The sequence below is a fragment of the Phaseolus vulgaris genome, chromosome 1 (assembly GCF_051622355.1).
Source record: "Phaseolus vulgaris cultivar YP4 chromosome 1, ASM5162235v1, whole genome shotgun sequence".
Lineage (NCBI taxonomy): Eukaryota > Viridiplantae > Streptophyta > Magnoliopsida > Fabales > Fabaceae > Phaseolus > Phaseolus vulgaris.
The window spans coordinates 28,295,843-28,366,833 of NC_143498.1; the positions used below are offsets into that span (position 1 = coordinate 28,295,843).

The following is a 70,991-nucleotide window of genomic DNA, read 5'->3' on the forward strand; positions in this document are numbered from 1 at the left end:
GCATACGAGAAGTGCACGATTGCTGCACCCGCGCGACCAAAGGCGCAGATACGCACACAACCTGCTAGGGTCCACGAAGCTGCCACAGAGAAAAGGAACTCAGACAGAAAGCGCACTTATGAGACAAGGAGGGCCCCGCCAAGGGGTCGAGCCGAAGGAAGGAGAGAAGGAAGTAGACCACTAAGGCACAACTTTAGGGTGGAACTCAAAGACCTCATCGTTGTGCCCAACATAGCTGACAGGTTGAGGCCACCAGTAAAGTCTGACAAAATTCTGGGGCCTCACAAGGAATCATGGTGCGAATTCCACGAGGCGTTTGGGCACCATATTAACAACTGCTTGGCGATGGGCTATCAGTTGGACGAGCTTGTGAAGAATGGTTTCTTGAAAGATTATCTCGCTGGGTCCACCACGACCACAGTCCCGGCGACGCCAGAGGAAGGTCAAGCGCATGAAGTCCCAACTCACGGAGAAGTACACACCATCTCTGGAGGCTTTTCTGGAGGAGGGCCCACCGCCTCTCAATGGAAGAAATATGTAAGGTCAGTGAGTACGGTTGCAGAGGAATTTCCAGACGACCCATGGGAGTCAGACCTCGTTTTCACAAGGGCTGACCTGCGGGATGTGGTCCCACACGACAATGACCCAGTGGTCATTTCAGTAGTCACGGCAGGAAGGAAGGTGCATAGGGTTCTCGTCGACCAGGGCAGTTCCGCAGATGTCATGTTCTGGTCAACTTTCAACAAACTACAGTTGTCCCCTGATCTTTTGAGACCCTATACTGGATGCTTGTACGGATTTGCAGATAATCCAGTCGAGGTACGAGGTTACTTGGAGCTGAGGACAACGTTCACTGATGGAACAGCATCACGCACCGAGAACATCCGGTACCTAGTGGTCAACGCCAACTCAGCCTACAACATTTTGTTACGAAGACCTGCTTTGAACAGATTGAGGGCAGTGTCCTCCACGCGCCACATGAAGATGAAGTTGCAGATCTTAGCGGTAAGGTAATTGTGATCAAGTCAGATCAAGAAGAAGCCCGTAAATGCTATGAAAATAGCCTAAAGACAAAGAGGGGTGTGGTCATGGTGATTGAGCGACCATTCATTTCAAATTCGCAATTGGAGTTAGGACCGTTAGAAGAGGCGATGCCCGATGCATTCGCAGGACCGACGCCTATGGAAGAGGCATATACGGAAGGGAGTGACGGCGATGCCTCGCCGGTAGAAGGAGTACACGGAGAGGCCTCGCCCACAGAAGGAGGACCAGAGGAGGCGATGACCGATGCATCCGCAGGGCCGACGCCTATGGGAGAAGACCCCACGAACGGGTCTCTTGCAAAGAATGTACAGAACGAGCGACCCCGACCAGAGGATAACATAGTAGAAAGACAAATAGGGGGTAAGGTGTTCAAATTAGGACGTTTGCTGAGCCAAGCAGAACAAGAAGAGGTAGCTGCAGTAATCTCACGTCACCTAGACGCTTTCGCGTGGACTGCGGCGAATATTCCAGGTATTGACCCAGATTTCTTGTGCCACCATCTCACCATGGACGCAAAGGTACGTCCTGTGAGACAAAGAAGGAGGAAGTTCAACGAAGAGCGATGCCTCATTGTAAAGGAGGAAACACGGAAGCTGCTCAGCGCCGGACACATCAGGGAGATACAATACCCTGAGTGGCTAGCCAACGTAGTCCTAGTGAAGAAGGCGATGGGAAGTGGAGGATGTGCGTTGACTTCACAGATCTGAACAAAGCATGCCCCAAGGACTCGTACCCATTACCCAACATCGACGCATTAGTGGACAGCGCCTCGGGCTGCAAGATGTTGAGTTTCTTGGATGCGTTCTCAGGCTACAATCAGATCAAGATGCATCCCAGGGATGAGAGCAAAACGGCGTTCATGACGGAGACATGCAGCTACTGTTATAAGGTAATGTCGTTTGGTTTGAAAAATGCAGGCACCACCTACCAGAGACTGATGGACAAGGTCCTTGCACCTATGCTGGGAAGGAACGTGCAGGCCTACGTAGATGACATGGTGGTAACTTCCCACGAGAGAGGGCAGCATGCAGCTGATCTGGAAGAGTTGTTTGCTACCATATCGAAGTATCACTTCAAGTTAAACCCAGAGAAGTGTGCCTTTGGCGTAGAGGCAGGAAAGTTCTTAGGGTTCATGCTCACAGAGAGGGGGATTGAGGCGAACCCTGACAAGTGTGCAGCCATCATCGCCATGAGGAGCCCAACCTCAGTGAAAGAAGTTCAACAACTGACAGGGCGAATGGCAGCATTATCGAGATTCGTATCAGCTGGAGGAGAGAAGGGCCACCCTTACTTCCAATGCCTCAAGAGGAATAGTTGTTTTGCGTGGACAGACGAGTGTGAAACAGCGTTTCTCAAGTTGAAGGAGTACTTGGCGACGCCACCTGTGCTTTGCAAGCCACAAGTGGGCGTCCCCCTCCGCTTGTACTTTGCGGTGACTGAGTGGGCCATTAGCTCTGTTCTGGTCCAAGAACAAAACCAGGTGCAAAAGCCCATTTACTTCATAAGCAAGGCCTTGCAAGGCCCATAATTGAGATACTAGTCACTAGAGAAGGCAGCGCTAGCAGTGGTATTCTCAGCACGAAGGTTCTGCCACTATTTCCACAGCTTCACAGTGGTGGTAATGACGAATCTCCCCATCCAGAAGGTGCTTCAGAAGCCAGATGTAGCGGGGAGAATGGTTCGCTGGGCGGTCGAGTTGTTAGAGTTCGATATCCAATACGAGCCCAGGGGGTCCATCAAAGGGCAAGTCTATGCCGACTTCGTGGCAGAACTTTCACCAGGAGGAGACCCTGAAGGGGTGGAGTTAGGAGCACAGTGGATGCTCTCGGTAGATGGGTCTTCCAACCAGCAAGGGAGCGGTGCTGGAATTATCTTGGAAGGGCCTAATGGAGTGTTGATCGAGCAGGCTCTACGCTTCGCCTTCAAAGCAAGCAACAACCAGGCGAAGTACGAAGCGTTGATTGCTGGAATGCTCTTGGCTAAAGAAATGGGTGCTCAGAACCTCTTGGCAAAGAGTGACTCACAGCTGGTCACAGGTCAAGTAACGGGAGAATATCAAGCGAAGGATCCACAAATGGTCGCGTACTTGAGGTACGTCGAGATGTTGAAGAGAGCCTTCGCTGCGTTTGAGCTAGTCCACGTCCCCAGGGAGCAAAATGCCAGAGCTGACCTGCTCGCCAGGCTGGCCAACTCAGGCAAAGGGGGAAGGCAGAGGACTGTAATTCAAGAGACCCTCAAAACGCCGCGAAAGTTTGTTACAGACAACAGGGTAGATGTCATCCACGTTAGCACAGCAAGGGGAATTCCACGTAACCATCGCTCTCTGAGTCAAGACACGGCGAGGGCACCCTGCATTAGTACTTATGCAGCCTCGCCAAATGAGGAAAGGGGTGTACAAGTATGCACTTTGGAGGAAGGCGACACTTGGATGACCCCTTACAGGCGATACATGGCGGACGGAATTCTCCCAGCAGAGTCGGAGGAGGGCAAGAGGGTCAAGAGGAACGCCGCCAGGTACACCTTGGTGGATGGGATATTGTTCAGGCATGGGTTTACGCACCCTATCTTGACATGTGTAAGCGGTGACGAGTGCACCAGGAAAATGGTTGAACTTCACGAAGGCATTTGTGGGAGCCACGTGGGAGGAAGATCCTTAGCATCCAAGGTGATACGTGCGGGTTTCTTCTGGCCAACAGTAAGAGAGGATTGCGTGCGATATGCCCTGCATTGCAAGTAGTGTCAGATGCACGCTGATTGGCACAAGGCGCCGCCAGAAGAACTGAGATCCATACACAGCCCATGGCCTTTCCATACTTGGGGGATTGACATCCTAGGTCCATTCCCATTGGCGATAAGACAGATGAAGTACTTGATCGTTGCCATCGAATACTTCACCAAGTGGATAGAGGCCGAACCAGTAGCACAGATCACCGCGCACAAGGTACAACACTTTGTTTGGAAGAACATCGTGTGTCGTTTTGGGGTGCCAAGGCGTCTTATTTCAGACAATGGTTCCCAGTTCGCAAGCCAACAATTGGGGAAGCTATGCACGAAAGTCGGAATCAAGTAGGTGTTTGCGTCAGTCGAACACCCCCAGACGAATGGGTAGGTCGAGTCGGCAAACAGAGTTTTGTTGAGAGGTTTGAAGCGCAAATTAGAGAAGGCTAAAGAGGCGTGGGCTGAAGAGGTGTCAAGGATCGTACGGGCTTACCACACCACGCCTCAGTCCTCCATCATGGAGACACCTTTCAGCTTAGTATATGGATCGGACGCCATGATCCCGGTGGAAATCCACGAAAGCTCACCCCGCTTCCTAGGCTTCGTAGCAGAGGAATCCAACGAGGAAAAGAGGGTGAACCTGGACCTGATAGACGAAGCCAGGGAAGAAGCGAAGATCAAAGCAGAGGCTGTGAAGAGAAGAGCGGAGCGGCAGTATAGCTCCAAAGTGAAGCTACGACATTTCCATGTTGGCGATTTGGTCATGAGGAAAGCTCATCCTTACGAGCTAGAAAATAAATTATCTCCCAAGTGGACCGGACCGTTTAGAATAACCAAAACCAAAGGGAATGGTTCGTATATGATCCTGCCGACAACTCGAACGTGGAGGAATCGCTTTGTAGCACTCTCTGTCCCGTCTACACGACTGTGTTCTCTGCAAAATCACCTTCAGAACCTTCTCTTGGATCTCCAAACGTGACCTGCAAAACACACAGACGGCGCCTCTAGCGGTCGTTTGCACTCCGACGATCAAGTTAGACCACAGAACCACCAAATGAGAAAAACTAGTAGTGTGTGTGAAAAACTCTTGCTCTCTTTTTTCTCGTATCCCCGACTCTCACCCTGATTCTCTCTTTTATGTCTCTGCCTGCATCTGGGCCTAACAGAATTCTGTTATGCCTCTCTAACATGTGCTAGAACCCTGTTACGCTTTTCTGCGACAACGTACCTCTAGAATCAGTAGAGTGAGAGCGTGAGAGTCTGTGCATGTCTGCGCGTCTCTACGCTTGGCTGCGCCTGTCTGTACCCTTAGTGGTACGGAGTGCACCTTTATCTGGACCGCACCCCTCTCAGATGATGACACGTGGAGGCATGCAACTCACATCTAACCACACACGTGTCACTTACTGGAAGGGCTCTAGCGCTTCTCTTGTGTGCCTAAGTTACGCCCTTGCGGAGTAACTTAGGATATTTCTTCCATCTGGGTAAATCGCATACTCTTAGGAGAACGCCAGGTGTGGCTGGTCTAGGCACACTCACCAAACGTTGCTCTCTGCGTAAACGGCTTACCCTTCACGGTGTCACGCACGTAATGGGTTGAGGAAGTCACCAATCACTGACTGGTTTACTAGCTCCCTCAGGCCACTCTCGTGCATGATTCCCTGAGATGTGCTCATGCGAGGTCCATGCGTAACGCTCACGCTGGGAACCTCAGTCCCAGTTTAACTGCGTGTAACACGAGACCCCGATGACCATGCACCCGATGACTGATCGGTGCTCTATTGCTTCCCGCGTTCATCTGGGAACTGGTCTGTTGGTGGCCACTTGGTTACTGACCACCGATCACCGTTCTGGGTGATCTGTCCCCTGACTTCTCTGCCGCCTGATCTGTCGGTGGTCATTTGGTTAGTGACAACCGATCTACCTATCACCTGATTCGCGTGTCACCTCGCGAGTGGTCCATGTGGTTCTCTGCTGCTGACGTCATCGACTACCGATGACCGATCGGATCAGTATAAACTAGAAACTCTAGAAGGGAGCCCCATCCCACGTAGTTGGAATGCAGCAAATTTAAAGTTTTATTTCAGTTGATGTTCTTTCCAGTCGAAGTTTATAAAGGGGACACTCTTTTTCCCCCCGGGGGTTTTTTAACGAGGTCACCCAAATAAAGAAAAGAAAAGTTTAAGATATTCATACCTTAGTTTTCCCTTTCATGTAAAGATCAAAAATTAAAAACAAAGACGAAGATAAGGCGTCGCCAAGGTAAGGTGTCGCCAAGATGAGGCGTCGCCAAGGTAAGGTGTCACCAAGATGGGGCGTCGCCAAGATAAGGCGTCGCCAAAGTAAGGCGTCGCAAAGATAAGGCGTCGCCCGGATAAGGCGTCGCCAAGATAAGGCGTCGCCAAGAGGAGGCATCATCAAAGATAAAGCGCCACCGAGACGAGGCGTCGCCACCAAACAATCAAACGAAAATCAAAGATACCAGGTACGTCAGTGCGAGTTAAAATCCGGGCATTTAGTCCTTGATCAGGGGTTAAGGGATTCCTTCGGGACGCCCCCTCCTCAAATATGAACAGCTAGCCCCGGTATTAGATATCAATGCGAGTTAAAATCCGGGCGTTTAGTCCTTGATCAGGGGTTAAGGGATTCCTTCGGGACGCCCCCTCCTCAAGTATGAACAGCTAGCCCCGGTATTAGATATCAATGCGAGTTAAAATCCGGGCGTTTAGTCCTTGATCAGGGGTTAAGGGATTCCTTCGGGACGCCCCCTCCTCAAGTATGAACAGCTAGCCCCGGTATTAGATATCAGTGCGAGTTAAAATCCGGGCGTTTAGTCCTTGATCAGGGGTTAAGGGATTCCTTCGGGACGCCCCCTCCTCAAGTATGAACAGCTAACCCCGGTGTCAGGTATCAGTACGAGTTCAAGTCCGGCCGCTTAGTCCTTGAGCAGGGGTTAAGGGATTCCTTCGGGACGCCCCCTCCTCAAGAGTGAACAGCTAGCCCCAGCGTCCGATGTTCGGGACGTTACACCGTGGTGTTTTAGACATCCCATGGACGACACGCTGAGGACACCCAGAGCAGGTCTCTCCCAAGCGTAGATGCCCAGTACAAGTAAGATAAAACCTCCACGCCCGTGAGCGATGTCGAGGCCAAACAAGAAGAGACCCCCTTTTTCATCCTAAATCAATGAGAAGGTCAGTACTGCCTTCGGCTAGGAGCACCCTGGGCTCAAGAAAGGTAAGTAGGAAGCAGGTTGGAGATTTCACAAGTTCAGAAAGAAAAAGAAGATCAAGAGGAAGAAGCGTAGAAGCGTGAGTCATTAAAGGGTGTGCCTCCTGCCTTAAGAAGAAAGAATAAGAGGGAGAGGCACGCGCTACCTAAAGAATAAAGGCGAAGCCAACAAAAAATGCGTTCAAGGCAAGTACCAGTTGGGCCTTTGATATAGAAAAGAAAGCAGAAACGGATAAAAGTGCGAAAGAAGTTAGGAGCGGACATGAATATGAAAATAAAGTTTAAGGAAGCAGTGAAATAAATCGAAGGTTGCAATTACAAGTCAAGGTTCGTAACGATTACAAATTAAGCGAAAGGAGAAGGTTATTTGCTGAAACAAGCTTGCCATCAACCACTTCATTAAAGGGACTGCACCCAAAGACATCGATGCCGAGGTTTGCACAGGCAACTTGAACCCGTCGGCGAAACCGGTCGCAGCCTCCCCTATCAGCTTCTCCTCCGCGACTTTGAAGGTGGCAGCTTGAGCGGTCATCTCTTTGTCCTTGGAGGCCAGGGCAGAAGTCAACTCTTGGACTTTGGTTTGGAGGGAAGCATTCTCAGTGGTTAATCGGGAACACTCATTAGTTTTGTTCGCGAGAGCAACCTCCGTCTTCTCCAGCTTCTGCTCCCGGTCCACACACTGGTCCTCGAGTTTCTTCTGATATGCCCTAGCAGTTTCTGCAGCCACCTCAAGATCAGCGATCTTTGAGCGGAGGGGGACCACTTCATTGAGAAGCCCTGTATGGGCTTGAGCCGCCTCGTGCAGCCGTTTGTTGGCCTCCTCCCTTGCTTTCTGCGCCACCCCCAGTGACTCCTTATATGCACCCTCTTGACGCCCCCAATGGGCCGCCAGCCTTTCATTCTCCTCTTTTAGTTTCTCCTTATCCTCTTTTAAGGAAGCAACTTCCTTCTTCAGTGCTTGAAAGGCAGAATTCTGAGCGGTTTTAGCCCTAGATTGTTTGTGCCAGGTGTAGGCGCAGGACATGAAGAGGCCCATGTAATAATACATGCTCTCCCTCTGGGGCTCTTCAGTTTGACTACCAGAAGATCCCAGGCTCAGAAATCCCCTTAATGACTCTTGCATGGGGAGAGGAAGGTCTGGGGCTGGTGGAAGAACGCCTACGGGTTCAGCTTCAAACCCTCCCTCTTGATGCACTGATTGAGGAGGGGAAGTGGCGCTCGGCGGATCCTCCCTTAAAGATTCGGCCCCATGAGAGGAGGAAGCAGCGGAGGTAACCATCTGAGGGGCATGCTAGGTTCTCCATCGCTTGAAGACTTGCCCCTCAGCAGAGTCCTCATCATCAGAAACGATCTCCACCACTTTCTTACCCTTGTCAAGGGGGGTTGAGGAAGCACCCGCCTCGACCAGAGCGAGAGGCACGGCTGCGATAGGAGGTGGTGAACTCGGAAGTGGAGAAGCTGGGTTTGTTGGAGTTGTTGGTGTTGTAGAAGGTTGAGGTTGGGGGTTAGGAGAAGATGGAGGTGCGGAAGAAGTTGAGGGTGGAGACGCCAAAGTCTCTTCCTTGGACTTCAGCACCTGGGCCAGTCGCAGCCGTCGCTGCCTATCCATCTTAGAATCTACACCGGGAAGACAAATATAGCAGAGGTTAGGCACATGCTAAAGTTAAAATGCAAAAGAGCAGACCAGTTATGCATCAAGCGAGAATCCAACAAAAACAAAGGCCAGAAAGTTATAAGAAGGGACATTCATACTTATATATTTTGCTAGAGCATCGGCATTGAACTCTAGATTTATCAGAGTGGCGATTTCGAAGCCCCCCACGCTGGTCAAGATCTGACAAGCCTCTCGATCGTTCGAGTGTAATTCGTCCAGTGATTTAGGCTTCACGGTCTTAACCTCTTTTACCCAGTATAGGGGAAAGCCATCGAGAGCAGAGGGGTCGTAGTCAGAGCAGCAAACCTTAAAGAATCTGCCCTTCCACCCCTTGAAAGATTGTTGGAAGAGAGATAGGAGGACCCTTCCAGGGATGTTGCTGAGGCTCACCCAGAGGCTCTTCCCCTGCTTCTTCACTTCAAAAAAGTGCAGGAAAATATCAACAGAGGGCGTGCATCCAAAGAACCCGCACAAGACACCGAAGGCCTTGACGAAAGCCCAGTCGTTGGGGTGCAATTGGGCCGGGGCAATGTTAATCTCCGTCAACAACTCCCTCTCAAATTGGGAGAATGGCAGGCGCGTCCCAATACGCTTGAAGACGACTTGGTAAAAATAGAAGAAAGGGACCCCGTTATTAGCCCTCTCGTCTCCACATACGAGCTCCCCTAGAGTGCAGGGGAGCACTGTGATATCGTCATCGTGCCTTTTCCCGAAGGCACGATGGTCGTAAGTACATGGCTCCCCTATGTGGTCCCTCCAAGCTTTGGTGGACACCAGGCTCGAACATTCGTCGAGCAGTTCGACCGGAGCCCATGAGTACAGGTCTCTATAGTTAACATTGAGGGGAGGGGGGTTGGCCGTCATTTTTGTACGTGCCATTGGCGAAGCTGAAGAATGAAGAAGAGAAAAGGATTCAGCAAGCAAGGTAAAGAAGAAAAAGGAGAAAAACCCTACGAAAATCCCTACCCACTCGAGAAGTTCAAAAGGGGGGAGACGGGGAAATGAGAAAGGGAATACCAGAAATACATCGAAAGTAAATAGTCCCAGGCAGTTGCAGCAATACAAAAGTTTAAAGAGGGAGCCAGTGAAGGAGAAAAGGTCATACCTTTTTTACTATCGGAGATTTGGAGACCGAAAATGCGAAGAGAGAAAGCGAGGGTTGCAGAGAGAGCTTGAGAAGATGAACAGTGGAGAGAATGCGAAGAGTGAATGAAACAGTGGTTTGGAGCGCGCGTTTTTGAAAGATGCAACGTTAACTTGAGAAGCGCGAGAAGCGCTAAGTAATAGCCGTGCGATCAAGCCACGTGTCAAGAGATTAAAGCATAACTTAAAACGTCAAGCACAGAGAACGTCGCGTCAAATGTTCAGAGAGTGTCAAGTCAAACTGAACAAAGGAATGTCACGTCAGCAAGAAATGCCACGTGGATAATGGGGCGAGCCATTAGTCTTTTCGCTGACCAAAGGTCAGAGGCAATAGGTTGACCGCTCAAGTCATCACCCCGCTGAGGCGTCGCCCAAGAGACAGCTCGAGTCATCGCCTCGCAGAGGCGTCTCCCAAGAAAGACATCGCCCAAAAAAGCGCATCGCCTATTTTTCTAGTAAACCCAGATTGAAGTCGTTGAAGGTTCAGGCGAGAAAGCTCAAATGTATAAACATCCCTCACAGGTACAAAGAGCAAGCGAGACTATGAGTAAAAGGATCGGGAGAAGAATATGCATCACGACTCGAAGGGGAAAAATGGAGAATAGAAGAGAAGAGCACGCCCTACTTAAAGGGTTAAGATCAAACACGATGGAGGCGAGTGTTGAATGCGACGCACGAAGCATAACAAAAAAAAAGCAAAAGCAGACGCAAGCATGCAAAAAATGAAGCGGGTAGCGTTTAACATAAAACAAAGCGTAAATCCAGAGTTATGGTTACAAGTAAAGTTCATGATAGTTGCGAACTAAACAAAAAGACAATCCTGTACATGTCCAAATGTTCATACGAAAAGCAAAAACAGGCCACTCTTTAGTGGCCCCCGGAGTTTGAGCAAGGTGATGAAGAAGCCCCATCCTCGAGCCTCAACGCCAGGGTCAGCAACAACCTTTGTTGCTTGTTTATCTTCGAACCTGTGCAAAAAGGGGCAAGCATGGTAAAAGACGAGCACCAACTAAGGCATTTCAAAATAAAATCATGCAAAAACCTAGCCAAAGCAAGGAATAGGAAGGTCATAAGGGAAGTTTCTCGTACATATGTATTTTTCCAAGGCCTCAGCATTGTATTCCAGGCTTATCAAGGCAGCAGCGTCAAAGCCTCCAGCACCCGCCAAGATCCGGCAAGCCTCCTGATCCCTCGGAGGCAACTTCTTAAGAGGCTTGGACTTCAGGGCTCTGGCCTCCCCACCCAATACAGGGGAAAGTCGTCCAGAGCAGAGGGCACAAGGTCGGAACAGCAAACCTTGAAGAACTTGCCTTTCCACCCCGTGAAGGATTGCTAGAATGGGGTTAACAGGACCCTACCGGGAACATTGCTGAGTGTCACCCAGAGGTTATTTCTTTGCCTTTTCACTTCGAAGAAGTGAAGAAAGATGTCAACGGAGGGTGCACACCCAAGGAAACCGAACAGAATGTCGAAGGCTTTGACAAAGGCCCAGCTGTTGGGGTACAGTTGGGCTGGGGCAGCATTGATCTCCGTCAGCAGTTCTCTCTCGAACCTAGAGAAAGGCAGGCGCACACCGACGCACTTAAAGACCACCTGGTATAAGTAGAAAAAGGGAACTCCATTGTTGGCCCGCTCGTCCCCACACACAGACTCGCCTAGGGTACAAGGAAGCACGGCGATATCGTCATCGTGCCTCTTCGCGAAGGCACGGTGATCGTAAGTGCTCGGGTCCCCCACATGTTCCCTCCAGGCCCTGACGGAAAGTAAGCTCGAGCACTCGTCAAGAAGTTCGCGCGAAGCCCACGCGTAAAGATCCTTAGGGTTAACTCTCGGGGAAGAAGGGTTGGTAGACATGTTGGCACAAGCTGTCAATGAAGGAACTAAAAGATCAAAGAAGAAAGGTTTAGTAGTAGTGCAGAAGGAAAGAGTCAACAAGAAAAGAACGCAAGAAGAACTCTTTGGAAGGAAGATGAACGGTGCGAAGAAGATGCGAAAACGTAGAAACGATGAGTGCCAGTACGGGATTTCAAAGACCCAAATATTACAGTTGAGGCGCCAAAGGACACAAAAGGAGCACTGTGCGATTGGGCCACGTGTCACAAGATTAAGGCACGACCTGAAGAGTCACTTTTCTTGCTCAGAGAATATCACATCGTCAGAGTCCTCGAGGGTGCGTTGCGCCGGCGGTGCAGAAAATGTCACGTCAACCAGTCAGGGAGTGACGCGTCATCAAAGTATCGCAAGGACAGTGGGGGCAAGGCCTTAGCCTTAGTCTTTTCGCTGAAACTAGTTTCAGCTCAAGACTGGGGGGCTTGTGTACCGTCCCGTCAGGGACGTTGACCAAAGATTAGAGTCAACGCATGGTGGGGGCCCCTCGAGGGACCCAAGGAAGAGAAGTCAACAAGTTAACTACTCGAGTCAGTGCCTCGCAGGGGCGTCGCCCAAAAGAGGCATCGCCCAAGAGAGGCATCGCCGAGTAAAGACATCGCCCGAGAGGCTTCGAGTCTCGGCCATACAGAACAGAAGGAAGGTGAAGAGAAGTGTGGCTTCGAGGCCATAAGTCTAGCACCAGAAGGGGATATCCTGACTCGTGAAGTACCATTGCCACCGCTGGGAGACCCTGGAACAGATACGACCCATGAGAGGGCCATAACCAGGGGAGAACCACGTGCATGGTACGAGGGAAAGGTAGATCCACCCCCAGGGCAAGTAACTAGTGATTGGGACGCATGAGTTGGCACCCAGAAAATTAACCCACGAGCCAGAAGCACTTCGCAGGAAAGAGGGCTCACATGATGGAATAACCCTAAGTTGAGTTGCGGCGCTGTGGGGCCCTCTGCACAGAATAACGATCAAGTCAGAAGGGCACGTGGCAAGGCACACGTGCTCATTAAAGGTTTCAGTGAAAGATTGCCAAGGTACGCGTTCATTCAGTTAAGATTTGAATGTTCCAAGGAATGTTTTTATACGCTTTCAATGCGCTTTAACGCGCTTTAAAAGATGAGAGGTGTATAAAAAGGGACCTTGGGAGCATTTGAAGGGATCAGATTTTTACCCTAAGACACACAGATACACTGAGCAAACCCTAGTTGTCTTCGCGATGCACTCACAGTGAGCACAAGGCAATTAGGGCAACACAGTTTTAGTCACACAGTTTTTTCAGTCATTCAGTACAGTTTCCTCGACCACCTCTCAAGGGTGTCCCTTTTGATGTTTCTCGCTAGCTGACTTGATCGTCGGAGTGCAAACGGCCGCGAGGGCGCCCTTTGTCCACTTCTTTCAGGTACCCATAGACGGAGCAAGACGAAGGTGCCCTAGCTCGCAGGGACAAGCCACGCGCAAAGACGATCCCGGTCAACCGGCCGGAATAGATCAAATAATCCCAAAACCTGTTTCACAATCATTAAAATTTTATTAATACTCATTCATAACTAACTTTAAACTACCATCAAACCGGAACACGTAAGCAAGAAAAGTGATGAAGTAGCTCCTTTGAAATAAAGCATAAAAGGTAGAAGAGGCAATTTAAAAATTATGGAGGTGCGGACAGTAATTAGGGACTGTAAAAAGCAAAAGCCACTCTTTTGTTTTTCTCTGGATATTTACTTTGGGTTTGATGTAGGATGATTCTCCCTGCACCCAATTAAATTAGACTGACACCCAATTATGCATGCGAAAGTACTGAAATGCTCTTAATAAAAATGAAATTAGGTTAACTGAATTGTGTACCCAATCACACATCCAACAGCCTTCGTTCTCGCACCAATGCAGCAGCCGCCAACAGCCTTCATTCTCGCACCAACGCAGCAGCCTCCAACAACCTTCGTTCTCGTTGGCATTTCTCCTCTTAGGCAATGAAGGCTTGACCTGAAGGACCCCTTGAATGAAGACGAACCCAGGAGCGCGAAGGTCTTCCATTGTTGCGCAAGGCCAGTTTTAACATGCGTGTGCATTGCGGATATGCTTGTGCGGAAGTCATTTTTGATTTCCATATATGCTTGTGTGAAAGGTATTTATGTGCTGCGGATGGCTTCATCCAAAAGGGCTTGCTTATGAATGAGTTTCGGATATTAATATTCGTATTAACTGCGGATGAAGGGATCTGGAAGGGTTTTTTGCATTGATTTTTTATGATCATTGATGTTCCTACTATCTCTGCCCTTAAAATTTGTGTTATAAGATTAAGGCACTTAGCAATATGTTATTTTTTATTTATTCTTTTATACTATCTTTGTTCCATTTTAATTTTTTATTGGATGTTATTTTTATGAATAGTAAGATGGTGAGGACTAAAGGTGGAGGACTTTCTAATTCGGGCCGTGTGCGACCAATTGCATCGGTTAGAAGAAGACGAGGTGGTCCTAGTACTTCAGTTCTAAATAAGAAGAGACTCGCTTAGTTAATCTCATGAATTTGGTAGGACGAGCCATCTTTACAACACCTTTTATTTTGACCTTATCATGTGATGTGTAAATAGATGTCTTCTCTAGAAAGACAATCTCTTGCAATTTAGTTTTGATGTTAACCTTACTTGCAATGTCCAAGTCTTTCAACCGCTTTGCGATCACCTCAAACTCTTTGTCAATTGACAACTCATATGAACATTATTCAGTTGCAATATCTTCAAAGCTTAATCAAGTCCACATGACATGTACTGATTAAAGTGGTATGCTACCTACATCAAATGAAGCCATTTCACACGCACACGGAAGACCATGAGTACATGTAAGACTACATCCACACCTTTTTTTATCAAACCTCATTGATTTAACCCTATCAAGCTCTTCGACAATAAGGTTCAAAGCATATTTTGACACAAACCTAACAATTTTTTGTAAGCTGTAACCTTAAATCGATGTCCGACCACATGCAGACTCTTTTGGAATGAAGCTTTGATTGCATTATGTTGTAAAATAATCATCTTATTCATCGAATCTCAGCAAAAACATAAATCCCCCATGGAATTCTAAAGAATTCTCTTTAGGCTCCAGTGTGCCGCCTCAACCCTGTTACTTGTTGTGTTTCCTAAGTGCATGACCTTATCTGTCCATGCCTTCACAAATTTTTCTTTGTGGACGTAACCATGTAACCATCACATAATCAACAAGTATAGGTCATGGAGAACAGAGAACTTGAAAAACATTCACACGATCTACAAAGGCCTTAACAATATCACAATCCACAACAGATCCCCAAGCTTGCATTACTTGATCCCAAGCCTTTTTTGGATGAACCAACATTTTACATTTTGCTTTCACATTTTTATCGATGTGAAATCGACAAAGCAAATTATAAGCTTCAAGAAACACGATTCTAATTACATACCACCACCCTAGGGTATGAATCAATTCTCACAAACAACCCTTTAAGTCTGTCAAGGGCCCAGAAAAAATTATTTTCCTTTTCTGCTGCTAGTAAACAAAATGCAGCGGAAAAAGTCAAACCAGTTGATATAATCCCAACAACCTCAAGTAACAACATCCTATACTTGTTCGTTTTGTACGTATAACAATATTAAACGAGTTCACTAGCTTTACTGAATTTGGGTGTGTCCAAAATATATCTTGTACAACATTCGACACCTCTTCACACCTACACCATGCATGTACATGTTTCACTCCAGTAACAACATGAACTATTTCATTTCTGTTATGTGACCTCGTTATGATCTTCGGTGAACACTCATTGCGTTATAAACTTACTTTATCGTCGTCACATTCTTCTCATTTCTCACTTTCATGGTTAGTAAAATATTTCTTAGCTTCACTACTGAAGTTTTAGTCATATCCTCAACCATAACTTTTTCCTCTACACTTAACCTTCTAGCATACGGATGACCGACCATTGTCTCTGCCAAATCATAATTGTGAGAACCACAAATTAATTCAACCGTCCACCCTTGATCACATTTCACTGGTTTGCCTCTCAATCTGAAAGGACACTCACACTTCCTACTTCCCGTTCGACTGATATCTACATCTTTTTTATATCATTTGTATTTACCTCCTCTCTCACAACATAATAATATGTAGGTCATCCTTCCTCGTTGCCTCGTCCATATATCTGACCTCAATATAGCCAACACTTCTCGCCTACTCTAACAGCTCATCTCAATCACGAAATACCTACAACAACATATGCCAAATTTTAAAATCATTCATAAAAATAACATTCACAAGCCTAACATTTACCATGCCTCATTTGTAGTAAATGTCTCACTACACTCATGTGCCCTATGTTCATTGTCTAACGCGTTATAAGTTATTGATTGCTCCAGATCAACATCATCTAATCTATCCCACACATAGGGGTGGCAAAGTGGGGTGGGTCGTACGGGCCGGCCCGCGGCCCACGCTAAAAATCGCAAGGCGAACTGACATTTTCAACCTGCTGGCACGCGTGGGCCGCGGGTTTTGCGGGGCAGGCTAGCCCGCTAGCCCATAAAAAAATAAAAAAATAAAAAAAATTAATTAACTTCACAACAATGGTCCAGTGTAGGAGTGACAACTTTGAGTGAAAGAAAATTAGGTTTTCACTTGGTCCAGTGGAGGAGTGACAACTTTGAGTGAAAGAAAATTAGGTTTTCACTCAAAACACAACGCAATTACGTTGTTCCAAAAACGCACACAACACACGACACACTCTCCTTTGCAGCGTCGCTCGCTTCGCTTGCGACTGCGCGTGGCTTCGCCTGCAACTGTCGCTCCGCTGCTGCACACCGCTACTGCCTCCACTCCTCCTCTACGTTCCAAAAGAAAGAAAAAAAAAGCGGGCCAGCCCGCGAGCCAACCCGCATGCGGGACGGGTCATGAAAACCAACCCGCATTTTGTAAGCCTAAACGGGGCGGGGCGGCCCGCTTTGCCACCCCTAGCCACACATTAATCTCCCATGAATGAGTTTGTTGTATCCATTGACAATGCTAAAAAAACCATCACTTAGCTTTTCGATAAATGAATCCACAACGCAAAAAACATAATTCCGCATCCCTAAATCCAGAACACATACATCATCATTCCGGATATGTACATCCGAAATGTAGAACCTTATTTCAGATAATGATGTCCGTAAGTTAGTTTTACACTACAGACATAAACGTCCAAAAGCTTCAACTGCAAATGTTAAATACTTACGAAATTTTGCATCCGGAGTGACTAATAATGGCTTCCAGACACCAGTATCTGTAAGGTAATAACTAGGCTTCCAGATAACGATATCCAGAACAACCTCAGCTCGAACGAAATGCGAAAAATCAGTTTAAATGGATTCTTACCTCACAACAATGTCAACCGGACCTTAGCCTGAAAAGGTCCCTCCAAAACCTCCTCCTCTGCAGCTCAAACCATCACCAAAAACAAATCAAGCTTCTCTGCACCCCACCCTACACGCTTTTTCAAAATAAAAAAAGAAAAGGATACAATGAGATTTTAAAAAGTTCATCGGCTTTCAATCAAAATTGATTGGATGCAAGAAGGAAATCAAAATTGATTGGATGCAAGAAGGAAATCAAAATTGATTGGATGCAAGAAGCAATTGCTTTGATGTATTATATATAGAAACAAAAGGCAATTGCTTCTTACACCCAATGTTATTTTAGCTTCTTACACCCAATTCTTTTAGCCTGCACCCACTGTTTTTTAGCATGCACCCAATGTTATGTGAAATAACTAAAATGCTTTTAAATACATTTATAAATTTAGATGTTTTTTCAGATTTGAATTTTCATAATACATTTCCAGAATACATTTTCGAATTTTTATTTTTTAAAATATATTTTCAGATTTTGTTTATCAGAATTCTACTTTAATTTTTGGAACACAAAAAATCTATTCCAAATTTTCTTTTTCGTGTATTTTTCAATACCAGAATAAAGGACAATGTTGAAATTTCAGAAACTAATTGGGTGCAGATTCAAAAGCATCTGATAAAGAAAGCAATTGCCAAACGAAGACACCATTATCCAGTAAAAAGGTAGCATTTTCCTTACGGAAGCTCTATTCATATTCTCTAACACTTTCAAAGATTGGCACAATACGGATTCTGAATGGTGTAAGAACTAAGAATGATACTTGGATTTGTTCCCTTTATATCTAAAAAAAATCAGGTACATAAATATCTTCCCTTCAACACTTATTTTTTTAAGTTCATGCATTATCTAAGACTTTGTTTATTGAGGCTGTAAAAGAACCAAAATAATTGCTGCATTGCATTGCCAAACCAAAGAATTAATAATCTGATTCCTGCACTTCAACATTTGCAACTTAATTTTCCTTTCAGGAAAATGTTACTTCTGAAAATTTAGTCATCTCTACGAAAGACATGTAAAGACATAAAAATTCAAAATATAATTCAAAATCTCACAATACTAACTTTCTTTCAAGGGAAACTTGAGTGGAATACTTTCTGGGGCAACTCTTACAGCCAACATAATGTTCCTGGAGATTAAAATTGATCTACTATTTCAAAACTGAAATCAGGCAAAAGTTTTGACCTCTCAAGCAGAATCTGCTTCTGTCCCACCCTCGATCTCTTTACTGTCCTCCGAGATTTCAGTGTTAACTTTATCTTCTTGCGGTGCTTCTTGTTCAGGCTTTGCAGGTCCAGGACCAGCTGATACCTTCACCATTGATGGACGCAAGAGACGGTCACCAAGTTTAAAACCCTTTCTGAATTCTTGAATTATGATCCCATCCTCAAATTCAGCAGAATCCTCACGCATAATCGCTTCATGGAGCTTTTACAAGTAAAACGAAAATATAATTTATCAGAAAAACTTGTTCTCATGACCCGGAAGTCCAATACTTCAGAAACAACAAAATAAAATTTCTAGATAACAGAACCATGTGTCCTAGTGTTTTATTCAAGGCCGTAGCTGACGCAAAATGTTTGAATCAAAGTATCTTACAACCAACCAGCGGGAAGTAATTCTCTATTTACTAACATTATATCTTGAGTTTGAGATGAGATTCTCAACACATTTCGCTAAAACCTTCTTTCCCTTGATACTTTTTGTGATGCAGTTTTACACTCACCAAGTTGGCTCGAAACAATCAAGAATTGCTTTGGGTTAAAAGCGTGTCAAGGTCTTCAGGAAACCTGAACAAGCTTGATGAAGTGTTTGAAAAAGTTCATCAAGGACATGATTGAATTTCGAGCCAACAGGTTTGCGTGCCTGCATCAATCATAGATGACAGCATTATGCCATAAAAAATGTAATGGAAGACTGTAACCATACAAAACATATTTTCTTAAACAAAAATAAGATATTTTTCAGGGAAGAGACAAAAAATCTAAGATATATATGGTAATAATCCAAATACAATATACATTATATTACAGAAGTTGAACAAAAATTAAGGGCATAGTGCAACTAACAAAAATTGACAATTATAAAAGTTTGGTGCATTCTAGCCTTTATAATAGAAAATTTAAATTTATCAGTTTCATTTTTACATAAAACGTTATCCCCTCTATAATGATAAGATTATTTTTCTTGAAAATTAGATAAACTTGAATTTAACTACAAGTCTACACATTGAAATTGCTGAATGCAGATTAGCTTACCAATGGATCAAAGGGTGTTCCAATTGTCTCCACTGGTTCAACTCCAAGTGAAGTTAGAATTTCATTGAATTGCTTATATATGCTCTGATAGCTGTTGTTTACTTTCTCCTCTCCCTCTGTCTCCACCTTAATCTGGGTTTTTGCTCTCTCAAAATTATCCAATACAGGCAATAAACTTTCCACAACTTCACCCTGAGCATTTGTGACCAGTGAAAGGCGATCTCTCTCTGTCCTCTTCCGAAAATTGTCAAAGTCTGCACTAATCCTTAGAATCCGAACCTTTTCTATTGACAATTCTTCAGATAAAGCCGCTATTTTACCTTCAAGATCTTTTTGCTCGTCTTCAATGGATTTTAATGATGATTCTAGCTCAGTGATTTTGACTTCATCATTACTAGCCAATGCTTCTTTGTATGATTGAAGTAACAATACGAAAGGTGAAGCAGATGCTTCATCAGCATCGCTACCCTCATTGTCACTTGCATTGTCCTTTACGTCAACAGCACCATCTAAAGGATCCTGTTACATTAGTACATGAGATGAGAACCCCCACTATTTCCTTTATTAAGTTAGTCAAATTACAAAATGTCAAAATGACGTGTATTCCTAAAGCGTGAAATCATACTCAGAAAAGTCTAAAATTGCATGTGAGCCAAAAAGTGTGGAGCCAAAAATCTTGTAATGATAAATTCAGACTCCATAATGAAGAGTAATTCGTGTAGTGTAGTGATGGAAAATTGGATACATGCTAAATATCATAACACCTGCCTACAAGGTTGTCAAACTAGATAGTTCAATTAAACTCAAGGAGGAATCGTAAAATAGTTGACAAACAAGCAGTAGGAATCGTAAAATAGTTGACAAACAAGCAATAGAAACGAAAATGATTATAACGGAGTAATCTCTTTTATTTCAAGATATTTTATTTAATTTTTGTAGGTGATATATGTTGGTTCTATTTTGGGTTATATGGTGTTGATTACGTGTTCTACTGACTTACCTAATGTGCTTGAGGTAGCAAAAAAATCCAATATTACAGTAAGAGGGTTGTTTTCTTGTAAATTATGCCTGCCTAGGACACTGCAGTTTAATACAAGATGTTGTCAAACTAATGAGTTTACGTAAACTCATGGAGATTCCATATTATAACAAGGCTTTAATTACTGAGCTGATCCCTAACTACGAGTTGGTCAACTTGGTCCTTAATCATGTATTTTTTTTAATCAAGTCCCTAGGGTTAGTAATCCGTTTAACCATTATCTTCCACGGAATATTCCTTATTCCCTCCTTATTGGCAGGATGAAACCACCAAAAATGCCAATTTATGATTGTCAACTTTTGGCCTTCAAAAACTGCCATAGATTGTCACTTTCTACCCATTTCAAGCCACCAATAAAGAAGAAATCGTGGGGCAAAAGATAAACCAACCTTAAGGACTCAAAAAGATTTACATGATCAAGACCCAATTTGAAACTTCCTTAGTTAAAGGGACCTACTTGAAATTTTCAAAAGATTTGGGGACCAATAATTGAGCAATTAAACCTATAAAAATTATTAAAAACATATTACCTGCACTCTATAATAAAGTTTATTCATAAAAACACAAGTTCATAAAGTGAAAACATTTCGAAAGAGTTAATTTCTCCAAATCATTCAAACCCTAGTAAAACACTATTGCCAAAGCGTAAAAAGCAGGAGAAAAAACCCAATCATTCTAAGGTTTCTAATTAGAGTTTGTGCCAATTCACACAAGTTTAACGAGATTATCTAAGTTTGTCCAAAAAGGCGTTTGGTACCAAGTTAATCCATTGTCTCTATCTAGAATCGTAAACTCAAGAGTATAGAGTTAGACAACAAAGGTTTAATAATCATATTTTAGAATTTTCAAGTGATCAGGTAGGAATGTCACGAAGTCTGAAAAGTCCCCACCTTGAACTATAACTGCCAAACCTCACCCTTTGTATGCAAGATCCTTTTCCCTAAATACTAGATCAATATCATCAAGAGTCTTCTTCTTTCTTCGTCTACTGCACCAGAAGAACCAGCCACTGTCTGCACTTGATTTTTATTTTACTCAATCCTTCCATACTCCTTGGCAGACATAACCCACTAAACCCTATCTAGATTCCAGCTGTGCAGCATTGCTTACAGAAAAACTACATCATACCCTCAAACATTAATTAGCAGCATTAATACTTAACACCCTATATTCAATCTTTGGACAACCTCCCAAAGCATTATCGTAGGGGGGGACAAAAACAAACTTATAAACAGTTCCTTAGGTTTTATTTGTCCTCGTCCTCTAATTAGAATTGGAGTCTGACCTCCGTAATTTGCATAATTTTCGAATGCAAAGCTTAAATACGCAAATCTTCAAAGATAAAACACCAATTCTGATTAGGAAGTGACACAAAACGCATTACGGAATTTTATCTAAGTTAAATCCTTATCGCAAACCTCATGTGGACATACTTAAAAAGTTTGCCGCAAGACCATACTGAAATATACATTTGGGTGATTGATATTAGAATTGAAAACGAACTGGGTCTAACTCAACTCCAAAAGACATTTGAAGAGGGAATAATCGTACAACACAAGTCATTATAACGAGCGCATTGGCCATTGTGTCTAATTTACGTAGAATCTTAACACACCCCTCACACTCTCACATGTCACAGCTAATTGATTTTATAGCACAATATCTATAATCATTTCAACAAATTTCTTCTTGTACCGCACCAGAAAATGCTAAAATTCCAAACAAATATAAAACCCAGAATTCAAAATTGGTTCCAATTCCAAAGCTAATAAACAAAGAACAAAAGACAAAAGCGTTAGCGATAGAGAGGGAGAGCCTCACCAAAACCTGAACCTCCGGTTCCTGAACCTGTGGGGCCTCGGTGTCGCCGTCGAAAGCGAAGGGAACGAACCTGACGAACCGCAGAGAGGGAACAGTAGGGAACCGCAGGGAGTAGAGGAGCGAGGGTTTTCTCCAGCAGGTAGTGCTCAACGAGGCAACGGCGATGCGCGAGGGTTTCGGCGACTTGGCGGTGGGCGGCGGAGGCGTTGGCCGGAAAGTGGGGGTTCTGAAAACAGTGGCCATTACGAGAGGGAGAGAGAGAAACAGAGAGATAAGGAGCAAGTGAGTGGCGAATGCACGAACGCTTAAGAATTGAAAAATATGGTGGGAAGGAAACAACCGTTGGATTTGGTGGGGTGTGGCTTAATCAGACGGTGGTGGTTGAGTTGTGTTCATTTTGGAGAAAACACTTCAGATATCAAATCAAATATCTAGAACAATCTTCGGTTCCGACGTCCGTCCATTTTATTTTACTTTAATATTATTTTTTTACAGTTTGTATTCTAATTAAATATATTTGTTAATATTTATTGTTAGATGTGGACCGTTTTAATAGGAGAGTGGAGATATTGATATATTATTTTATTTTTTTAATTGATCTTTTTTTCTATTAAATAAAAAATTAAATATATTTGTTGTGTTCATTTGAAAAGAATGAGTCAAGTAAAACTTTGAATTGAAACGATGGTTAATGGACATTTACTTTAACTCCAAAAAATATATTTCATTGTTGATATCCTTACTCTTTTGTTTGAATTTTGAAAGAATTATTTTTTTATTTCCTAATTACTCTCCACTATTGTAGTTGTACCGTCCCGTACCCGGGCGTTGACAAAGTCAAAGTCAAAGTCAACGTAAGGCGTCGCCCAAGTGGGGGTGACGTCAAGTGCAGGCATCGCCTAGAGGAAGCATCGCCTAGAGGAAGCGTCGCCCAGAGGGAGCGTCGCCAAGATAAGGCGTCACCAAGATAAGTCGTCGCCTAGAAGGCGTCGCCAAGGTGGAGCGTCGCCGAGGTAAAATGACACAAGAGCAAGGCAACCACAGCGTTGCTCCCCGATGCCCATGGGTAGGAAAGACCATGGAGGGGGTGACGCCGTGGGAAGGCCTCAAACCCTGATAACCAGGGGACAGTGTTAAAGAGAAGAGAAAGGTGGCTTCAAGGCCATAGAAATAGCGCCAGTATAGAGCAACCTGACTCGTGAAGTGCCCCTGCCGCCCAGAGACGCCCTTGGGATAGATACGACCCAGGAGAGGGGTCACGCCCGGGGGCAGCCAGGTACAGGGTACGAGGGGAAGGTAGATACGCTCTCACAGTGAGTGACTAGAGGCTTGGGGGCATGAGTTGGCACCCAAAAAGTCACCCCTTGCGCAGTTGCACTCCCAGGTAGGGGGACTCACACGAGGAAATACCCTCAGAAAGGGTGACGGTGCTGTGAGGCCCTCCACGTGTACAGCAGCCAAGTCAGAATAGAAACGTCATTTTGTCAGGTACAAGGTAATTAAGGTTATTTAAAACAGTTTCTGTTTCGAGCGTTTAAGGTACTATAAATGCTCCCAAGCGTTTCGAACGTCTTAAATGCGCTGAGCGTTTTATAATTAAATGCGCTTTAAGGCGCTTTAAATGCGGGAGTAGTTTAAATAGCGCCTCGAATGTTGGGAACGGGGTTCGAACTTTTGGCAAATTTTCCAGAAACTCTCTAGTTGCTTGCTCGAGCCTTGAGGTTACGCACAAGGGACTAGGGAAAGATCTTTGCCAGAACGAGAAAATATATACTGGACACAGTTCATTTAACCACCTTCAGAGTACCTTTCACGGTGCTCCGATACGGAGGTGCACAGCTGACTTGAGCGTCGGAGTGCAAACGGCCGCTAGGGCGCCCCTTTGTCCTCTTTTGCAGGACTCCACAGGTAACCAGTGGGAAGGAGTCTCTAGCTGACGGTTGAGGTTGCGCACGAAGACGTCCCAGGTCAACCGGACGGAACAGTAGCAATTTTAAAATTGATTCACGTACCTACTCCCTCTCCCCACATTCTTTTTTTACCCTACTTCCCACATCCTTTTTTTACCCTACTCTACTTCTTACATTCTTTTTTACCCTACTTCTCACTCTCTTTTATCTTTCCTTTCCTCCTTCATGTAAAATCATACTTTCATTCTCACATCTCATTCTATGTTTTGACCTTTGTGTTTATGAAATTGTAATTGAAGTTTGTGAGTAAAGGGAGGAAAAAGACTCAACAAAAGGAGTTGCGCGCACCATCACAATAATCAGTAATTCTCTTTATGTGCATTTCAATTTGTGAAACATGTACCGACCAGTACTCGAACATCGACGTTAGGAATCAACATTGGACATCGCCAACAGAGGGAGGGAGAGATCGGACATTGGTGGTCTGAGCAGTTATGATTGGCCACGTAAGGTGGGCCCCAGAATTATACTAGTTACCAGTTAAAACATCAGAGATGGGAAGAAGCCCTAAAACACGAGAGATCCATGCAGGTGGTGTGCATAACGCATTCAGGCGCGGCACGAGTGAATAGTCCTTGGAGGCGCTAAGGTTCGTTAGGGTTAGGGATTTCAAGGAAGTTGCATGCATGGCACGTGAACACTTAGGGCACCCATAAAACAAATGGCCTCGCAATGTTGGTGCATGAGTTGGTACCCTGACGACCATTTTGTTAGTTGTTGCACTCCAGTAAAAAGAAGTCCTATGTGCTAGATTACACTAAAATTGTGTGATAGCGGCGCAGGGACATTCTCCAAGGAACCCTAGATACGGGTAACAGAACCAGGGTAAACCCTAGTTTCAACCTATATAAAGGGCACTAAGGACCCTAGCAAGGTACACAGTTTCTAAGACTAAAACTACTTGATACACTTACTGTTTCTTTGCCTTAATACTGACTTGAGCATCGGAGTGCAAACGGCCATCAAGGCGCCCTTTGTCTTTGCAGGTGAGAGGTTTTTCAACTAAGGAGGTTTGATTCTCAGGCGGAGATAGGCAGGCCAGTGACTGTCGTTCAAGTCAACCGACAAGCAAGTCAACCGGCAAGAACAAAACACTAATTTGTCTTTTGAAATTATGATTAAAACATGTGACTAGAGGGATAAGAAGGACTCGACAAGAGGAGACATAGGGTAAATGATGAAAGTCCTCATAAGATGCTTTTCGGTAACAATTTTATGGATTTAAATAAAATCATACAAGCATTAACTAAACTATATTCTCATTTCCTCATATTTTACAAAAAAGTTACTTCCAATTTGATTTTTTGGTTTTCTGTCATCACCGTTTCTCTATCTTTTCTCTTCCTCGAATGGGGAAAGATCCATCTTAGAATGCACGCAGGCAACCTGAACCATGGCATCTTGAAACCCCGCGCCATAAGCGTCGGCGACGTCGTTGGTGAGCTCTTCTTCTGTTTGCTTGAAGAGTTCAATCTTCTAGCCAAGCTCCCCCTCCACCTGGTCCAGTTAGACCTCGCGCTGAGTGGCTCTCTCCTCCAGCTTGACCATCTTGGCCTGTGCCTCCTCGACCTTCTCCTTCAAGCCGACCACCTCGTTGCGGAGAGGTAAGATCTTCGCCTCAGATTGTAGGGCTTCCTTAGACTTCTCAAAAAGAAGCCTTTTGACCTCCTTCTCGGATTGACGAAGGCTCGCAAGTTCTTGATACATGGTCGTTTCGCGCTTGGAGAAGGTCTTGGCCTAGAGGGCTAGTTCTTCCCTCAGTTTCGCTGTCTCAGCCTGAGAGTCTCGTGCCTTACTCAGAGCGAGGTTGGACGCGATAAGGAACTCCCCGAAGCATTGAGCCACGCGGTCCTAGAGGAGGTCCTCACTCAGGCTATCCACCACCTCCTTATTATGGAAGCACCTAAGAGCTTGTTAGAGGATGACAGAAGATCGGCGACAACAGGAACTTAGCCACCTTCAGGAGCGTTCTCCCCCCATCTTCATGTATGATAAGGTCACGAGGAGAGGAGGCGTTGGGGGGTTGTCCCTAAAGGATGGAGCGTGGCCGTTAGAAGCAGAGTGTGAAGGCGCCACGACATCATCCACCCTTTGTCTATTGAAGACGAGGCCCACGCAGGTGTCTTCATCCTCTGAGCCAGTCTCCACTACCACCCCCTTCTGTTTATCAACGGGGGTTGGTTTAGATGAGTTGGGAGCAGAGGTAGCAGGGGGGAGGGTTTGCAGGGGTTAAATTACCCACGCCAGCAGCAGCCCTGCGCTTGGCAACCAAATCAGCCAATTTCTTCTTCTTTTCCTTGTTAAGAACCATCTCTACACAAGAGGCATATCATCAGTAAACACACAAGTAAAGATAAGTACACACATGATAAATGAAAGCAAGGAAAATAGGGGGTACCAATACGCTTTTTGAGGGACACGGGTTGGAACTCGAATTTGATTAGCTCAGCGGTGTCGAACACCGCCCCCAGCTTTGAAAAGAACTCGCAGGTCCCCCGAACTTGCAGAGTTAAGTCCTCCAGACTTGATGGAGATCAAGATCAAGACGAAATGGAAGCCAATAATCAAGGACAAGAAGAGGTAGAGGCTCAAGTGATAGACGCTCAAGGAGTCATTAGCCCACCTCATAGGCTTACAAGGAGCAAGTTCAAGGCTTTAGGAAATAGTGGAAGGTTGTTTTCTCTTTTTATAGTTTCTTGTGTAATAAAAGGTTCTTAGAGGGAAACATTAGACACCTCTTTTGTAAAAGCATCTCTAGGCTTTAGTTTAGGAAATTATAGAAGCTTGGGGGTGTGAGCTTAGTAGGGGGCGTGTTTGTAGGAGTAGTTTAGGTAGCTTCTAGAATAAGCTTTGTATATGACCGGCCCTTGCTCCTATAAAAGGAGGGCTTAGGTCCTTCACAATTCATATTGGAATTTGGCTATAGAGAAACTCTACTCAATTTGAGAGAGAATTGTGTGAGAACTTTGTCTTCTCCTCTACCTTGTCTTATCTTGAGTGTGTTGGTTCTCTCAAGTGGCGACATTTGCTCACTTATCTTGGAACCTTCACACTTCAAGTGGCGTGACCATTAACCAAGCTCTCCATCCTCATAAGTTCATCTCTTCTTCATCTTTTCCTTTTCATTTCCATGCTTATACGAACTATTAAACATGTCTTAGCTTCATTCTATTCGGTTTTTTGCTTCCTTTTCACTTTATGTTCGGCTCTTCTCTTTTCTAGCTTGATTTGTTCTGTTCATTTCTATTAAAGGAAAAGAAAGAATAGGGTAAATCCCTTGTGTATATTGAACACATAGGGTTATGTTTATATAGGAAAAAGAAACATATGGGCTAAGCCCATTACATAAATATGAGATATCTAACAATATCTATAATATCTCATAATATCAAATAATATCTAATTATATCTAATAATATCTAACACTCCCCCTCAAGCTGGTGCATATAGATCATATGTACCCAGCTTGTTACAAATGTAATCAATCCTAGGTCCTCGTAAGGGTTTAGTAAAAATATCTGCTAATTGATTATTTGAATTAACAAACTCAGTCTTGATATCTCCTGATATAATCTTTTCTCGAATGAAATGACAATCAATCTCAATATGTTTTGTCCTTTCATGAAAAACTGGATTTGAGCTAATATGAAGAGCAGCCTGATTATCACATATCAGTGTCATTTGAGTAACCTCTCCAAATTGCAATTCTTTAAGTAACTGTTTAAGCCAAATAAGCTCACAAGTAGCCGAGGCCATAGCTCTATATTCTGCTTCTGCACTAGATCTTGCCACAACACTTTGTTTCTTGCTCTTCCAAGAGATCAAGTTATCACCAATGGAGACACAATAACCAGAAGTTGACCTTCTATCAGATGGAGATCCTGCCCAATCAGCATCTGAATAACAAACGACTTTGGTATGGTTATTATGACCATATAACAAACCTTTTCCAGGAGAGCCTTTAATGTACTTCACTATACGAATGACTGCATTCCAATGATCTTCACATGGAGAATTAAGAAATTGACTCACCACACTGACTGCAAAGGAAATATCAGGACGAGTAACAGTGAGATAGTTCAATCTTCCAACTAATCTCCTGTACTTCTCAGGATCTGAAAGAGGCTCCCCCTGATTGGGTAGAAGCTTGACGTTGGGATCCATGGGAGTATCAACAGATTTCGAATTCATTAACCCAATTTCCTCCAAAATATCTAATGCGTACTTTCTTTGAGAGATAACAATACCAGTATTGGATTGTGCTACCTCAATCCCCAAGAAATATCTGAGTTTGCCAAGATCTTTGGTCTGAAAGTGTTGACAAAGGTGTTGTTTTACTTGTGAGATGCCATGGTGATCACTGCCGGTAAGAACAATGTCATCAACATATACTACAAGATAGATACACCCAGCACTCGAGTGACGATAAAAAACTGAATGATCGCCTTCACTGCGAGTCATACCAAATTGTTGAACAACATTGCTAAATTTTCCAAACCAAGCCCTAGGAGACTGCTTGAGGCCATATAAGGATTTGCGAAGACGACATACCAATCCAGAAGACTCCCCCTGAGCAACAAAACCGGGAGGTTGCTCCATATAAATTTCTTCCTGCAAATCCCCATTAAGAAAAGCATTTTTAACATCCAGTTGATAAAGAGGCCATTGTTGAAGAGCAGCCATAGCTATGAATAAGCGAACAGAGGCCATCTTTGCTACTGGAGAAAAAGTATCACCATAGTCTAAACCAAAAATTTGGGTATAACCCTTAGCCACAAGACGAGCTTTGAGACGATCAATAGTACCATCAGGACCAACTTTGATAGCAAAAATCCACCTGCAACCAACAACAGATTTCCTAGATGGTAAAGGAACAAGTTCCCAAGTTCCATTATTCTGAAGCGCATTCATTTCATCAAGCATGGCCTGACGCCAACCAGGATGGGCTAAGGCATCACCTACAGATTTTGGAATGGATACAGAAGAAATAGACGAAAGGCAGGTATAAAAGGGTTGAGATAGTCTATGGTAACTCAAAGCAGTATAATGTGGAGAGGGATTACGAGTAGAACGTATACCTTTACGAATAGCAATAGGAAGATCAGGTTCAACAGTCGGAGGTTCAACTATAGGAGCCGGAGGGGGATGAGGTGTTGGCACCAGAATAGAGTCTGCTGATGGACGATGAGACGGTTGACGACGACTATACACCTGAAGAGTTGGCGGCGGTGGTGAATTGTTAGGTGCACTAGGCACAACAAGAGGAATATTAACTTGATTAGATGAAGAAATTGAAGGAGAAGGACAAGACTTAAAGTAAAGGGAAGATTCACTGAAGGTGACATCTGCTGAAATAAAATAACGGTTTAAAGACGGTGAGAAACATTTATATCCTTTTTGTGATCTAGTGAACCCTAAAAAGACACATTTGTGTGACTTAGGAGATAATTTATCAAGACCAGGACTAAAATTATGAACAAAACATGTGGACCCAAAAACTTTGGGAGGTAAAGAGTGGAGAGGGTCATGTGGAAATAAAATAGAATGAGGAATTTTGTTATCTAAAACTGAAGATGGCATGCGATTAATGAGATAACATGCACTAAGAACGGCATCACCCCAAAAACGCTGAGGAACATCACCATGGATTAAAATAGTACGAGTTGTTTCAACAAGATGTCTATTCTTGCGCTCAGCTACCCCATTTTGTTGAGGTGTATAAGCACATGAAGTTTGATGAAGAATACCATGAGAAGCCATAAAATTTTTAAAAGAATGAGAAAGATACTCACGTCCATTATCACTGCGCAAAATTCGGATGGAAATTCCAAATTGATTTTTAATTTCATTGTAAAATATTTGAAATATAGAAAACAACTCAGAACGGTTTTTCATTAAAAATACCCAAGTACATCTTGAATAATCATCAATAAAAGTAACAAAATACTGAAATCCTAAATTAGACTTAATACGACTTGGTCCCCAAATGTCAGAGTGAACTAAGGCAAAAGGAGATGAAGCACGTTGTGAGACACTACGAGGAAAAGAACTACGAATGTGTTTCCCTAACTGACACGACTCACACGATAAAGTAGACACATTAGACAAACATGGAACAAGCTGTTGCATCTTGGCAAGACTAGGATGACCCAACCGAGCATGAATGAGAGATGGAGAATCCATAATTGCGCCAACATGTGCAGAGATCTGTAGTTGATAAAGTCCATGAGACTCACATCCGGTGCCAATCATCCGTCCCGAACTCCGGTCCTGTAAAGTAACAGAATCTTTGGTAAAAGAAATAACACAGTCAAGGGAACGAGTGAGACGACTAATGGATAATAAGTTAAATGGAGACCCAGGGACATAAAGAACATTATCAATAGATAAAGATGAAAAAAGATTAATAGTACCAACACCATGTGATGGTACCTTATATCCATTGGCCATGGTAACTGAAGGTAAATAACCCGTAGTAGATAGGGAAGAGAAAAAAGATTTATTACCAGTAATGTGATCAGTGGCACCTGAATCTAGAACCCAAGGGCCATGGGAAGTGGAGTGAGTGAGGCCAACAAAAGATGTACCTGAATGTGCAACAGAAGCCGTGGAACTAGGGTTCTGACGATCCTCATACCATTTAAGAAATTCATTGAAAATAGCAGGCTGGCTTGGGGTATCAATTGAAGTATGGTCCATGGTAGAAGGTTGCACAGGGGTAATTTGAGCAACCGCAACAGATCTAGGAGGACGACCATGTAAGGCATAACATCTGTCAATTTTGTGGCCAAGTTTGCCACAATGGTCACACTTGTGACGCCCTTTGCCCGGCTTGTGAGCGCGAGTACGATCATTATGCTGAGATACTAAAGCAGAAGAGTCATCAACATGAGACGTTATATCAGCGGTGTGTTTACCTGGCACGCGCAAAAGGGTAGAACAAGTGGAAGTAAAATTGGGCACAATAGGAGATCCCAAAATTTGATCACGAACGTGAGAATAATCATCAGGAAGACCATGTAAACCCAATAACATGAAGAACTTGGATCTTTGTTCTAGTTCTTGAGAAGGAGTAGAGGCAGGAGGTAATAACTCATTAAAATCATGAAGAAGAGCATGAAGTTTACCTAGATATTCTGCCATTGTACCATCAAGACGTTTGGGAGCAATAATTGTGAGAAGATTTTGACACACACCATAAAGACGTTGAGTATCATTGGTGTATAATAATTTTGCTTGTTCCCAAACTTCTGAACATGTTTCATAGGTACGAAAAATTTGTTTTAAAGATGAGTGAATGGTCGATTTGATAACAATGCATAATTGAGCATCAATTTTCGACCAACGAACAACCTCATTTTCAGCAAGAGTAGGATGAGTAAGATGATCAACATAACCTTGACTCTTAAGCCATAATTTAATATCTGATGCCCAAGTGTCATAATTGGTTCCATCCAATTTGTCAATGGAAAGATGAACATTGACGTAATTAGTATAAATAGATGAATCCGGCATAATGACGGAAGAAGAAGCCATAGTGGCAGCGGAAGCGGAAGAAGCCATAAAAGATAAGGACAAATCCAGTCACCGGTTAATTGGCGGGAGCAACAAAGATGAAGGCTCCGACAGCGATTCCGGCGGTGTCTCCGGCGAAGGTCCGACGAAGTTCCGGTGAAGGTCCGGCGAAGGTCCGGCGAAGGTCCGGCGAAGGTCCGGCGAAGGTCCGGCGAAGGTAGGGGTGGTGGCTGGAAAAATTCCAGTGAATAGTGGATTCACCAATAAAAATTGAACCCTAAACCCTAAACTCTAACCTTATGCTCTGATACCATATTAAAGGAAAAGAAAGAATAGGGTAAATCCCTTGTGTATATTGAACACATAGGGTTATGTTTATATAGGAAAAAGAAACATATGGGCTAAGCCCATTACATAAATATGAGATATCTAACAATATCTATAATATCTCATAATATCAAATAATATCTAATTATATCTAATAATATCTAACAATTTCCATTCTTAAGCTTTTTAAACGGTGCATTTGCCTTCTTGTTCAATTTAATCGATTCAATTGGCAATAGATGGATCTTCCATGTGAGTTTGGTGTTTGGTGCAAGTTTTGGTGAGTTCTTGAAACATAGAACATTGATCCAATTCTATTAAAAGTGCCTATTCATTCTCCAACTCAAGTTGATTCCATAAAATGTCAAAGAATCATCTCTATCTTGCTAGTGGAATCATATCAAGACTCCTTGGCTTTTTAAGTCTACGCTTCTCCACCCAATAGAGGGGAAATCCGTCTAGAAGGGTAGGGTCGTAGACACTGCAACTCACCTTGAAGAACTTCTTCCTGAAGCCCTTGTAGGATTCTTGGAAGAGAGTTAGGAGAACTTTCCCCGCCACTCCTTTAAAGGTCAGCCACAACCTCTTGCCGGGATTCTTCGCCTCGAAGAAGTATAAGAAGACGTCCACGGAGGGCGTGTAGCCAAAGTGATTGCACAAAATAATGAAGGCCCTTACAAAGGCCCAAATGTTGGGATGCAGCTGGGTAGGGGCCACGTTAACCTCTGTAAGCAACACGCGCTCGAACCCTGTAAGTGGCAAGCAAAGCTTGACCCGCTTGAAGATGGTGGAATACATGAAGAAGAAAGGTCCTCCAGCTGGGTTTGCGCGATCATCAGCGCACACAGGTTCGCCTTTCTCACAAGGCCGAAGCGACACATACGCATCGTGCTCCCTCCCAAAGACACGACACTTCTCATCAGCTTCACCCTCCTTGTACGTTATTACGTCCTGGTTGGAGGTATATTTGGTGGTTTCCGCTAAAAGGTCATTAGGAGCCCAACGGTAGAGGGTTATGTAGTCAATAGAGGGAGGAGGGTTCGGTGCTGTTTTGGTTCTGGCCATCTCGAAGAGAGCTAAAAAGAAAGAGGAGAAAGGAAGAAAGACGAAGGTTTAGAAGAAGATGATGATGTGACTCAATAAAACCAGAAAAACAGAGACTCGTGAACGAAGAACAAAGAAAACATATAATGCAAAAAATCTAAAATGCAGAAAACATAAACAGTCCCAAAACAGTTATAGCATATTATGAGCAGCAAAATCATAAAGTAAGAGCAAACAATGAGTAAAGATCATACCTTTGATCAAGTAGGGAATGAAGGTATGAGTTTGGAGGAAGAAGAGAGAGCATTTCGAAGGAGAGAAATGCTTGAGAAATGATTTGCTTAAGTGAAAGTAATAAAACAGTGAAAGGGAGTGTAAAGGTTTAAACAGTATACGAAGAAGCGCAAGCGCCAACAAGTGATAACCGTTGATCTTGCCACGTGTACGATGATTTAGAAAGTATGGTGAGATGTCACTTCGGTGTATTGTTCACATCCTGTCACCCAGTGCCACGTAGGTCACCTAGGGCGATCACTTAGTTTCTTCGCTGAAACAAGTTACAACTCGAGACTGAGGGGTTTGTGTACCGACCAGTCCTCGGACATCGACGTCAGGGATCGACATCGGACCTCACTAATAGAGGGAGAGATCAGACGTTGGTGGTCTGAACAGCTATAGTGGGCCACGTAAGTTGGGCCCCAGAATAACACTAATTATCAGTTAAAACATCAGATATGGGAGGAAGCCCTAAGACACGAGGAATCTATGCAGGTGGTGTGTGTAGCGCATCCAGGTGTGACACGAGTAAATAGTCCTTGGAGGCGCTAAGGCCCATTAGGGTTAGGGTTTCCAAGGAAGCTGCATGCATGACACGTGAATACTTAGGGCACCCACAGAATGGATGGTGCGAGAGATTTGGTGCACAAGTTGGTACCTAGGCGGCCATTCTGTTAGTCGTTGCACCTCAGTTAAGGGAAGTCCTATTTGCCAGATTATGCTAAAATTGTGTAATAGCGACGCAAGGATGTTCTCCAAGGAACCCTAGACATGGGTAACATAACAAAGGTAAACCCTAGTTTCAACCTATATAAAGGGGACTAAGAACCCTAGCAAGGTATACAGTTTCTAAGACTGAAACTACTTTATACACTTAGTGTTTCTTTACCCTAATATTGACTTTAGCGTCGGAGTGCAAACGGCCGTCAAGGCGCCCTTTGTCTTTGCAGGTGAGAGATTCTTCAATCAAGGAGGTGCGATTCTCACACGGAGATAGGAGGGTCCGGAATTGCTGTTCAAATCAACCGGCGAGCGAGTCAACCGGCGAGAACAATTTCTTAAATGTTAATGTGCTGAGTTACTAAAATATCATATTTATTCATTATATTCCAACTATTGAGGTATCTTCTAATATTTGAATTTTAAAAAATATTTATTTTAAAATATTTATTTCATCAATTATCCGTTTATAATATTTAATTGTTTTTTATTGTATTTTAGTTATTATTATTATTATTATTATTATTAATAATAAGTAATATGTGTTTGGTTTTATTGGAAACGAACTAGTTTTATAAAATGTTAAATGTTAGTGATTATATCATATATAGTATTATATTATTTGTTATTATTTTAAATTCTTTTATTTTTTGAAATTAAATTTATATAATAAATATATTATATTTTTAAATTAAATCACTTGTATTGCAACATAATTTATCCGTGATTGTTTTACCTATTTTATCAATTTGATTATTGTATCATTTTCAATTATCATTCTTATATATAATGTTTACTTCCTCTAACTATTCTTATTTCATAATAACTGCATACTAGATATTGTGGTTTATAACATCAGTTGTAATTTTAGAAAAAAAAATTGTAATTCGTTTTTCTTCTATTTTTTAAAATTGTCAAATTTGTTATTTAAATAAATCCGGTGCTTTGCACGGTTAAATACTAGTATATATTAGATAAAATTATAAAGTGATAGATAGGACATTAAAATACCCGTGAATGAGAATGCATTGTAGCATGTGATGAATGGACCACACGCACTTCTAACGTTTTTGTCCCTTTCAAAATAATTAATCATACATCTAATTAAAATTACTTTTACTAATATAATTCACGTGTTGAAATAATTATTCACATGACTTTTTTTATCTATCATAATTAATAAAGATATAAAAATTATGTTTAAATTTTGAAGACATAATTTTTGGACGTATTTTGTGTATTTTTAATACTTAAACCTCTAAACATCTTATTAACTCTTCTCATTTGTTATCTCTTTTCCTATCTTGTAATATTCGTATATAACTTTCTCTTTTATTCTTTTTACTTGGTGTTGAATAACACTTAGATGTCTAAGTATTACTATAAGAAAATCATTGAATAGAAATCAAATTTTATTAGAAATAAAAATAATTAGTTAATTAGTTCTTATAGTGACTAAATTAGAGACAACTTTAGAGATTAAAAAAAATTTGATTCTAAATTAATTTATATTATTATTAAATAGTTTCTAAATTGGTATCTAATTAGCTACCAAAGTTTTTGCTACCAAATTTAGAATCTAAATAATTGGTAGTTAAAACCTTGGTAACTAATTAAATACCAATTTAAAAACTATTTAACAATAATACAAACTAATTTAGAAACCAAAAAATATTTTAGTCTCTAAAATGGTCTCTAATATAGTCATTATAGTAATTAATTATTTTTTGTTTTTAAAATTAATTTTTATTGAATTATTTTCTTGTTGTAGTGTATATTCTCACTTGTTATAAAGACATATTTCTTATTATTAAATAAGATTATAGATAATTGAAGAGTGGGTTTTAGACATCTTACATATGGAAAGAAATAGAAAAGAAAAGAGAAATAAATAATTGATATGATGAAAATATCCCCTTCTTTTGAATTCCATGAAATAATGGATAGACTCCAAACAAAAACATGTTCTCAAGTAAAAAGTTGACCCCTTTTTATGTTGTTCTGTAACATCATTGGATTCATCTCTCTACTTAGGTCCTACTTGGTGTTCCCTACTTCATACCCTTTTCCTTCCTCTCAGGCTTTTGAATTTAGAGAACAATTGTTGGCAAAAGAACATGAAATTGAAGAGTGAGAGCAGGTTTATGAGCCTTTGGGTTGTGGTATCTGTGGCACTTTGTTTGAATATTGGAAAGTCAGTATCAGGTTCAAAGAAGTGCCATTTCCCTGCCATCTTCAACTTTGGTGACTCCAATTCTGACACTGGAGGCCTCTCTGCAGCCTTTGGACAACCTGGCCCTCCCCAGGGAGACTCCTACTTCCATCACCCTGCTGGCCGTTACTGTGATGGCCGTCTCATTGTTGATTTCATAGGTTCTTACTTCCCTTCTTTAACTCTCAACCCTTTTCTACTTTTTCTATGCTTAACAACATATTTCATTTCAAACAAACTACTTATTATCGTCACAGTAACTAATCATGCACTGCTAAACCCTTTTCTTTTCTGACTTTTACTTTGATTCTCTAAGAAAATTTCAAATCAGTATTTTGAGTCATGAATGAATGTATATAGTTTGTAAATGTTCTTATTCTTCTTTTTCTTGCATTAGTTATAATAAATTAAACCATCTTGTTTCATGACTTTCAAAGAGCTTGATTTTAATTTTTTTAAATAATTGAAAATTTTCTTAACTTTGGATAAGATCAAGTTCTTTAATTTTATTGAATAGTATTTTGATTGAAAAATCCACCGACAGATTCATTGGATTTTGTCACTATTCATAAGATACAAATTTGCTAAGGTCATCTTTGTCTGTAGGTACGTAACAGTCGTTTAGGGTTTCTTTGCTTAATTAAGGATTTGTTTCTTGAAAAAGTGTATACTATGATTCTTCACATAACTCGGTACTCAAATTTCATTCTTTAATTTAAGCGATTTGCTTTGGATACAATTGCAAAATTAAGAGAACCTGAAACTTTAAGTTTTTTATTTGAATCATGCATAATTTGATCATTTAAAAGAATAAAGCCATTTTGAAAGATCACTACTCTCTATACGTGGATTTTTCCAATGTTTTCAATCACTTAGTCAATTTTTTTTATAGATCACATGAAATACCTTTTTTTTGCATAAAATCCTTAAATTACAACAATTGGTGTATAAGGTTGGCCTAAGTTGTGTGAATTTTGGTGATATGTGTGAAGTTTTGAGTTCTATTTTCTTTTGTTTATAATGATGATACTGATAATTTATTCTCATTATCGCCATTATAATCAAAATTTGATGCAACTTTGAGAATAACACTATCTATGAATATTAAATGCATTGTTGCATTATAGCAACACATACTTCTAACTTTTTTTAAGTTTAAATAAATAAATTTGACAATTTTTAATGTAATTTTTCATTTTTGAAAATGAAAACCTTTTTACTTAGGTTTTGCATAATCTCTCTCTCTCTCTCTCTATATATATATATACATATATATATATATATATACACACATATATATATATATATAATTTAGATAAATTATAAAGTAATAGACAGGCCATTCAAATACCCGTGAATGATAATGCATGCATGTGATGAATGGACCATGCGCACTTCTAACATTTTTGTCCCTTTTTTTAGCTTTTAAAAATAATCATAACAATAGATGAAAAACCAATATAATTAATCATACATCTAATTAAAATTAATTTTAATAATATAATTCACGTGTTAAAATAATTATTCACATGAATTTTTATCTATCATAATAAACATATAAAAAATATGTTTAAATTTTGAAGATATATAAATTTTTTGACGTATTTTGTGTATTTAAAATTTTATAGAATGCGAGACATTATCCTAATATATGTTTTAATAAGAAGATACTTAAAATTGTTTTTTAACAACAATTATGATTGATTAATTTTATTTTAGCTTATCATATAAGGGGACAAAGTTAATAAATATTATTAGCTATGTTGATTGAATAATTACTATTAAAAATATAATTAATGACTACTATTTTATTTCAAATAAATCTAAAAAATTTAAAACTTTAAATGAGGATAAATTGCAAAAGTATTATTTTACACTAAGAGTTTAAGTTATAGAGAGCATTCTAACATTGATGTTCTTGATTTATTTTTATGATTAAGAGAGAGAAAAGTAACATTTCAATAAAAATATTAAAATAGCATTTATTTTTAGAATATATGCATTTATAAAATATTATTAACAATACAAGTAATTGTTCCAACTGTTGACAGAAAATTTTCAAAATCATCAACAATGATTGAACCATTTTTTTTATTTAGAGTGAAATGTTAAAATGACTTGATTATAAAACTTGGATATCTGATTTTGCAACTAAAAAAGAAGCAAATTAATATAATTAATGACTACTATTATTTTAAATAAATCTAAAAAAATAAAAACTTTAAGTGAGGATGAATTGCAAAAATATTGTTTTACTCTTGAAAAAGTCACGGAGAACATTGATGGCCTTGATTTATTTCTATAATCTTTATTCTTTTTTATAATTGAGATAAAAATAGCACTCCAATAAAATAATAAAATATATTAAAATGTTTTTCTTTAGTATATGCATTTATAAAATGTTATTAACAATACAACTAATTCTTACAACTAAATTATTTAAAATTAAAATCAATTAAAATTCTATCTAAGATCAACAATGATACAAGATAGATTGAATGGAGCAATGATTTTTTAATATTTAAACCTCTAAACATCTTATTAACACTTCTCATTTGTTTTTTTTTCCTATCTTATTATATTCGTATATATTTTTCTCTTTTATCCTCTTTATTAAGTGTTGAATAGCATGTGGATGTAGCAACATATTTCTTATTATTAAATAAGATTATAGATAATTGAAGAGTAGTTTTTAGACATCTTGCATATGGAAAGAGATGAAAAATAGGAAAAATCTTAGTAAGATGTTTGTTTTAAAAGAAAATAACACCTTTTTTTCAATTCCATGAAATAATGGATAGACTCCAAACAAAAACATGTCCTCAAGTCAAAACTTCACCCCTTTTTATGTTGTTTTGTAACATCATTGGATACATCTCTGTACTTTGGTCCTACTTTGTCTTCCCTACTTCATACCATTTTCCTTCCTCTCAGCCTTTTGAATTTAGAGCACAATTGTTGCTACAACAACATGAAATTGAACACTGAGAGCAGCTTGATGACCCTTTGTGTTGTGGTATCTGTGGCACTTTGTTTCAATATTGGAAACTCAGTATCAGCTTCAAAACAGTGCCACTTCCCTGCCATCTTCAACTTTGGTGACTCCAATTCTGACACTGGAGGCCTCTCTGCAGCCTTTGGACAATCTGGCCCTCCTCATGGAGAGTCCTACTTCCATCACCCTGCTGGCCGTTACTGTGATGGTCGTCTCATTGTTGATTTCATAGGTTTCTTTAACTCAACCCTTTTCTACTTTCTCTATGCTTAACAAGGATTCAAATTCGTCACATTTCAAAGAGACTAGTTTTTATGTTGACAGTAACTCTTACATTCCACTCCATCTAACTTTTTGGGCTATCTCAATCTAATCATGCACTGTGTCAACCCTTTTCTCTCTACTTTTCTAAGTTCACTTTGATTCTCTCAACCAAATTTCAAATCAGTATTTTGAGTCTTGAATGAATGTATATAGTTTGTAAATATTGTTGTTCCTCTTTAGTTTCTATGCCATTTCAATTAAAAGAGTGTTTTTTATCTTGGAAAATGCCAATTGATTTGACCTTCATTTTCATATTGTGCATCAAAAGCTAAGAAGCTGGGCAAGCCTTATTTGAATGCATTTCTTGATTCTGTGGGGTCAAATTATAGCCATGGAGCCAACTTTGCAACTGCTGGATCCACCATTAGACCTCAGAACACAACCCTTCATCAAACTGGAGGGTTCAGCCCTTTCTCTTTGGACGTTCAATTCAATCAATTCAGTGATTTCCAACGCAGAAGCCAATTTTTTCGCAACAAAGGTAATGGCAACACATGAATCATATTTTCCCTTAACATATCTACTTATAATCTTCATGTGTAATGTCCAATTGGAGCATATTGGAATGGATTCCAACAATAGGATGTGAACATGTTTATGGAGTCGTGATCATTTTTCATCCCTCTTAGGTGGAGTATATAAAACATTGTTACCAAAAGCAGAAGACTTTTCTCAAGCATTATACACGTTTGATATTGGTCAAAATGACTTGACATCCGGTTACTTCCACAACATGTCCACGGATCAAGTTAAAGCATATGTTCCAGATGTTTTGGATCAATTCAAGAACGTAATCAAGGTAAACCATTTTAATGTATGTGATATTTCTGGTTGCTGAGACAGAAAAGTGAACTTATTTAGTTCTTGCATTCCGATAGGGTAGCATTTGGAGTTTCATTTTCGGATGTGGAAAATAGAAACTACTTAAAAAGTAACTTCAATTTCGAGAATAAATTATGTATACATGTTTGGCTTGATCTAACGTGATATTCTTACAAGAATATGAACTAAAACTTAAATTGAAGACAACTAAAGGAACTGCATAAAGTTTAATCAGAAAACAAACTAATATCATGGGCATGACATAACATGTATGTTTGTGTATCTGTTTGGTGGTGCTAGTATGTATATAATCATGGAGGAAGGTCATTTTGGGTTCACAATACGGGTCCGGTTGGTTGTTTGCCATACATAATGGATCTTCACCCAGTAAAACCATCATTAGTGGACAAAGCAGGATGTTCAACCCCTTACAATGAAGTGGCCAAGTTCTTCAATCGTGAATTGAAAGAGGTTGTGGTTAAACTCAGAAAAGAGCTTCCCTTGGCTGCCATCACTTATGTTGATGTTTACGCTGTGAAGTACTCTCTCATTAGTCATCCAAAGAAGCATGGTAAACCCTTTGTCTGGTTTGGAGTTGTTTAGTTTGTGAAAATGTGTGGAAAAATGAGTTGTGTTTGTTGAATGCAGGGTTTGAGGAACCACTGAGGGCATGTTGTGGACATGGTGGAAAGTACAACTACAATTTGCACACTGGATGTGGTGCTAAGATTAAGATTCGTGGGAAAGAGATTCTGGTGGGGAAGCCATGCAAGGATCCATCTGTTTGGGTAAATTGGGATGGTGTTCATTACACTCAGGCTGCAAACAAATGGGTGCTAGAACAGATTGTTGATGGTGCATTTTCTGATCCACCTATTCCTTTGAACATGGCTTGTCATAAGCATCTTTGAATGAAAGGGTGCTAACACCCTTGTCCTCTTTTCTCTGTATCTTTGACAAATATTCAATGAAAAAGGGTCACACATTATCCTCTCTAAGACGTTTGTCGATCCTTAATATATTGAAGAAGATTATGAGGATTGTGATGATCTAGACAAGGCATGCAAAAATATTAAGGCGGGCTTAAACCATAATTGCTTCATAACTCATGAAACAAATGTTGAAGTATGCAGTTGATTATTATGATATGTGAAGCACATGTGTGGAAGATGAATTTAATTAAGTCAGAGTTGACTTTGCTTTGTCCTCAATATAACTAATATTAAGTCGATAAAGTGAAATGTAATAAAAATAAGGTAAAAATGATGTTTGTCTTGACAAATATCACGTTATTAACATGAAAAAAACAAGATTTTGATTGCATGTATTGTTTGGAGAAGTAAAAGGAAGGTAAATAGATATAAATGGAAAATAATGATTTATAGAGTAAATGGATTGGGCAGTGAGTAAAAGAATAATGTGAAAGTTAAAAAGGGATAAAGTTGCTCCTTTGGATAATAAAAACAAGAAAAACTCAACTCTGGATGAGCCAGAGCGGAGAAAGAAGAAAACTCTTACGCAAGGTTCAGAAGAAAATGGAGTTTGTTAATATTACGGTGTTAGAGCGCTGAGAGAAACCCAAAAAAACCCCTAAAAGTCGGGAGAATGGAATCGAGCGTTCTGGAATGTCTGGGCGTTGAAATCATCGGCGTCATGAGTCCGGTGTCGATCTGCATGTTCCTGGTGGTTCTCCTGGTCTACGCCCTCTCCTCGCCCTCCTCCTCCGCCGCCACTATCACAACCGCCGCCAACCTCGTCTACGCCGAGAACCCCGCAGACAGCACCGCGCAGAAGCTCGAGGGCGCGCTCCTCAACGCCGTCGTCTTCGTCGGCCTCATCGCGCTCGTCACTTTCCTCCTTGTCCTCCTCTACTACTACAACTGCACCGCCTTCCTCCGCCACTACACGCGCTTCTCCGCCTTCTTCGTTCTCGCCTCCATGGGCGGATCTATCCTCCTCTCACTCCTCCAGCGCTTCTCTATCCCCATCGACGCGGTAACCTCCTTGCTTCTGCTCTTCAATTTCACCGTCGTTGGAGTCCTCTCCGTCTTCGCCGGCGGGATCCCGATTCTGCTGCGCCAGGGGTACATGGTCTGCCTCGGGATCATCGTTGCCGCGTGGTTCACCAAATTGCCCGAGTGGACCACGTGGACGCTCCTCGTCGCGCTCGCGCTCTACGATTTGGTCGCCGTTCTCGCCCCCGGCGGCCCGCTCAAGCTCCTTGTCGATTTGGCGTCCACCCGGAACGAGGAGCTGCCGGCGTTGGTCTACGAGGCGCGTCCGACTGTCGCGACCCGAACCCCCGCCGCCCTAGGGTTTCTAGTCGCCGGGGTTTCGGATTCGGAAGCTTCTAGAGTGGAACTTCAGGTAGTTTCTAGAGGTAATGTAAGTAACATTGATAATGACAATGATGATGACATTAATGTGAATCATGGTAGGAGCGATGAAGGGGAAAGGTCCCCGTTGGTTGGTGGAATGAGATTTGGTGAGGTTGTTATTGATGAGGAGATGTCTCCCCTTGTTGAGATGGGTGGGGTGGCGGATGGTGAGGAAGAGGAGAGGGTGATGAGGGAGATTGGTGGAGATAGGGGGATTAAGCTTGGCCTTGGGGACTTCGTTTTCTACAGTGTTCTTGTGGGGAGAGCTGCCATGTATGATTTGATGACAGTTTATGCGTGTTACCTTGCCATTATTTCGGGACTGGGGTGCACACTGATTTTGTTGTCCGTGTGCCGGCAGGCTCTGCCGGCGCTTCCAATTTCGATCGCCTTGGGGGTTCTGTTCTATTTTTTGACGCGGCTGCTGATGGAGCCCTTCATTGTTGGGACTGCCACCAATTTGATGATGTTTTGAGGTTTTTGAGAAATACAGGTTTGGCAGGCTAGGGTTTAGGAATGTTCTAGTGGTTTCATATACAAGGAATTTTTTGCATGGAGTGATTCAGTAGGATTATATCCATTACGGCAAGTGATATACTTGTGCTCATTGTCTCACTTTTTTCACAGATAGTGTTGTAACTGATGCTTGAAATGAAATGCAATCCAACCTCTTCCACATCCTTTTCTTTAGTGATTGTAAATTTCTAAACAATAATGACTAGTTATATTAAGAAATGTCTTCCTTGGCTTGGCCTTTTGATGTACATGAGATTTGGAGAGGAAGTTGGTATTTCTGGCATTCGTTGAGTATATTACATCTACTTGAGTGTATGTATGGATATTTTATACAATTTATAGCCTCCAAGCTGTTTTCCTTTCACGTTCTTATTTATGGACATAATAATGGAAATTATCCGTCATATTTTTAGATTAGCATATCTCTTACAAACCGGAAACAATTCAGAAGGCTGTTTCAAGTATGTTGAAATTGTTGACTTTAAGTAAGAGGGTAGGTAGCATTGACTGGTGATTTGTGTTTATGTATCACGAGTACATTCTGATGTGCATGAAAAGAGTGATCTTCATATGCTTGTACTATATTGCACACAAGTAAACTTCATGGTTCATGCAATAATTTTAAGTGTATGGTGTTTAAGTAAGGATGTATTTATGCATCCCTTACCGTTAGTTCTCTGCAGATTGTAGACAACTTTATTTACAAAGATCTGATTGATTTAAGTCATGCAGTGGTTAAATGTTCCCTTCTTATGCCATTGATAGCTTTTAGTGTACTGTGTCCTTCCCTTTTTTCAATCTTTTCTTTCTTTTCTAGAGCTATTCATGGTTGTCCTTATCAGTAAGCTGAAATTCAAGTGCTCAAAGACAGCTCGCTGTCTAAATCATCTCATAATGTTTGCAATTTGCTCTTTTGTAAGGACATAGGGCATGCAGATCTGTCTATTTTTCTTTTTTCATTTTAATGAAGTGTGTATCTGCTTTCACATGCTTGATTCTATAATAGAAAACAGGATTGCGAATTATGGAGATTTCTAATTGTAGATTTTCACAGGTTTAGAGTTCGCAACCTATAAGTTCTTAGGTCTTCTCTAATGCAAGAGAGTCATACTATAAAGTGTTATTTTACTTTATGTGAATCTCATTATGTCATCATTTTTAAAATCTTCTTGTAAGTATTGTTCTATAAGAGTCTTATAAAACCCATATTTTTATTGTTTTCAAATGAGAAATAATTTTTAATTCTTACTACGAACATAGGGTCTAAAATTTAAAATCTTCTCATGCCATAGCATGTTCCAGCAGAGTTTCTATTAAAACCTAGGTTTTAAGCTTAAGGTCCTGATTATGAACCTTGAGTGGGAGATGTCCTTAGTATTCTTTCAATTCTCATAATCTCACATATTCCATGGGCCATTGATTTACATCCTATTTCTGACTACTTGCTACTACATTGATTTCTTGTACAATGGTCATCATAGGTACCCCCCCCTACCAGAGCAGTACTCCCACCCAATATGTTGGTTTTGGCTTCTATTTGCAGATGATGTGCTTCTTGAAAAAAAGTTCTCTTCCTAATGACCCTTTAAGATAGTTCAGCTTCTAAGTGTTATTGTCCTTTTGTGTGTACGAATTGGCTCACCAAAGGTTCTGCAAAAGATAAATTTGAATTCCATCAGCTTTCATTGTTAATAAGCATCGCAACCACTGTTTTATGTGATGGTAACTCAACAGCTTTCATTCCATATCAAGCATTTCCCGATTCAGATGTACAGCTTCTGTGGTGCTTCTTGGCACCAAACAGATAATAAATTATAGGGAAAAAGCTTTATGGTTACATGCAGATTTTGCTGGACAGATTTCTTGATGCCTCTAGGAATGCCAACATCAGAAATAAAATTGGAAAGGTATTTATTATTTGAAACATCTAGAGTTCAATACGATTTGGTCTAGTGTTGGGATGACAGTCTGGCCTGGCCTTTATTTCTATGTTTCTCAAGTGTTAACCAGGAGCTGTTAATCTGGTTGGTAAGGCTCACCCGTGTCTGAGTTGTCAGTGTTTGGCACATATCTTCAATTTTGGTTACCTAATAACTTTTTAGAATGTAAGATCAAAACTTAATGTTGGTTTCTCCCTTGTTCTCATCAGCATTCTCCTGCATATTTTGTGACCATCTCCCAGCAGTCCAATCCAAGCATTTTGGGATCGAACCAGTCCTTTTCTAGGACACCCAGCTTAATCGATAACGTGTACTGTTTTTCTGTCTTATGCTCCCTGACTTTTGTTGTTATTGACTTGTTAACTATGCCATAAACTGATGATTATTGTGTCTCTACTATGAATTTTTTTAGTAAATGTCTTCAATTTGTTTTTTTTTTGAGCTTTTGTGTGAAATGTAAATTATTTATCTTGAATCCAGAGTCTTTAAAATAGCCATCCCACTATAGAGTGACTTTGGGGTTGGTTGCTGCGCATTGCTATTTTGAGTTGACAATTATGGTTGTTTCCCAAAAGTGATTTGAAATGAGTAAAACCCACAAAATTAGTTATGAATGGAAGAGGAAATCATTATAAGGATGTAGATGTGCCTGCTTCATCCCAAACCAGTAGAATAATAGATGTAATACTTTGTGAAAGATACCTAGTAAGAAGGGTTATGCACTCAAGTAACATTCTATGTTCGAACAATTTAAAAGAAAATCCTCACTCAATATTACTTGCTTGCATATTTTTATTTCTAAAATATATACTATGTGTATGTATACTGTATACAAATTGAAGCCCACATTGTTGGGTTAAGCCCCATGACATTAATATCTAAACATGATTTCACTGATCTTCCTTGTCACATCTGTATTTTGGTCAGTCAACACTTTGATTCAATTTCTTTCTTCAGTCCCTCTTCCATTTTTTCAATTCACAAGTAGGTAATACATTCATCAGGCATTTCATAGATTATTACGAAGGTAATCACAAACATCAAATAAACATTAGTTGCTGAAAATATTAGGCCGTTTTTACACTACCGTGTTCCTATTTTGGTCTGTTTGAAGTGTGTCAACTATTAAAAAAAGCAAAACTATCGTGGTTAGTCCCAATTCTACTTACAAGAAAAGGGTGTTAAGGGAAACTACCATGGCAATCCGGCGTACTTACACAGGTGGTGGTGGTGGTAATAATTACCGATTCATCAAAGTATCTGGTGGAGATCTTAGCTTTTACAGCGGAGAATTTTTCGAGCAACCAATGTGACAAAACGGGTACATTTTATTACGAATCCTTTGAATGATTTAAGGACAAGATTTGAACCATAAAATAATACTAGCAAATAGTAAGTAGCATGGGGGATTGTGTTAGAATAAATATTACATTCCCTTAGTAATGTGATTGTTTTAGGCATGTTAGAAATTGTAACAAAGTATTCTGGAATAGAAAAGAGATGGGAGATGGGAGATGTTAGGATGTTGTGGATGATACCGAAAAAAAAATAGTGGTGAAGCGGGTGGAAGGTGATACGGAAGTGTTAGAGCAATTGATGTCGAAAGAAGCTCTAAGAGAGTTGAGGAAAATGAAGTCAAATTATGAGAACTATAACATACATTGTAAGGGGCTTGGGAGAGAAATTAAGAAAAAGACACTGCAGTGGTTAATTCAGAAAGAGATTAAACAAATGATATGTATATAGAAAACAAAGAAAGAGAATGTTGAGAAAAATATGTGTCAATATAGGGGGATTTCATGGTTGAATGAAAAAATGGGGCTAGCAGTGAACACAACGGATGAGCTACTATGTATATGAGACAGAGATGCTTTTGAACTCAGTCAACGTCTCCATATTAGCATAAAATTCTTATCTATATGTCGACTATTTTTGTAGTCATATAGATAACTTCTTTGAGAAATATGCAATGGGATGGTTTCCTTAACTCAACATCGCTCCCACTTCATTCCACTAAAAATTATCCTTATGCAAAAAGTTAATCAAAGGTGTTGATAGCTTAGCATATTGCTTGATTGAGTAATTCCCTCATGAAGTATATGTACCATTAACTTCTCAATTTCTTCTTTTTTACTATAAGAATAACGCTATGGTTTCACCTTAACGAGTAACTTGTTTCGTTAAAGGAATAGAATGATCATGGAATTGGGGAAGTGGCAATGAAGTTGGAGTAGCAAAATTCAAAGCATATGAACGTAGTAGAAAAGCTAACTTGGGCTCCATATCCACAAGTAAATCGATTAATGGTAAGGTTTATACACTGTGATCCACCAACTTCATACTATAAACTTCAAAAATGGAATGAGCTTGCTTAGGGACATAATCCACATCTTTTTACAACATAACAAATTGAACATTATGAAAAATATTTAAGTTCAAGGAATCATAATCTACTACATGGGTTCAATTGCTTTAAACCAATTTGCACCTAAAATAAGATTTGCTCATGAAAATGGAAGAAGGTAACTAGGTAACTAGAACAAGTTTCCCTCAAATTCTACCCAATCCTTGTGATTTTATATAATTGTCATTTCATATCACCACCTTCAACAATGGGGTTTTTCAATTTGACAATGTGTGGTTGCAAAAATTTATCAAAGTCTCTATCTAACAATACTATCACGATAACTTATTCACATATGCTAAAAACATGGTGGTAAATGACAACACACTTGATTTGTTCATGTTTTTATAGGCTTATTACATTTTTTTGGCATTTTTTTATTTTTGTTATTTCTAGTTGTTAGCATAGATTTGTATTTTCTTAAAAAAATTATAGTTGTAATAAATCTTGTATAAAAATTGTCTTTTCAACTTTGTATAAATTGTCTAATCAGTTGTGTTGATTATGATTTTGTAGATATTCTTTTGATTTGATCTTTGTTCCTTACTTTTAGAGCTTCATTGAGGATATTTAAATCATGAAGATTGGAGTATTGAGCTAAAAGAAGAAAACTACACAAATTTATTGGACATGGAAAACATTTGACAATTTAGAAGTTGGAAGACAGTGGAGTATATTATATCTTTGTAATAGATTTTTTCCCCCTAGTTTTGTTTTAGTTTAGGCCAATCCAATTGTAGTTTCATAACCTTATAAATATGGAACTTTAGACACAACTTAGGCACACTCACTTAAATACACTCATGTACTTACGTTTATGCTTACTAAATGATAGTTAGTTAGTTTTCCATTTTTACAGTTTAATGCAATTCAATTTTATCTATTCGAGTTCTTATACTTTTCTTTATTATTTTTGCTTTTGCAACTTTACATTTGGAAGATAATGGAGTTCTGAAAATGGATAATAGCAAATTCGAAACTATGTTAGATGATACTCTATTCAAGTTATTTTTTTTCTTTGAAATCCTTTTAGAATTTAGTTATTGATTAAAAATATTTTTTTTAATATACAAATTGATTGATTTTGTGTTTTCTTCATTAAACAAGTAATCTAGATTTAGGTTTCTTGCATTCAAGGTTGAAAATGACCTGACCATAGTTTTTGTTTGGTGTTTCACGTTTCTAGAATTGAAATTTTCTTCTTTTTACCATAATTTTTTAAAATTTCCGTATATATAATTTTACATTTATGCTTTTACATTTATGTCTTTTATAATTCAATTAGACGCTTAGTTTTATATTGGTATGACTATTAGACGGTCTGCTAGATGATTGTCCATTAGACAGATTAATGGTTGCACTTAGTTTTTTTATTCATGAATTCATCTACATTTTACTTGTTGTTTTAAAATTTCAATTGTAGTTTTAATTTGTTTTCTTACCGAGGATGAGTTAGAGCCATTCGAGGTGGATATCTGAGTAGTTTGAATGAATTGAATTCTTTTATGAAGGGTTGTTGAGCTTTATGGTTGAAAATCGTGTGACGATCTATCTACAAAGACTATTTGTCACTCAAGTCAGTAAGAGTCTGTAGATATTTGAGTGAAAGTGAGTAAACAAATATTGAGTGGTGAAGAATACTCCTTAAGACGGTATTTATAGCCTTTTAGGCCTATATAATATCTATGTAATTGATTCAATAGATTATGTCGTTTTATATGGCCACATGGTTTAGTTATTTCCATTACATTCCATAAAAAAAAAGTAATTGTAAGTGGTTATTACCATGATTATAAATGGATGTTAATTGTTCCGCTCATTTCGGTACTGAATATTACAAGTCACACAAATTCAGGAACCCAATTGTAGGTTTTTTGGGTTCTTAGATTGAACTAGTTATTTGCATTTGAGCCAAGCTCTTAAGAACAAGTCACATTTATATGACTAATTAAACAACTCATCGGACCAAGCCTTCTTGACTTGGCCATTTGATTCGGTGTTCGGGGAGTAGAAAAGTTACAGTTAATCCATAGTTTTCGCAAAGGACTTGAAAGTTTTCATTTTCAAATTCACCCCATGATCACTTATGGAAATAATTGATAAACTTTTTTCAATTTGGATTTGTTTAAAATTTTTACATAGAACCTTGTAAGACTTATCCGTGTGGTGTAAGAACCTAACCGGTGTCCATCCAGTGAAATCATAAACAACAATACCATATCTTTTTCCTCCAATAAACTTTGTTCTAGTGGGTCCAAAAAAGACTAAGTGAATCAACTCAATGTGTTTTTGAGTAGAAATATCATTTTTGCATTTAAAATAGTTTTTGACTTGCTTTCCTTTGACACACAACTGAGAAAGAAGATTGTCTTTGAATGACATTATTGGCAAACCTCTTACGAGATTATGTTTTTCTACCTTAAAGATTAATCTCAAGCTAGCATGACTGCACTTCTTGTGCCATAACCAATGATCTTCTTTTTCAGACATAAGACATGAGACCATTTGATATGATAACTCATCTATATCCATTTTGTAAAGATTTCCTCGTCTATTGGCTACAAACATTTTGGTTCCATTACTGTGATAGACTCAACAATGGTTTTTGTTAAAAACAACGTTGTTCCCACTGTCGCACAATTGCCTTATATTCAGTAGGTTATGTTTAATATTGTCTACTAATAAGACATTATTAATATACATAAAATGTTTCAGACTTACCTAACCACCACCAATTACTTGACCATGCTAATTTCCACTGAAGATTGCTTTCCCTTCTTTCTTCAATTTCAGGTCTTGAAATATAGATATTTCTATGGCGTGAGCAACCATTTTCTAGGTACCATGATAAGTGTTTTCTTGGTTGGATTGAGTACACCTACAAGAGGTATTATTTTTCCTTTAGGTACCCACACAGATCGAGGTCCTTCCTTGTTAGTTTTTCATAGTTTATTCTTAGAATGACCATTGGACGAAGTAATAGTAGATGCAGGATGATGCAGATCCATCTATGCATGGTGACATCTTTTCTACATATCTTATCCAAATTTTATTATTGGGTCCTCTAAAGTTACTGATTAGAAGTTCTACGGATTTTTCACACATTTTAGATTTCTCTAGGATAATTTTGAGTGTTGAATTTTCAGTCTTAAGATCAACTAAGGTTTTGTAATTTTCTAGCTTATCAATTTTTAATTTTTCTAGAGTTTGACTTAGATTTTTGTTTTCTTCATATAATTTATCTTTAGTTTGTGTGATATCAGTATTTTTTTTACTTAATTTCTCTAACTCAGAACTAGTGGTTTTGAATTTTCTTTTAAATGTCTTGTATTCGGCTATGATACGCGCATTATACGAGACTAACTCTGAATAGGCTTCTCTAACATAATATAGGTAAGAAAGATTTACATCTTCATCGGAATCTTTAGAATCTGAGGAGTTTTCTATATGTGTCTTAAAACAAATGTGAGCCTCTTCCTCAAACTCAAAATCAGAGAGATATAGGTCTTCCTAAGTGGACATGGGACATTTTTTCTTGATGGACTTCTTCGTGTCCTTTTTTGTGTCTCCTAGGATGGAAGAGGCCCAAGCCCATGAAAGAAGAAGCCCAAGCCCAAGCCCAAGCCGAAATACAAGTTCAAGCTTCGGCTCAAGGCCAACAAATAGAAGATCTGGGCCAACTAAGCATCATTGAATGTCTTTTTTTTGTAATTACTTTTGAGTATTTTTGGTAGAACATAAAGGAAGGTGTAGATATAGATATAAGAGGTGCAAATGTATAAAGATAAGTCACACCTTCCATGTGACATAAAAAGAAGGTGTAGGTGTAGATTTAGGAGGTGCCAAAAAAAGAAACCAAGTCACACTTCCCTTGTGACTAGGAATTGGCTCCAAATTCAAATGCTTCTCATTTGAATTTCCCTCCACTTTCATTTGAATTTCCAGCTCTCTAAACACTATAAATAAGAGGGATTGACTCATGTAAATTCAAGATTAATATACTTAGTGAATTGCTGCCAAATTAGAGCCAATTTCACTTCTTGCCCAAAACCTCTTAGGTTAGGCTATTTATCTTCAATTCTCACCTTACCAAAGAGAGATGGCCTTACCACTCTCATCCCCTACCTAACATGCACCTCCAAGGCCACCACACCTCTTAGGAGGGCCTTGTTCGTTTACAATCCATTGTGCTTCCGCCGATCATCAACAAAATCTCCAAATCATGAAGACACTCTTCCATCATTTGGTATCTAGAGCCATGGTTTTCAAGAGATAAGTGCCTTATCTTGATTTTAATTTTTTGTTCTTCTTAATTCCTTGTTGTTCATCACTTCCTTATTGTCTTGATGTTTTTTTTTTTCCTTTTGAATTGGTGTGCTATTTGGAAATTCCAATCGGTGCATCTTGTTCAATTGTTCTTGAGCAATCCTTGTGCAATTTTGTGTAGGATTCCATATAGTTTTGTGTTGCTGTTCTGTTTTTGGTTTATTTAAGTCTTTATTGCAATTTTAATCGGTTCATATTGTGTTGATTTAAGTCATTTTGATTTTTGAATCCAATTGTGTTTTGTCAAGTCATTGTCATCAATTCCATGGAGTGTTGTTTTTGATAATTTTGGTTGCTTGATTTTAAATTTGAGTCCAGATTTATAATTATGTGTTTGATCCTTTGGTGCATTTTAATTTTTAGATTTGAGTTCATATTTGTGTGATAGATCCATACAAATTCTTATACATCAATTCCATTGTGTTTTTGAAGTTTCTTCAAACTGTTTTTAATTCCAGAATTAGGATTCCTCTGTTTTTAATTCTGTGCTGACTGTTTTTTCTTATCAAATTAAAATTCGTTGGAGAAAAATTGTGAAATTCTGGATTTAAACAGGTTGATGTGTTATAAAAAAAAGAAAAAAAAGAAGTAAGTCAAAATTCAAAATAGAAAAAAAAATGATAAATCAAATGAAAAAAGTGTGCATTCTGGCGCGGACAAAAACGGTTATTTGGCAACAAACTTGAAAAATTTATCACAATTAATTGGTGCGTTGTTTTGGTGTGATTCCAGCGCCAAAATTTTGCTAAGATCTTGAACTGCTTGTGGTTTAAATTTCAAATTCAAAATATACAGCTCAGCATAAATATTTTAAGTCACGCATTTTGTGCCTCAAACTTTTAGTAGTACTGTTTTGGTTTTCTTAATCAATTCTAGTGTCATTCCTTAGGTTCAATTTGTGTGCCACCTTTTATTGAGTGCCTTATTTGTTTGCTTATCAAATTTATTCAATATTCTTTCAAGTTGTGTCATACAATTACTCCATTTTCTGTTGTCCTATTTCTAAATTGAATTGTTCTTTGCTTTAAATTTGTTGACCTCTATTGTTGGTGAAAGATTTTCGAAGTGGTGCTTGTTAAGTTTGGAATTAACCTTTGTGGTGAGTCCATCCCTACTTAGTAGGTACTGTTTTGAATATTTAAATTGACTAATCTTAAGAGGTTAAGCAAGGGGCTGCAACAAGTGAGATTACAAAAACATACAAAGTGTGGGTCACAACAAGAAGGAGTACCAAAATCAAAGGAGTGCATAGAATAGGAATTCTAATTTTACTTTTGTAATCCAATTTCCATTGTATTTCTTTTGAATTGTAATTGCATTAAACCTTGATTAATTAGTGGAATAATTACGCATTAGACGGTGAGTGTGTCTTCAATGGCTCTAAGTGTTTAGAAGCCTCACCTTAGGAACGCCTAGCTTTAAAGCTTTCTAGTTAGTAAACTTTAATTGTGATTTAGTTACTTGCTTTGTATTGTTTAATTGCTTTGCATTTTTCTTGCATAAAATTGTGTTTTTCATTCTTAATTATGATCTAACTAAATTACTTAGAAAAAGATTTGTGAAAAGTCTTGAGGGATAGATTTTGGCAAGGAAAGACTTGGTACTTAAGAGATCCTAGTGATCCACCTCTCTTTCGTGGAAAGCTACCTTCATTACTCTCCTTGTCTTTTTTGGGGTAAATTACTTACAACACATAGCTTTAACCATGTCTTCTCATTCTCGTCATTCTAATGAAACTGAAGGAAAGTCTATCAAATCTCTTTTGAAAGAAAATAGCACAAGACGTTCAAGCATTTTCATATAGACAATTGCAACATGAGACCCTACTCAAAGAAGGGGATGCTCAATTTGCTTTGATACAAGATGAGTGGAAAATGGTTAAAGAAAGAGATGATTACACCAAATCCAAAAAGAATTCTCATGCATCTAGCTCTAGGGTGAATGATTCTTTTGGGGAACGAAACCTTAGAACTAATGACTATTATCAACCACCCTCTACGAGAGCTAGAAAAGAAAGACAAGAAAGCCCAAAGGAGGTTAGGGTAGAGCAACCTCATTTCTATGGAAAAGAAAATGTTGAAACATATCTAGATTGGGAAATGAAGGTAGAACAATTGTTTGCTTGCCATAGAGTAAGTGAGGAAAGAAAGGTACCCTTAGCCACCTTAAGTTTTCAAGGAAATGCTATGAATTGGTGGACTGCCCTAAAAAGAGAGAGACATCTCCACAAGGACCCTCCCATTACATGTTGGAATGACCTTAGGGGAGCCTTGAGATGTCGCCATATTTCCTCACATTACAACAGGAAGTTGATGGATAAGCTCCAAAGACTTCATCAAAGAAATCTGAGTGTAGAAGAATATTGGCAAAAGATGGTGTTATATATAAAAAGGGCAGGGATTAATGAAGAAAACCATACCACCATATCTAGGTTTTTAAGTGGTCTCAAACTTGAGATAAGAAACAAAGTTGAACTTTTACCTTATATAGATTTAAATGACTTGGTTCAACTTAGCATTAAAGTTGAAAAACAAATTTTGAGAAAACAGTCAAGTCAAAAACAAAGTTCATACTTTGTATCTTATGACAAGGATGAGTTCCAAAGAGGGGAAGAACATATAAAAGAAGCATCTCTAGAACCTTCCCAAAACCTATCCAAATACGAGCATATCTCATACACTCAAGCTAGAGAAATTCCATGTTTTAAATGTCTTGGTAATGGTCATATAACATCTCAGTGTCCCAATGAAAGATTTATGATCTTAAGGGACAAAGATGACAATAGTAGCCAAGAAAAAGAAACTAGTGAGAGTGAAGAAAATATAAAAAGAGAAAATCAAAAGAAAGTCCTTAAGGACCAATCTGAGGTGCGGGAGAAGAGTGTTCCTTCCCACAAGGTTATTCAGAAAGAAGAAAAATTTTGAAAATAAATTTGAAAATATACTTCTATCTGAACAACCTTCAGACCTCCTTTCTTATAAAGGAACACTTGCATGCACTACCACACTTGCTGAAATTTGTGAGCTACCTCCTCAAGAGAAAAAGTTTTTAAAAGAATTTGATGATATATTCCCTAAGGAAAACCTCATTGAACTTTCACCTTTTAGGGGTATACAACATCAAATATATTTAGTTATAGGTGTTGACTTTTTTACGGCAAGTGCACCGCGTATGTCAGAAGTAATAATTGTCCCTAAGGACGGATATCGATCTCATAAGGAACAATGAATTATCGAGTACAATATTCGCTAAATATAACAATAAAAAGAGTTTGAAGTGATGATGTTGGCACTGATAAATAAGAAAACAAACAAAGAATTAGTTGCTTCAATTGGAAAAATAAGATTAGGTTTCCACTCTCATGTATTTTGATTAGCATGTTAATATTAAGTTCTTTGATTGAAATTGATGCCCGTAGAAAATTCATTTATATCGATCTCTCGCATATAAAAATCCTTAAGAATGTTTCCTAAATATCGATCTCTCGCATATTTATAAAAACAACTTAGAATCACACTCAGACGTTAATGGCAATTAGCATTTCAAGTCTATCCCTAGCACTCAAATATGCTAAGTATTGATGTTTAGGTCAAAACCCTAAAAATACCTCTCGGTTAGATTTAAAATTCTCAATTTGTCACGGAAAGTTAAAAGTAAAACAACAATACCAATAATCAATCAAGAACTAAATATTAATATATAAGATATCACCTCAATACATTAGAGTTTGAGCAGATTACTCCCAATCCCAAAGGGTAGAATTAGCTACGCATACTTCTAGCACCTTCCATTCTTCCAATTGGTTACAATTCACTCTATGGTGTTTTCCTCTCAATCTGGCACACTACAATTGAGCCTCTAGCCCTCTATTTATCCTAGCTTTCTAGGGTTAGGTTGCTTCCTATGTCGCGCTAATGGGCTAAATGATAAAACATAAAAAAAGCAAAATCATTCTTTTCATCTTTTTCCATTCTCGGACATTCTATCTTTATCTTTTTAGCTCAAATCATTCATCTTAAATCCAAATCTCCAATCTTCCTTAGAAATCTGCAATTAACACCAAATTTAGGAATAAAATACTCTTTATTCAAATAAAGATCATAAAAAATATAAAAAGGTATAAATTCATAAATTAGGGATTATTTTATATGTAAATTAGCAATAAATCCTCATAAGTGCCTATATTTTAATATGAAATATTACTGAAATTAGACACTTATCACTCTCCCCAACTTAGAATATTGCTTGTCCTCAAGCAAAGTAAATGAATATATTTGAATTTAAATATCAAACAGCTTAATTCACTAAACAACAGATCAAATTAGAAACTTATGATGCTTCCAAATTCAAAATATAAAAAATTATAGACAAAATCAACTTCCAAGATAAAATCAAAACAAACAAATGATAATTCATCAAGGAATATCTTCTCGTATGCTCACAGGTAAGTGTTTCTCTCTATTTTCATTAACTCATGACAAATCACAGTTGCTTTTTATTTCATCTTCAAATCACAAACATATTAGAAACATGAATCTTGAGGTCTTTTCCAGGGTTGTAATGAGGCTGAGCTTCCAAAAAATATTGATTTTTCTTATATAACAAAAGGCACATCTTAAAGAAGAAGAACATACCTACAATTCAATTATAGAGAACATATATGTTATCTAATTACCACTTTCTTTCGATATCACCTTTTTCCTCATTTTCTTTCTTTTCATGAAATTTTTTCTATCTTTCTTTTCTATTTCTTTTTTTTTCTTCTGTTTCTCTTTCTTTTTTTTTCTTTTTTTTGTTTTTGTTTTCAATAATAGGAAAAAATTCTTCCTATTTTCAACTTTTTGAACTTTCACAATCAGAACCAACCATTCCCTTTTCTATATGTATTGCCTCTATGTTCTCCTTCCTTAGACATGCTAAAGGGTAGGAAATTATATCAATAAAGGTTAAGGTGCAATATTAACAAAAAATTTCTTAGCCCAAAGGAGATATATAAAAAAAAATGGAATTCTAATATAAAGGTTGGCTTTTTGGCCCTGGCTCCTAATTAACACAAACAAATGCCTCAATCATCTTCATGCTCTTTTATGATGCAACAAAAATAAAAATTAAGCAACCACAACTGTCAATTCATCCGTAAAACTCTCAAAAACTGTTTCAGGTTCACACACTCACTTGGTTTAAATGGTCTCATTCCTTTTTGTCTTGTCATTATCTGTCCTAATCAATCATCCTGTTAAATTTTCATGTATCATAATTTTAACTACATTTGAATAGGGATTCAATCATATTTTCTTTTCTAACCTGTGTCTAATTCATCTCACTATTTAATATTTAAACACAAATTCTTTTTTCCACAATTCAAAATTAATATTCTAGTTCTTTTTTATTTGAAAAAAAAATAAACTAGAAAACAAGCAAATTAAAACTGAAATTTAGTCAATAAAGATAATTCAAGACTTAAAATTACCAAACTAACAAAACAAGAAATTTATTCAAAATAAGCAATAAAAACAAACTAAACAAATAAGCAAATAAACAGAAAACAAAATAACTGAAAAATAAAATAAATAAAATAAGAAAAAATTCAAAAAGAAAAGAGAATTAGAGAGATAAAACCATATTTTTGTTCAATCCTCTCTTCTTAAGAAGTCATCCAGCATTTTGTTAAAATCTTTATCTACAGTTTTGCTTCATTTGCTGGATCTGCCCCCCCTGAATAATAGAACCTGTCCCCAGGTCTAAAATACATAACTTGCAAAATGATTAGGAGGCATATAGGATTTTTTTTTATATTATTTACTTTTTTATTTTTTATTTTAAATGAAATCAGCAAAGGTAATAAAACAACATAAAACTAAAATATGGACTGGGTTGCCTCCCAGTAAGCGCTCGTTTAATGTCATCTGGCTTGACGCCTGTTTATTTCAAGGTGGAATATCTCTTTGATTCATCCTTCTATACACATTCTTCCCTTGCATTAAAATTTTGAAGACCATAAAAAAGATTTAAAGTTACCTCCTCATCTTGAGTTCTAACTTGAAGTTCTCCTTTGTCGACATCAACTATGATTCTGGCAGTTTTCATAAAGGGTCTTCCAAGTATCAAGGGAACCTCCTCATCTTCTTTCATGTCCATCACAACAAAATCCACATGGAATTTGAATTTATCCACCTTGACGAGAACATCTTCAACCACACCATATGGATACTTGGTTACTTGATCAGCTAACTTTAAAGTCATCTTGGTGGATTTAATCTCCAAATCACCTATTTTCTTCAGCATTGCCAAAGGAATTATATTTACGCTTGCTCCCAAATCCAATAAAGCATTGGCTACTAATAAAGCACATATAGACACGGGAAGGTTAAAACTCCCTGGGTCCTTGAATTTTTTAGGCAAGCCTTTTTGAATAATGACATTGTATCTATCCTCCAGCTCTATATTTCTTTCTTCAATATAGCTCCTATTCTTTCGAAATCTTTCAAATGTTGAATCTTGCTTCAAATTTCCTGCAAAATAATTTTTAGGGAGCAATTTATCAAAGAATTTTCTTTCCTTCTCTTTTTTTGAAGGAGAATGAGGATATGATAAATCTTTTTCAAGAACTCCTCTCTCCTTATTTTCACTTTTCCTCTTTATTTTTTCCTCCTCACTTCTCTCTTTCTAATCTCTCTTCCCCTTTGTCTCATATTTTTCTTCTTTTTCAGCCACTACATTATCGCAATGCTCTTTTGAATTGGTTTGGCTTTTGACTGAAAACTGGTCATTTTGTTCCTCTACAATTTGTGCAATTTGTTTGGTCAGTTGTCCCATCTGGATCTCTATACTCCTAATCATGGTCATGCTATTGTCCTGCGCTCACAGAATATTGTCCTACGCGCTCACAATCTTTGTCAGGGCGTCTTCAACTTTACTCATTCTTTCAAGCATGGATGGATCATCAACTTCAGGTGAATTGTGCTGATAAAAACAGTGACCATTAGGATGAACACCTCCACAAAAATCACACCTGATTGACTGACTCTGGCTTTGAGATGAATGAACAACATATAATTGTTGGGGCAATTTAGCCATTTGTGCAGTTAGTTGCTCAATCTGCTGTGTCAGAATCTTATTTTTAGCCAAGAGTGCATCTTCTAACAACCCTTTATTATGAAGATCTTGTCCATCATGTTGGGCTTTATAATCAGTTGATGCCAATGCATCAATAATTATTGTCGCTTGTTCTACATCAAGAGCCATCATTGTGCCACCAGCTGCAGCATCTAGGAACATCTTTATGTTAGATCTGAGACCATTCAGGAATATGCTCAGTTGTGCAATATCTTCAAACCCATGATTTGGGCATTTTCTCAATATCATCTTAAATCTTTCCCATGTATCACAGAAGACTTCATTTGCTCCTTGTCTAAACATAGAGATTTCAGACTTTGCTTTGATGTAGCAAGAAATTGGAAAAAATCTCTGTAAAAAATTTTCCTCTACATCCTTCCAGCTAGTGAGGCTCTGATTTGGAAGTGATTTGAGCCATTCCTTAGCCTTTCCTGCCAATGAAAAAGAAAACAAGCGCATATAAACATTTTCAAGATCACCTGACCCATTGTTCCTACCAATTCATAAAATGTATCCAAATGTGAATATGGATCCTCATGTTCCATTGCTGTAAATTGATAGGCACTGATGAGAGTGAGAAAATCGGGATTTATTTCCTAAGCCTTGACGGTAGCAGGTATTGCAATACTAGAAAAATGCCTTGGTCCTTGGTACATGACATAATCTCCAAGTGTTCTCTTAGGGGGTGGTGCTTGTTCTTATGTCATGTTGCTTTCTTCCTAAAACATATTGGTGGAGAAAAAAATACAGAGTATATTTTTTCTTTTTTTAAAAATAAAAAATAAAAAAAATAATAACTTACGTAAAATAAAAACTTAAAACAAGATAAAAGAAAACAACAAAAAAGATGAATAAATAAAAAACAAAAATAAATAAAAACTTAAAAATACAATAAAATAACTAACTTAAAATAACAAAAAAAAATACTATAAGTAAAATAAAAACAAAATTAAATTAAATTAAAACAAACCAAAACAGAAAATTATAATTAACTAAAATCATTTAAAGATAATGCAAACTTACGTAAAATAAAAACTAAGAATGAAATAAAAGAAAATAATAAAACTAAAAATAAGAAAAAGATAGAATAACATCAAATAAAATAAATAAATAAAAAACTGCTAAGAAGAAAAAAAAATAAAACTGAAACAAAAATGAAACAGAAACTAATAATAATAAATAAATAAAAACTACGTAAAACTCTAAATAAACTACGTAAGTTAAACGTAAAAAAAAAACTAAGAAAACAAAACAATCAAAATCAAAATAAAAACAAACTAAAATAAATAACGTAAAGAAAAGAAAAAAAATAAAAAATAAAAACAACTTTCTTTTTAAAAAACAACAAATCTATAAATTAAAATCACAATCAAATCTATAATAAAATAAAATAAAGAAAATCAAAACAAATCAAAACAATTAAAATATTTACAATATTTAGGAAATTATACTCAACAAATCAAACCTGTTCCTCGGGAACGGCGCCAAAAATTTGATGACTTTTTTACGGTAAGTGCACCGTGTTTGTCAGAAGTAATAATTGTCCCTAAGGACGGATATCGATCCCACAAGGAACAATGAATTATCGAGTACAATATTCGCTAAATATAACAATAAAAAGAGTTTGAAGTGATGATGTTGGCACTGATCAATAAGAAAACAAACAAAGAATTAGTTGCTTCAATTGGAAAAATAAGTGATCCGATCGGTCATCGGTAGTCGATGACGTCAGGAGCAGATAACCACATGGACCACTCGCTGGGGGACACGTGGATCAGGTGGCAGAGTAATCATGGAGGAGATCCCCCGGTATGGAGATCGGTGGTCAGTAACCGAGTGGCCACCGACAGATCAGTTCCAAGATAAACACCCGGGGGAGAACGCGAGAAGCAATAGAGCACCGATCAGTCATCGGGTGCATGGTCATCGGGGTCTCGTGTTACACGCAGTTAAACTGGGACTGAGATTCCCAGCGAGAGCGTTACGCATGGACCTCGCATGATCATACCTCAGAGAAAGAAGAGCTTCTCGTCGGTATAGTCGTGCACGAGAGTGGCCTGAGGGAGTCAGTAAACCGGTCAGTGATTGGTTACTCTCTCAACCCATTACGTGCATGGCATCGTGAAGGGGAAATCGTGTATGCAGAGAGCAATGCTTGGTGAGTGTGCCTAGTCCAGCCACACCTGGCGTTCTCCTGGGAATGTGCGATTTCACCCAGATGGAAGAAACGCGCTAAGTTACTCCGCAAGGGAATAACTTAGGCGCACAAAGAGATGCGCAGAGCCCTTCAGGTGGTGGCACGTGCACGGTTAGATGTGAGTTGCATGCCTCCACGTGTCACTGGCTGAGAGGGGCGCGACCCAGATAAAGGTGCACTCCGTGTCGTGAAAGGTACAGACAGAAAACCCAGACACCCACGACCCTGATTGTGGTACGTTTTCGTACAAAAGCATAACAAAATTCTGACACACGCAAAGAACAACGTAGCAGAATTCTGTTAGGCACAGACACAGAGGGAGATAAAAAGGGAATCAGAGAGAAATACAGACACACTGTTTTACACATTATTTTTCTAGTGATTCTGTGATCTAACTTGAGCGTCGGAGTGCAAACGGCCGCTAGAGGCGCTGTCTGTGTGTTCGCAGGTTGCGTTCGGAGTTCCCAGAGGAGGAGGTTCTAAGAGTGTTCTTGCAGATAGCACAGTTGCCATAGGCGGGTCAAGCAAGCGACAAGGCAATTCCTCCACGCTCGAGTTGTCGGCAGGATCAATAAGATTAGGTTTCCACTCTCATGTATTTTGATTAGCATGTTAATATTAAGTTCTTTGATTGAAATTGATGCCCGTAGAAAATTCATTTATATCGATCTCTCGCATATAAAATCCTTAAGAATGTTTCCTAAATATCGATCCCTCGCATATTTATAAAAATAACTTAGAATCACACTCAGACGTTAATGGCAATTAATATTTCAAGTCTATCCCTAGCACTCAAATATGCTAAGTATTGATGTTTAGGTCCAAACCCTAAAAATACCTCTCGGTCAAATTTAAAATTCTCAATTTGTCACGGAAAGTTAAAAGTAAAACAACAATACCAATAATCAATCAAGAACTAAATATTAATATATAAGATATCACCTCAATACATTAGAGTTTGAGCAGATTACTCCCAATCCCAAAGGGTAGAATTAGCTACGCATACTTCTAGCACCTTCCATTCTTCCAATTGGTTACAATTCACTCTATGGTGTTTTCCTCTCAATCTGACACACTACAATTGAGCCTCTAGCCCTCTATTTATCCTAGTTTTCTAGGGTTAGGTTGCTTTCTATGTCGCGCTAATGGGCTAAATGATAAAACATAAAAAAAAGCCCAATCTTTCTTTTCATCTTTTTCCATTCTGGGACCTTCTATCTTTATCTTTTTAGCTCAAATCATTCATCTTAAATCCAAATCTCCAATCTTCCTTAGAAATCTGCAATTAACACCAAATTTGGGAATAAAATACTCTTATTCAAATAAAGATCATAAAAAATATAAAAAGGTATAAATTCATAAATTAGGGATTATTTTATATGTAAATTAGCAATAAATCCTCATAAGTGCCTATATTTTAATATGAAATATTACTGAAATTAGACACTTATCAATAGGGGCTAGTCTAACAAATAGACCAACTTATGGAACTAGTCATGACGATACTAAGGAGATAGAATCACAATTTCAGGAATTGTTGGAGAAGGGCTGGGTTCGCAAGAGTCTAAGTCCTTGTGTTGTACCTATTTTGTTGGTGCCAAAGAAAGATGGCAAATGGAGAATGTGTTATAATTGTAGAGCCATTAGTAATGTCACCATCAAATATATGTATCCAATTCTTAGACTTGATAATATGCTTGATGAATTGCATGGGCCCACTAATTTTTTCAAAATTGATCTTAAAAGTGGATATCACCAAATAAGAATCAAAGAGGGTGATGAGTTGAAAACTACTTTTAAGACCAAATTTGGACTATATGAGTGGTTAGTGAAACCTTTTGGAATCACTAATGTACCTAACACTTTCATAAGGCTTATGCATCATGTCCTTAAAAATTGCATAGGTAAATATGTAGTAGTTTATTTTGAGTATATGCTAAGAAATCACCAACAAGTGAAGGTCGAGTTATCTATAGGCATCTACAAAGATAAAATTTTATGTGATGTAGTGCCTAAAGAAACTTGTCATGTATTATTGAGACGACCATTGCAAATTGCTAAAAACTCCATGCTCAATGGTCGTACCAACGAGACTACCTTCACACATAAAAAAAATATTTTTCATGAAGGAGAACTCATGGGCCAATTTGGAGTTGATAAAACTCTAGAGCTTTTAAAAGGAAAATTCTTTTGGCCACCCATGAGAAAAAATGTTCAAAGACATTACCATAGATGCATTTCTTGTTTAAAAACTAACTCAAAGGCAATGTCTCATGAACTCTATGCTCCTTCACCTTTTGCAAGTGCTCCATGTGAAGACATAAGCATAGATTTTATATTAGAACTTCCTAGGACAACAAAAGGTTTTTATACCATTTTTATGGTTGTGGATAGGCTCTTCTTTAGAGAAGTGGTAAGACTTCGTGGTTTCTCTCCAAGCATAAATTTAGATAGAGATCCAAAATTTGAAGACCATTTTTTCAGGATTCGTTTGGAAAAACTTGGAACTAAGTTGAAATTTTCAATTTCGTATCATCCTCAAACGAATGGTCAAAATGAAGTTAAAAATATAGCTTTTTCTACTATGCCTAGGGAAATCATGAGAGACAACCAAAAATCTAGGGATGAGTACCTTTCCCATTTTGAGTTTGAATACAATAGAGTAGTTCATAAAACTACTAATATTTTTCCATTTGAGGTTGTATATGGGTTCAATCCTCTTATTCCTTTAGATTTGTTACCACTTCCTAATCCACAAGAATTTGCGCCTAGGGAAGGAGTAACAAAAACTGAATTTGTTAAAAAAATGAATGAGAGGATTAAAGAACAAATACAACAACAAACAGAGAAATATTGTGAGAAGTTGCCAAAAACAATAGGAATGGCAACTTAATAAAACTTATTTTTACACAACTGCTCAAACTAACTCATTTGCTTTGTTTGATGACTTCCATATATGGACATTTGATCCATGAGGACGAGCATAGTTGTCAAAGCAAGAATAAGGCTGTTGTTCGAGATCCACCTGTAGATCTGAGGATAGAACCTCTCAAGAAGGAGGGGATGATGGAAACCATCCAGCCACATATATCCACATAATGATGATGAAGAAGAAGCATTGGATTTGAGGACAAATACTTTTCAAGAGGGAGGGGATGATGGAAGAGGCCCAAGTCCATGATAGAAGAAGCCCAAGCCCAAGCCCAAATACAAGTTCAAGCTTCAGCTCAAGGCCAACAAATAGAAGATCTGGGCAAACTAAGCATCATTGGATGTCTTTTTTTTGTAATTACTTTTGAGTATTTTTAGTAGAACATAAAGGGAGGTGTAAATATAGATATAAGAGGTGCAAATGTATAAAGATAAGTCACACCTTCCATGTGACATAAAAAGAAGGTGTAGGTGTAGATTTAGGAGGTGCCAAAAAAGGAAACCAAGTCACACTTCCCTTGTGACTAGGAATTGGCTCCAAATTCAAATGCTTCTCATTTGAATTTCCCTCCACTTTTATTTGAATTTTCAGCCCTCTAAACACTATAAATAAAAGGGCTTGGCTCATGTAAATTCAAGATTAATATACTTAGTGAATTGCTGCCAAATTAGAGCCAATTTCACTTCTTGCCCAAAACCTCTTAGGTTAGGCTATTGATCTTCAATTCTCACCTTACCAAAGAGAGATGACCTCACCACTCTCATCCCCTACCTAACATGAACCTCCAAGGCCACCACACCTCTTAGGAGGGCCTTGTTCGTTTACAATCCATTGTGCTTCTGCCGATTATCAACAAAATCTCCAAATCATGAAGGCACTCTTCCATCATCCTTGTTCTGGATTTTATGTGTCCAGGTTTATTATAGCCATAACAGATAATCTTACCTTTGTTTTATCCGGAGCGTCAATCTTTACAAGAGTTGCTCTTATTTTTCCACATCTTTTTTAATTTTTGTGTGATGAACGCAAAGTCCTGATCATTCTGAAGTGTCTGATGTGTTTCCAACAACGTCAAGGACTTTGGACATATCAATTTATTCTTTTTGTGAGAGGTTTTTAAATTCATATATTTGAATTTCACTTCATTACCATATTCATACAATACCTACTCATAAATAATAATACCTACCAACTCCTCAAAAGACATGGCTTCGAGAACTTTGGATGCTTGATAGCCTTAACTTGAGATCTATATTTCAAGGGAGGGTTGTAAGAATTTTGTCATTATCATTACATTATCTCATGATGATCCCCAAGATATTAAGACTGATGGTGTAGCCTTCATTTTCGAATTGGTTTTCTTGGAATTTTTGTGAACTTGTGCGGAAGCTTGATGGAGGAAGTGGACAAGGATGACTCCAATGGAGCTATGTGTTGAACAAGTGTTTTGATGTCAAATTTGTGAGGATTACTTGAAGACTTGCTGTTGCTTGAGTGTGTGTGGGTTCTGGGTAATTTGAATTTGTAAAAACTTTTAGTTAGGATTTAAAGTTGGTTTAAATAAAATCCTTTTGAAAAAAGAGTGTTTTATAAAGGAGTGGAAAAACAACCAATTGTTTTATTGTTTCAATCGGTTGTTTTACACTTAATGTTTTTAAACAGGTCTTGAAAAAGCTTGAAATTGGTTGACTTTGTTGTCAAGCCAATTCAATCGGTTGTTTCGACATTTCAACCGATTGTTTTTTGAAAATTCTTAACAGAATTTGTTAAGTTTGGTAAATCTGTTTTAATTGATTCAAAACTGATTTGACTCCTTCATTAAATGTTTTAATTGCCTTTTTGGAGTTTAAATAGTTTGTTTTACGCTCATGGTAGTAATGATATCAGATTAATCTTTTGAAATCAGTTTTTTTTTCAAGATTTACATCAAGCTTTGATTTGACTTGTCTAAGATTGGAATAGGACTGTTGTATAATTTTTGAATTCAATCTGTATTAGGTGTGATCATTCATTTTCTCTCTTTGATTTGTATTTCTGTAAAGAATTGGTGTTGCACAGAGTCAGAGGGTGTTTTGATCTGTGGTTTGTTGTGAGTGCTAAAGAAAGTGTGTGTTCTTAAGGGGTTCAAGATCACTTCTTTGGTATGTGTGGTTTGTAATTTGTGGTTGATTGCATAGTGAAATTACCTAGTGGTTTCTGGGGACTGGATGTAACTCTTGGTGTAAGAGTGAACAAGTATAAATCTGTTTGTGTGATTTCCTCTTTTCCTGATCTCACTTTAATTTGTTTTAACTTGGTTTTATTAATTACTAATAAAAACAACCGGTTGAATCGCATAAACAACCGGTTGATTTTTTGGAAATCAACTAAAACAATTTTATATCTGGGATATCTTGATTCCTTTAGCTTTGATTCTTCATTGACTTTCTTTCTACCTTCAATATTTGCGAAAAACATTTATAAACAATTCACCCCCTTTCTTGTTTAAGGCCTATAATTCCAACACTATGCTTTCCTTGAAGGTGCATGAGAAGTAGGGAGAGCGATTGATTGGGCCATATCACTTGAAAAATGTGAAGAAGAAGATCAAGGTGTCTATCCTAGAGAGTCTAGACAAGGGAGTGAGAAAGCATGCAAACTTGACAACAATTCACTTATATATTTGATCTTAGAATTTCATGAGCCAAACACCCCATTATACAGTGTCGAGGTCCGACCAATGTACAAGGAAATGAGTGGGAAAATTCAAATGGAAGAGGTTTGAAATTGGCGCCTATTTTGGAGCCACAAGGCAAGCATGACCAATGTGTGCTTCATGTGACTCTTTTTAGGTTTAGGACCAACCTAGGTTAAATTAGGAGTCTTCTAGAAACCCTAATGTAATTAGGTGCCAAATTCAATCCTAATTACAATTAATAAAAATTACAAGTAAAATTTCTATTCTACTTTTGACAAGAAAATAAATTCTACTCTACAATTTTACACTAGGTTATGACATTTTTGAACATGTAGAGAAAAGTGTCCCTACCATCAGTATCAAAGTCCTAGTCTTCTTGTATCTTCCCTGCCATCTTCCCTGCCATTGACCTAGTGATTGGATAAGAGCTTGACCTTCTTCCATCAAAGATTATTCAAAATAATTTGAAGTTGTGTATCTTAAGTAGATTGGCTTTGTTCAAAATGGAAGTGTCTCATCAAAGTGAGTTTATTTGTTCTATCTACCAACTTGAATTACATACTTGAATTACATAGGATGCATTTCAAATTGTTCTAATATATAATTCTTAATAAAATTATTTATATATATATATATATATATATATATATATATATATATAACAAATTAATATTTTAATTTAATTACTGAACAAGTTAAATGTATAAATTTTTTAAGAAAATTATTAATATTTTATTGAATAAATTTAATATAATGGATAATATTTATCGGAAATATAAGTAAATATTATTACATATACGATAGACTCCGATTATAACATCCGAACATTTTGTTGGAATTCGGAGAATGTCCTTCCTCCCCGAAGAACTATGGCGGCGAATTCTAGAAATCGGAATCGAAAGCAGCGGTTTCAGCTACAAAGATCTCTGCTGCGTCTCCATCTCATGCCGCCGCCTTCACCGCCTCTCCTCCGAAGACCTTATTTGGAACCTCCTTCTCTCCGCCGATTATCCCCAACCCCACTCTTCTTCTTCCAGTTCTTCTAAATCTCTATATAAATTAAGGTACGAATTCTGTTCCGCGTTTTCAACTTTTCTTAGCACACGCCCGTTTGCTTTTTTGTGTGATTTTCTTATCTGGGTGTTTCAAAGTTCGACTTTTTATTACTTACTTATGAAGTGAGTTTTTGGGTGGTTAGGTTTGAGAGGGACAAGGAGAGGAGAATAGCTGCTCATAGGAGGGTTGTGTTGAGAAAGGAGAGCCAGATCGTGGAACATTCTAGGAGACTCAAAGAAATTCAGACACGTGTTGCTCAAGAAACCGCCACAGCAACACAAACTGCTCAAGACTTGTCCAATTTGCGCAGGGCCAGGTACTCTACCCACTTAATCATTCATCTCACATACAGACACACCAAAGGGTTTTTTCTATTCATATGTGTTCTAGTTGAATGCTATGTTAGATTACAATCACAAGTTGCTGTTTGTTTCCAATCCTTGATATTGTTGAATATTGTGGATAAAGGTGGCTGCAATTGCAGTTGCGATGCCAATGGCGATCATATATGGACTCTGTTGTTGGGGCCACAATTCTTGTCGCGGATAGTTTTTCAACATTTTGGTTATGATATGATATGATATGTTTTTGGTCTTATGTGTGAATTTTAATGTTCCTTTGTTTATATTACAGAACTGTAATGGGGTGGATTGCTCTATGGTGGGTTTGCTGTAGGTTTTACTGTCTTTATTAGCATGGGTAGCTTTGGTGTTGATGGGGTTTTGTGACTTTTTTTGTAGACAAGCCTTTGTAGCTTTAAACGTGTGGCAACCGGAGGTTGTCCGGAGTAGGCAAAAGCAAATGGTTGAGCAGAGTGCTGTCCCTGCTGAATGTCGGATACACGCTCTTGAGATGGAACTAAAGCTTTGTAAGCAACAGATTGCAGGGTTGGAGCTGTTCTATGTAAGTGTTGATTTCTGTATCACATGTAAAGCTTCATTGGGCTATTACTTACACAAAATTATACCAGAAAGATGAAAAACGCAGGCTTGATACTGCAAAAGAAGAGTTGGCATCTATGAAGTATCACCCTATTGGGGAGCATAAGACCATAAGCCAAGAGGATCATAAGCATGTCAAGAGGAAGAAGCTGAAACTTTGCAATAGCTGTGAGTCTCTAATGCTAATTCCTCCAAAAATATCTGTATGCAAAATCAAGTCTATTGCTTGCCCTAAGGATAATATTTTTTCCTGCTTTATTGCCTGATTCACTTCTACTCTGTTTCCTTTTTAAATAATACCTTTGTTCCGTATGGATCAAATTATTGTTATAGCAATTTATGATCAATATCAATAAATAATATTCGAATTGCTTGCCCTTCTGGTCTTTTATCTTATTGTTCAGTTTGCTTGCAAAACTAGTATTAAGATTAAGACATGTTTTCTTGATTATGTAGTACAAAAAAATGAAACAAAGAAGGTAGATGATAATCCTTTTGCAATTTTCTCCAGAGGTGGGACCAAACAATTTTGGTTCATATTTGTTGGTTTGATTCTGACCAACTGTTTATTGCGAATTTATTTGCTCCCTAAAAAACACTGCAAATTTTTGTTAGTAATGTTCTTGCCTTGCATAGATTCTTTACATATTATAAATTGTATATCTTGTACTAGTAAAAGATGTGGGTGCTCAATGTGATAGTAGCAAAGCCAGGACTTAGGATCATTGGGGACAATATATTTTAAAAAATAAAACTAATAATAATAATTATTATAATTATCATCATGGAATGGAATGTCTAGCTGAATAAAGTGAAAAGTACTCAAAGCAAAAATGGAACAGAATGAATGAAAGAAACTAGCTAGGAAAAGAAAATTGACGTCAGAGTGAGAAATTGGGGATGGAGGGTTTAAATATATAAAAAGTAAGGGGTTAAAGGGCTAAAATATAAAATTTCAGTTATACACTTATAGTGAATGCACCCGTTCAATTCAACATAGGTCCTCCACTGATTGTGACTCTGAGGCTTAGGTGTCACCATAATTTTATGCATTCCTTGCCTTGGCATTATTATTTTCAGATACAGATCAGCAAAGGGGAGTGTTTTATATCTATAAATCTGATGCTAGTGTAACACAATTTATACTTTCTACCTATCTACAGAATTTGCTTTTGGTAAAAACACAGGCATTGTTTGATCCATGTAAGTGATCACAAATAGTGAGAAAAAGCTTTAGTTAATCTTTATTCTTTGACAATTATAGATTCTTATGTAACTAGTTGTCATCCAAAAATTGGTTTCTTATTTTTGTGCTTTCTACATTGGAACACGGAAGAACTTGCATTGTCTATCTTTCATTGTGTAGTAATAATAATATTTTTGGGCAGGAAAACGTTGCATTGGTTAATGAGTGGATGAAATTTGCTGATCCTTCTTCCATTGAAACTGGGAAATTGTTTTGGCCATGAACACTGGCTGCACAAATCCTCTGATTATTGTGTGTAGAATGTATTAGCAATACGTACTGAAAGCCTGAAGAACTTGATCAAAAAGGGTATTCAAAGTGGCATCATTATGTGTAACTTGAGTTCAGATGACCACTTGTTCATTCGATTGTAGCCGTTGGACTAATATACTAATATACTATTTTGCACTGAAATGATTTAAGTGTAAAATAATAAAGTGACCTTAACAACGTTTAAAATTATAGTTGGAACGTGCTCTCGACCATGGAGTAAATTTCAACCAAGACTGTTAATTGGTAGGCTTAGAAAACAAAAGGTATAAATAAAGAAATAATAGAAATGGTAATATGGTTGTGGTAGTAATTTGGCATTGATCTTCATTCATATTCGATCATATGCATAATCGTTCCTTTCAGACTCAAAGTAAATAGTGGAACCTTCCATGGATAATCATGTCGAAACAGAAGATTCTGATGATTTATCCGTACTTAAATAAACTTTTATTTGTCATTAAAGTCTAGTTATGAAATCAATAATAACTATTAATGAGATATTGTTCAAATTACTGTTTTAAAAATGATTAAATTATAATGTTAAGTGGGATAATCAATTGTAATTAAGAAAG

At 38.6% G+C, this 70,991-nt stretch overlaps 6 protein-coding genes and 1 pseudogene across 11 annotated transcripts; 4 read left to right on the forward strand and 3 right to left on the reverse strand.

Annotated features, from left to right (window-relative positions):
* Positions 1-1,949: 1,949 nt before the first annotated feature.
* Positions 1,950-17,287, reverse strand: LOC137813795 (uncharacterized). 3 transcript variants are annotated; one of them, XM_068616227.2, is made up of 2 exons: positions 17,062-17,287; positions 1,950-10,758 (listed from the first exon to the last, which is right to left on the reverse strand). In XM_068616227.2, the coding sequence occupies exon 2, from the start codon at positions 8,270-8,272 to the stop codon at positions 7,316-7,318; it is 957 nt and encodes a 318-aa protein (XP_068472328.1). In that variant the 5' UTR covers positions 8,273-10,758; positions 17,062-17,287; the 3' UTR covers positions 1,950-7,315. The 3 variants fall into 3 exon arrangements, 1 of the variants encoding a protein (XP_068472328.1); XR_016520409.1 differs by lacking the exon at positions 1,950-10,758 and adding an exon at positions 10,768-13,179; XR_016520408.1 differs by lacking the exon at positions 1,950-10,758 and adding an exon at positions 16,712-16,969.
* Positions 17,288-17,972: 685 nt separating this feature from the next.
* On the reverse strand, positions 17,973-22,650 carry EMB1241 (Co-chaperone GrpE family protein). 2 transcript variants are annotated; one of them, XM_068616226.2, is made up of 4 exons: positions 22,213-22,606; positions 19,353-19,871; positions 18,821-18,960; positions 17,973-18,522 (listed from the first exon to the last, which is right to left on the reverse strand). In XM_068616226.2, the coding sequence occupies exons 1-3, from the start codon at positions 22,453-22,455 to the stop codon at positions 18,856-18,858; spliced, it is 867 nt and encodes a 288-aa protein (XP_068472327.1). In that variant the 5' UTR covers positions 22,456-22,606; the 3' UTR covers positions 17,973-18,522; positions 18,821-18,855. The 2 variants fall into 2 exon arrangements, with proteins under 2 accessions (XP_068472327.1, XP_068472325.1); XM_068616224.1 differs by lacking the exon at positions 18,821-18,960 and having other exon boundaries at positions 22,213-22,650.
* Positions 22,651-35,981: 13,331 nt separating this feature from the next.
* Positions 35,982-43,675, forward strand: LOC137813793 (GDSL esterase/lipase At3g26430). 2 transcript variants are annotated; one of them, XM_068616223.2, is made up of 6 exons: positions 35,996-36,437; positions 39,211-39,503; positions 39,864-40,076; positions 40,225-40,394; positions 40,718-40,988; positions 41,066-41,466. In XM_068616223.2, exons 2-6 carry the CDS (start codon positions 39,248-39,250, stop codon positions 41,326-41,328), a joined length of 1,173 nt encoding a protein of 390 aa, XP_068472324.1. In that variant the 5' UTR covers positions 35,996-36,437; positions 39,211-39,247; the 3' UTR covers positions 41,329-41,466. The 2 variants fall into 2 exon arrangements, with proteins under 2 accessions (XP_068472323.1, XP_068472324.1); XM_068616222.2 differs by lacking the exon at positions 39,211-39,503 and having other exon boundaries at positions 35,982-36,437; positions 41,066-43,675.
* LOC137813790 (Presenilin-1) lies at positions 42,023-43,675 on the forward strand. Its single transcript, XM_068616221.1, has one exon. The coding sequence runs from the start codon at positions 42,023-42,025 to the stop codon at positions 43,268-43,270; it is 1,248 nt and encodes a 415-aa protein (XP_068472322.1). The 3' UTR covers positions 43,271-43,675.
* A 14,264-nt stretch (positions 43,676-57,939) lies between these two features.
* On the reverse strand, positions 57,940-58,266 carry LOC150029577 (uncharacterized). Its single transcript, XM_090296079.1, has one exon. It carries the CDS (start codon positions 58,264-58,266, stop codon positions 57,940-57,942), a length of 327 nt encoding a protein of 108 aa, XP_090152205.1.
* A 1,048-nt stretch (positions 58,267-59,314) lies between these two features.
* On the forward strand, positions 59,315-59,420 carry LOC137816784 (small nucleolar RNA R71; annotated as a pseudogene).
* An 8,274-nt stretch (positions 59,421-67,694) lies between these two features.
* On the forward strand, positions 67,695-70,610 carry LOC137813789 (F-box family protein). 2 transcript variants are annotated; one of them, XM_068616220.2, is made up of 5 exons: positions 67,695-67,967; positions 68,102-68,275; positions 68,700-68,862; positions 68,930-69,068; positions 70,289-70,610. In XM_068616220.2, coding segments are annotated over exons 1-5 (696 nt in total). In that variant the 5' UTR covers positions 67,695-67,749; the 3' UTR covers positions 70,291-70,610. The 2 variants fall into 2 exon arrangements, 1 of the variants encoding a protein (XP_068472321.1); XR_011081506.2 differs by having other exon boundaries at positions 67,712-67,967; positions 68,947-69,068.
* Positions 70,611-70,991: the final 381 nt, after the last annotated feature.

Bases quoted from the DNA above. Each gene is read 5' to 3' on its own strand.
- LOC137813795 (XM_068616227.2), bottom strand. From the start codon at position 8,272: ATGGTTACCTCCGCTGCTTCCTCCTCTCATGGGGCCGAATCTTTAAGG.
- EMB1241 (XM_068616224.1), bottom strand. From the start codon at position 22,455: ATGGCCACTGTTTTCAGAACCCCCACTTTCCGGCCAACGCCTCCGCCG. The intron at 19,872-22,212 runs GTGAGGCTCTCC...CTAATGTAACAG, and splicing joins AACCGGAGGTTCAGGTTTTG to GATCCTTTAGATGGTGCTGT. The intron at 18,523-19,352 runs GTAAGCTAATCT...TACTTGTAAAAG, and splicing joins GAACACCCTTTGATCCATTG to CTCCATGAAGCGATTATGCG.
- LOC137813793 (XM_068616222.2), top strand. From the start codon at position 36,182: ATGAAATTGAAGAGTGAGAGCAGGTTTATGAGCCTTTGGGTTGTGGTA. The intron at 40,077-40,224 runs GTAATGGCAACA...CATCCCTCTTAG, and splicing joins CCAATTTTTTCGCAACAAAG to GTGGAGTATATAAAACATTG. The intron at 40,395-40,717 runs GTAAACCATTTT...TGGTGGTGCTAG, and splicing joins AATTCAAGAACGTAATCAAG to TATGTATATAATCATGGAGG.
- LOC137813790 (XM_068616221.1), top strand. From the start codon at position 42,023: ATGGAATCGAGCGTTCTGGAATGTCTGGGCGTTGAAATCATCGGCGTC.
- LOC150029577 (XM_090296079.1), bottom strand. From the start codon at position 58,266: ATGCTGAAGAAAATAGGTGATTTGGAGATTAAATCCACCAAGATGACT.
- LOC137813789 (XM_068616220.2), top strand. From the start codon at position 67,750: ATGTCCTTCCTCCCCGAAGAACTATGGCGGCGAATTCTAGAAATCGGA. The intron at 68,276-68,699 runs GTACTCTACCCA...CTTTTTTTGTAG, and splicing joins TCCAATTTGCGCAGGGCCAG to ACAAGCCTTTGTAGCTTTAA. The intron at 68,863-68,929 runs GTAAGTGTTGAT...AAATTATACCAG, and splicing joins CAGGGTTGGAGCTGTTCTAT to AAAGATGAAAAACGCAGGCT.